At 41.6% G+C, this 64,164-nt stretch overlaps 2 protein-coding genes across 2 annotated transcripts; one reads left to right on the top strand and one right to left on the bottom strand.

Annotated features, from left to right (window-relative positions):
* Positions 1–17,470: 17,470 nt before the first annotated feature.
* Positions 17,471–33,271, top strand: DCAF4 (DDB1 and CUL4 associated factor 4). Its single transcript, XM_063439777.1, has 14 exons — positions 17,471–17,562; positions 21,178–21,265; positions 22,901–23,007; positions 23,903–24,057; positions 24,288–24,370; positions 25,004–25,109; positions 25,598–25,741; positions 26,406–26,455; positions 27,089–27,174; positions 28,413–28,508; positions 28,946–29,043; positions 29,398–29,574; positions 32,332–32,446; positions 33,020–33,271. The coding sequence occupies exons 2-14, from the start codon at positions 21,213–21,215 to the stop codon at positions 33,226–33,228; spliced, it is 1,479 nt and encodes a 492-aa protein (XP_063295847.1). The 5' UTR covers positions 17,471–17,562; positions 21,178–21,212; the 3' UTR covers positions 33,229–33,271.
* Positions 33,272–35,630: 2,359 nt separating this feature from the next.
* Positions 35,631–60,937, bottom strand: ZFYVE1 (zinc finger FYVE-type containing 1). The gene is made up of 11 exons (XM_063439776.1): positions 60,159–60,937; positions 57,590–58,094; positions 49,757–49,971; positions 48,098–48,204; positions 46,296–46,404; positions 43,654–43,751; positions 42,303–42,420; positions 41,962–42,132; positions 38,501–38,681; positions 36,898–37,011; positions 35,631–36,291 (listed from the first exon to the last, which is right to left on the bottom strand). Exons 1-11 carry the CDS (start codon positions 60,648–60,650, stop codon positions 36,059–36,061), a joined length of 2,343 nt encoding a protein of 780 aa, XP_063295846.1. The 5' UTR covers positions 60,651–60,937; the 3' UTR covers positions 35,631–36,058.
* Between the last annotated feature and the right edge of the window lie 3,227 nt (positions 60,938–64,164).

Below are 64,164 nucleotides of genomic sequence, written 5' to 3'. Positions count from 1 at the left end.
AATGCAGGACAGCTCCCTGGGGCCTAATTTTGCAGAGACACTACTGTCCTAGCAAAAGCAAATTCAGGACTGTTGGCACATATGGGATGGTGGCTATTGGCTGAGAATGCAGTGGTGTGCAAGTTAGATGGAACGTCCACTGATAATGCGAAAGTGTAAATTCCCTATTATCAATGAGGCTGAATAAGGGGTAATTCCGGGGGCTGGGGAGAGTTCCGGTGTATGTTAAGTTGTCCCTGTATGGCTTAACATTTAAGCAGGGGATGGCTCCAGGAGCTTCTAGGGACCTTAGCCACTACAGCAACCTGTAGTGGTTAAGCTGCCTATAGTGCACTTCTAAATCTTCATCCAGTAAGATATCTAGCTATATTTTCTTTAACTCTGAAAAATGTCTGTTCATCCCATTACACTAGGAATATAGGAAGATATGAGTGCTCTGGCCAGGTGGATAAGGCTCCCAGAAGTAAGATAAAACCTGGGTTAATTATCACCTAGGCAGTAGTAAAATGTCATGCAGAGAGACAGACAGAATTGTGAGATTCCTGACAAATTAATTTCTTCCTCTTTTCTTTAGACGAAAACGATCATAAGTTTGATCATAAAATCTACTGCAGATGCTATTCTTTTTATGGTAAAGGAACACTTTATATTTACTAGATAGTTAAAAATGAAGTCAATAAATACCAAAGAACAAAATGCGAGAAAAAAAAAGTGCTCGTAAATATAACATTTTTTAAAAGTGAGCAGCAAAGACAAGGACGTGGCAGAGTTTTGGCAGTGCCTTTTGGTCTTCACATTATGTTCCAATATGAAAGCTTTGCATATCCCACATATGAGTGTGAATATTGTACTGGTAATCAGGAAGCACAGCTTCCCCTGTGATAGATAATGAGGAGGAAAGGCTTTTGGGAAAAGTGTAATCTCAAGTTGAACGTGCTTTAGGTATAATGTAGCCAAGCAGGGCCACAGTATTTTCCTCTATCCAGTAATCCCATTGGAGTCCTGACAGTGCTGTGTTAGAGAGGGCAAGGTAATAACATTCTGTTATGTACGTCCCCCTCCTCTGAGCATTATTGGGAAAGCATATTGGAACAACTGGGAAAGAAATCAGGTTGGGGAGACACAGGTGAGGGACGGGGGCCCCCGTTGAGAGAGACTGTAGTGGCGGATAAATGGAGATCAGGAAGGACAAAAATGAATTTAGTGTCTCTCATACACACGTGGAACACAACCATACACATTCACACACATGGATACACCATACAAATAAGGAGTACAGAATAGGAATAAAGGGTACCAGTTAACTTATCCTACAAATGTCATCTATACATTAACTTATCCTACAAATGTCATCTATACATTGTACTAACAAATATGCTAGAAAAAATATAAAGATTGGGAGAAAAATCTATTTAAAATAAGCAAGCATTTTCCATTCTCTCCGTAAAATGTTTGGCATAGAGTCTATGCCAAGTGGTCTGGGTGCCTATAGTGGTCCTTAAAAATAACCAATTGGTACTGTATTGGGGTTTTCTCCTATCACCTATAGAATAACTTTGTACCCAGACAGTAGTCTCTATTCGGGATTCATGTAGAATGGTACTTAAACTGTAATCTTATATTAAAGGATCACTAAAGTCACTCTTCATCTCAATAAAAAAAGTGTCCTGGGTGCAGTATAAAAATGTATAAAAGTTATTATTGGTATCTATCTATACAATTACAAGAAATTAAACAGGTCAAAGTCTGCATTTAAACCAAGAGTCTGTAACTTATAGACCCATTCCATTTCTGTTTTACCTAGAGAATTTTTCATATCACCTCCCCTCCAAGGTAGAACACATTTTTAAATTCCCGTACATTTCAACATTTTAGGATCTTTATTATGATTAATAAAGTGTTTGGCGACAATTTAAAATGTACATACCCTTATTTAAACTCTCCATGCCAGGGTATGGTGTCTTATACCATTTTGAAGAAGCCTTGTAAGATGAAAAGCGTTAATGGTTTTAAATTGTGAATTTTAAAATAAATAAAAGTATTTTGGTTACTCTTAAAAAATTTTTTTTCACAAATTGTTACAATAGAGCTGTTTTTCAGAGGCCTCTTAACTCAGATATATACATAAGACTCAATGACTTTAGTTCCTTCAAAAATAAATGAACAAATCTGTTACTCTATTTTCTGTTGTACTTTGATTGGTCCTTCTTAGTACACTTAGTCTATGTTCATGTAATCAAGTTAATAGCTGTGTATATATGTATATAATGCTCATTTTGTAATAACAAGTTATCTGTGCACAACTGTCTGTTACATACTTTATCTCCACCTTTGAAATACAAATAAATAAAACAAACGTGAAAACCATGAGTTTATATATTGTAATTATTTATTCTCCCCTAACCAATATAGATTTTCTATTACGATAAATCAATAAATGCGTGATTGTATTTCACAATTAACTGTTCTGACTTTACAAGGCAGACACAAATATCCCCTCAGGGGATTTGGCCCTACAGTCTGTTACAGAATAGTACAAGTTGGGCAATCATGGGGGATTAAAACAAGATCTAAAAGTTATAATAATAAAGCAACAATATGTGACAAGCACCACGGAAAACTACACAGAGTTGAGCCTTCAGGAGCACGAGGAGAGAGTTCACATAGGACAGAAGGTATATAAAAGTATCTCACAAAAGTGAGTACACCCCCTCACATTTTTCTAAATATTTTATTTTATCTTTTCATGTGACAACACTGAAGAAATGACACTCTGCTACAATGTAAATGAGTAAGTGTACAGCCTGTATAACAGTGTCAATTTCCTGCCCCCCCCCCCCCCCCCCCCCAAAAAAAATAAACTCAACACACAGCCATTAATGTCTAAACCGTTGGCAACAAAAGTGAGTACACCCCTAAGTGGAAATGTCCAAATTGGGCCCAAAGTGTCAATATTTTGTGTGGCCACCATTATTTTTCAGCACTGCCTTAAAGGGACACTCCAGGCACCCAGACCACTTCTGCTCATTGGAGTGGTCTGGGTGCCAACTCCCACTACTCCTAACCCTGCAAGTGTAATTATTGCAGTTTTTTATAAACTGCAATAATTACCTTGCAGGGTTAAGTCCTCCCCTAGTGGCTGTCTACTAGACAGCCACTAGAGGGAATTTCCTGGTCCCTAGCACAGATTATCTGTGCCAGAGCGTCGCTGGACGTCCTCACGCTGTGTGAGGACCTCCAGCGACGCTCTGTTCCCCATAGGGTAGCATTGAATTTCATTTTCAATGCTTTCCTATGGGGTGCGGCATTGCCGCGCATGCGCATTGGGACTCCTCGGCCGGTGGGCGGGATCAGTCTCGCCCACCGGCCGACGGAGGAAGAAGGTGGAGCAGCGGGGGAGGAGCAGGCAGAGACGTGGGACATGTCGCTGCCTGAGGTAAGTGACTGAAGGGGTTTTCACCCCTTCAGTAACCGGGGATTGGGGGGTGGGAGGGAGAGGGACCCTCCAGTGCCAGGAAAACGGATTGTTTTCCTGGCACTGGAGTTTCCCTTTAACCCTCATGGGCATGGAGTTCACCAGAGCTTCACAGGTTGCCACTGGAGTCCTTTTCCACTCCTCCATGACGACATCACTGAGTTGGTGGATGTTAGAGCCCTTGCGCTCCCCCACCTTCTGTTTGAGGATTCCCCACAGATGCTCAATAGGGTTTAGCCATGGAGACATGCTTGGCCAGTCCGTTACCTTTAGCTTCTTTAGCAAGGCAGTGGTCGTCTTGGAGGTGTGTTTGGGGTTGTTGTCCTTTTGGAATACTGCCCCGCAGCCCAGTCTCCGAAGGGAGGGATCACGCTCTGCTTCAGTATGTCACAGTACATGTTGGCATTCATGGTTCCCTCAATGAATTGTAGCTCCCCAGTGCCGGCAGCACTCATGCAGGGCCAGACCATGACACTCCCACCACCATGCTTGACAGTAGGCAAGGCACACTTGTCTTTGTACTCCTCACCTGGCTGCCGCCACACACGCTTGACACCATCTGAACCAAATAAGTTGATCTTGGTCTCATCGGATCACAGGACATGGTTCCAGTAATCCATGTACTTAGTCTGCTTGTCTTCAGCAAACTGTTTGCGGGCTTTCTTGTGCATCATCTTTAGAAGAGACTTCCTTCTGGGACAGCAGCCATGCAGACCGATTTGATGCAGTGTGCGGCGTATGGTCTGAGCACTGACAGGCTGACCCCCACCCCTTCAACCTCTGCAGTAATGCTGGCAGCACTCATACATCTATTTCCCAAAGACTATCTCTGAATATGACGCTGAGCATGTGCACTCAACTTCTTTGGTCGACCATGCCGAGGCCTGTTCTGAGTGGAACCTGTCCTGTGAAACCACTGTATGGTCTTGCCCACAGTGCTGCAGCTCAGTTTCAGGGTCTTGGCAATCTTCTTATAGCCTAGGCCAACTTTATGTAGAGCAACAATTCTTTTTTTTCAGATCCTCAGAGAGTTCTTTGCCATGAGGTGCCATGTTGAACTTCCAGTGACCAGTATGAGAGAGTGAGAGAGCGATAACACCAAATTTAACACACCTGCTCCCCATTCACACCGGAGACCTTGTAACACTAACAAGTCACATTACACATGGGAGGGAAAATGGCTAATTGAACATTTCCACTTACGGGTGTACTCACTTTTGTTGCCAACGGTTTAGACATTAATGGCTGTGTATGGAGTTATTTTGAGGGGACGGCAAATTTACAATGTTACACAGGCTGTACACTTACTACTTTACGTTGTAGCAGTGTCTCATTTCTTCAGAGTTGACACATGAAAAGATATAATAAAATATTTACAAAAGTGGGTGTCACGGCCCCCAGCTTGCTGCAAGGTGCGGTCGCACGCGCCGACGGACTGAGCTTAATGGCTCAGCGGCGAGTCGGGAGCCACTTCGCAAGGTTCTCCTGGCCACCTGCCTGGAATCGAAATGGCGCCGACCACGCGGTCGTGGCCATTTATTGCCCTGCCTCCCAGGGTCACGTGAACGTGCGTGTGACATCACGACGTCTACGCGCACGCACGTTCTGGGGTCATGCTCTGACCAGTCACAGCAAAAGGAGGGATATTTAAATCCCTGAAGTTCGCTAGTTCATTGCACGGTCGTGGTTTCTGTTCCTGGTTCCCGAGAGCGCTATTACTTGTCCTGTATTTGATATCCCCAGTATTTTGACCTTGGCTATTCCTGAATATTCTGATTTCTGGTTTCCCTGACTTGGCTTGTTAAACGGTATTATGTATTTTCTGGCTTCCTTGACCTCGGATATCCCATGACCATTCTCTGTCTGTAACGTATTAGTCCGGCCATTCTAAGGACCGGTTTACGTTCTATCATTTTCTGTTCTGTCTATGTCGTGACAGAGGGGTGTACTCACTTTTGTGAGATACTGTAGATAGAATGTATTACCAGGTTTACAACTTTTTGCTGATGTTTCAAGAAGGATGGACCTAGTTATGAAAGGATCATTAACCCCTTGGTTTAAACCCTGCAATCTAAAATATTAGCATTTAGTGAATATGGCAATGGACTTTAGGGCTAAACAGTCATATAGTGGCTATCTTCCTGACAGTCACTAGATGCACTTTAGCTCCTAAAACCAAGTGATGTGATCAAATGACTCTTCTAGAAAGCATGTGAGAGGCGCAGTACAGTGTTTTAGCGCGCATGCGCACTAGCCTCCCATTGTCTCTTTATGGGGAAACATTGGATTGGCTGAGATCGATCAGACAATCTTGATAATCTCAGCCAAGGTAGTGGAATGGCAGGACAGAGAAGATACAGGGTAAACTCACATTTCCACCCAAAATAGTAAACCATAAATCTTAAGGCAGTCAGGGCATCATGGGAGCTCTAGTTCCAAGACCCTTGGGGATATATATTTTGTCACCCAGCTGTAGTCTCTGATTTATAATAATGAAAAAATTAGAACAGGGAAAAAAAAAATTCCCAACCTGGTCATTTTGACCTAAGATTTGCAATTTTTTTGTCAGTTGTCCATATTGCACAGTTAAGTGAATAAACCCTCTTTTTTAGAACAGAGTTGAAGGGAATGGATAAATCTGCCCAGAGCCTTATAATAAGACCTTGCAAAAATTGTATCCTTGTAAATCAGTTCTTCCCATAATGACATCCTTACAACAGGTTTAGCTGTGTAGCCATATGGCCTCTAACATAATCTAATCAAAAAACAATGTTCTTCTATTTACTACAGCAACAAATGATTACACAGAGATTGCTTCTTAAATCTGGGAATACACATCCTAATATGCCTTGCTCTTGAATATTTATGATTATTATTTTTAAAATATGCAAAGGCAAGGGTGGGGCCTGACTATCATGCCGGATGGATGCAACTTTTCTGAGCTCCGGCACATAATCGCATAAAAGCAGCTATTGATACAAATTACACCCTCACTGACAACCCAAGCTAAACCTGGGGTGCTGCTGAAGCACACAGGGTGATACCGGAACGTGTTTGATGTCTCTGGAGGTCCACGTTGCTGACACACAGACAGTAAGCATGGAGAAGCGGACGATCCTGAGCTGCCAATTAGTGCCCCGATTCCCACCACCTCTGGACCGGTGGGGATGATCCTGGTCTACTCTTTGGAGGCTCCCCTATACTGCTGAGGGCACGCGGCATACCCAACTAACCCAAGTCTGGCACTTGAACATGCATAAGATAACAGATGCTGCGTGTTACTCAAACCTATGTGTTACTCAAACACCAACATCTTGCACTACTTGAATGGATTGGATCTTAACATGTATAGCTTGGAGGAAAGAAGAGACAGGGGGAAATGGTAGAAACATTTAAATCAACACAGTAAAGAAGGAGACTATATTTAAAAGAAGAAAAACTACCACAACAAGAGGACATAGTCTTAAATTAGAGGGACAAAGGTTTAAAATAATATCAGGAAGTATTACTTTACTGAGCCGGTAGTGGATGCATGGAGTAGCCTTACAGCTGATGTGGTATAGGTTAACACAGTAAAGAAGCGTAAGCATGCGTGGTATAGGTAAAACGCTATCCAAGATAGAAGATAAGGCCAGAAACTAATGAAAGTATTTAGAAAATTGGGCAGACTAGATGGGCCGAATGGTTCTTATCTGCCATCACATTCTATGTGTCTATGAATGATTAAACCACTTTGGGCAAAGTGGAGATCCGCTGTACGAAAGATTAGCAATTGGCGCTGAGAGCCTGTGAACTGGCAAGGGGAAGGCCTGTGAACTGGCAAGATGCAAGGGGAAGTCACAGAATTAGACCCAACATGGGACTGGCAGTGCACAAGCTGTGAAACTGGATCTCCCATCACGTTGGGCCTTGGAGCCACTGAGGGGGCTGCTGATGTCTTCACGGTACTTACCAGATTCCCACGCAGTAAACACTCACCACTACTCAAGTGTGCTTTTGGGCCTACTACCGGAACTTTCATGGAGGGACAGTGTTAAGCCCCTGCAGGGCACAGGCTGACTTCGGAGCTTAACCCAGATGCACTTACTTTTAGCAGAACATCTACCTATCGCACTTGTCAAGCAGTCCAACAGTTTATAGTTCACTATCTCCATAGGATGTAGGATTTACATCTATAGCCTGTTGGGGGAGGGGGGGTCTCCTAGTGATTGTTACTAATAGACAAGCTGTGTGTTTGCCTCTACAGTAACCCAATATCTATTCTATAGCGCTCACTCTGTTTCCTCCCTTCTATAATGTACACTTCAATCTGCACTATGTTCCTCTTGTATTTGATCTTTCATAAAATGTGCTGATTTATATATACTAACAAAGTCAATTCTTTGCCACATGTTCAGTGTATATGTTGCAATATTTGTTATTAGTATGCATACCAAAAATAATGAATAATGAAAAAAAAATCTGTAAAAGCAAATGTCTTTTTGGGGAACATGTTCTTCAAAACATTCAGCCAAACAGCAGGCATAGATCTATTAAACAAGGAAACTTTTGTAACTACTTACACAAGTTCTTTGGAACACAAGTGGAGAATTTCAATGAGAATTTCACTAGAAATGGTAAAGAAAAATGACATAAATCAGTCAATAAAATCTATATCTAAAAACAGCTTGCAGGTCTATTATCTGCATCCTATGCAAGCCTTCCCCTTCTAACCCCGCCCAGACTTTCTGTGCCTGTCCAATCACAGACTTCCCAATACAATTTAATTAGAAGTCTTTGCAAGGCAGGTGTTCTGGGCAATTGCTGCCTCTTACGTTTAGCTCCACGGAGCTAAATAACCAGGAAGTAAAAGGACAGGGTGTTTTAACAGCGATGGAGGTGTAACAAGGATAATATATTAAAGTGTCAAATTTTACTGAAATCTGCACTTTTTGCAAAATGAAAAACACAAATAGAGCACTTCAGCGAACAAAAATGCTTTAGGTATTTGATGTGCTCCTTGAATGTTATATGTCGTAATAAAAAAAATATGAAAACAAGATTTTTTAAAATAGACAAAAAGGAGACCACCCAGGTGCAACAGTGAATTGAAAAAAGGGGGATAGATTACTTCCCTCTGAGTCTAGGCTGTAACAAAGGATACGCCTAGATAAAATGGAAGCAGAGAACACTCATAGGGTAACACCGTTTAGTGTATATGTCCCTACTATGAATATTATGCACTCACAAAATAAAGGAGTATTTCAAGCCCATCTGATCTTTAGATCCTGGAGTATAATTCCTCAGGAGTACATGCAGAAAAGAAAACTGGACATAGTGTGAAATCTTAATTAAATAAAAAATCACATTTAATGGAAAAACTTTAATGGAAAAACTTACAAACAGTCAGAAGTAAAAATGCTCATCAAAGATGGTGAATTGAAGAAGCAGGTTACAGGATTTATGAAGCAAATATATAAAAAGTAATAATAAAATACAAATACATTAATGTATTTGTATTTTATTATTACTTTTTATATATTTGATTGCTGTTGTTCCTGATGAAGTCTAGTATCTAGACGAAACGCGTAGAGCTGCTTCATAAATCCTGTAACCTGCTTCTTCAATTCACCATCTTTGATGAGCAATTTTACTTCTGACTGTAAGTTTTTCCATTAAATGTGATTTTTTATTTAATTAAGATTTCACACTATGTCCAGTTTTCTTTTCTGCATGTACTCCTGAGGAATTATACTCCAGGATCTAAAGACATCAGATGGGCTTGAAATACTCCTTTATTTTGTGAGTGCATAATATTCATAGTAGGGACATATACACTAAACGGTGTTACCCTATGAGTGTTCTCTGCTTCCATTTTATCTAGGCGTATCTTGTTTTACATAAAGATTTTTTTAAAAACAGGTTTTCAACCATAAAAGGGATTATTGCATAGGAAACCTGGTAATTAACCACTAAATCAAACAATATGGCATAAAGAATTTTAAAAATGTTAACATTTTAATTCATTTTGAATCGCAGAAAACTCACATTTTATTGAACAATCTTGCAACAGGGGTCCCAAATGTAAGGCTAACATAGCCAAGAAGTAAAATACCGGATTTGGAATATTATTTTACAATTCCCGGTTTAGAGACTAAACCTCATACTTGGGGCTGTGCTGTTCCTTTACAAGTGAACTCGCTTTAAATCTGTTTTGTTGACAGGTATATGGATTGCAGTCGACTCTACACACTGTTAGCATAGTTTGTATCAACAGATGATGATGCATTCATATTGTCATGGCTTAGGGTTCTGAGAGTTTGATTGCAGCTGTTATCTCATTAAACTGCTTACTCTGTTTTCAATCTCTGTAGCACGGTCGAGCTTTGCCTTTTCTTTACAACAAGGGTTTCTGGAAGTTGCAGATTTCTGTTTTGGATAGCTGAGATTTCCAGGAACATTAAATGTGTCTTTTTTTCCCTCCTTTTAATATTTTTAAAAGTATCACTTTTGCGTATAATAAGCTTAAAAGTAATGAAGAACTTGCAATCCAAGTTTCTACATTATTGCAAGATCAGTTTCCAATCAAAGTTGTTCTTGTTCCCATGAGATTATATTTAATATCCCTTTTCTGCAAGAACCAAAACATGCTTACCCCCACACTTGCTGTTCCCATGCTACACTGATAACATAGGGTTTAAAAAAAAAGAAAGAATTACTAACATTGTCTCAGAGTTCAAGGTATTTGTTTCTGGGAACAGGGAGATTCATTGCTTGGATTCAGCCCTGTGAGAGTAATGCTTGAAAAGCTCCATTCATACGGGGAGACGTGTGTGAAACAGAACCCAGGTCTAGAATCAGTAGTGGATTTTAACTCCATTCCGGAATCTTACATTATCACTGCCAGCAGGCTCCCATGTTGGGTCAAGCTGGACTAAACATCTCATCTGCCATTTTGGAATACAAATAAATCCATGCAAAATAAGAGTTAGATAACACACTCAGCCAATGAATAATGGTTAACCCCTTAACCCCTTAAGGACACACGACGTGTGTGACACGTCATGATTCCCTTTTATTCCAGAAGTTTGGTCCTTAAGGGGTTAAGGACCAAACTTCTGGAATAAAAGGGAATCATGACATGTCACACATGTCATGTGTCCTTAAGGGGTTAAAGTTGATATGCTAATGAGGAAGTTTAAACTTTCCCTTCACATGCTCCCAAGTCCCAACAGTGCCGGGTAAGCGTCAAACCTTTCGTAAAAGTATGGACAGCTTACAGTGGGATGGCACAAGGGCAGAGCTGGCGCAACTATAATGTGGCACAGGCAGGCGTCAAAGGCGCACTGTCTTGGGGACGCAAGAGGGGAGGAAATAGCACAGCACTCCCTCCTGCTAGTCACTACATGTAGCATGGCAGAGCATACCACTAACGAGGTTCTTCTGTATCCTCTCTGGTCTGGTGGGAAGCTGCTCGCAATGCAGCCACACTACAAGGAAAAGACCACATAGGGAGGGTGGGGGAGAGGAAGACACCACAAAAGGAGGGGGAGAAGTGGATGGCATGCACATTACTCGCCATCCAACCGCTTGATGCATTCTGCACACTGCTCGAGCACACGCTAGCATGTGTTAGTGTATGAGTATTTACACGTTTTAAAGGAAAACTGTAAACTTTCCCGTGCCCTGGGAGCGGCCATTTAAAGTGATGCTCACTCAGGTGCAGAACCACCCAAGTTAGCCCTCTGTCCCCCCTTAAAAAATATGGAAATGTTACCTCTTTTCCAGGCCCACGTGTCTCCCTGTGCTGGCTCCACCTCCAATCTGCCTAGTTGGCTTACGTCATCAGAATTGATAATTTCAGCCAATCCAATGCATTCCCTTAGGAAAGCATTCGGTTAACTTGAATTGTCAATTCTGATGATCTCAGCAAAATAGGCGAAGCAGAGCCAAACGCCCCAGTGGCATCAAAACAACTTTAGTCTAATGAAGCAGTTTCGGTTGGGTGTATAGATCATGCCCCTGAAGTTTAACTGCTCAATTCGCTGCCATTTAGGAGTTAAATCACTTTAGTTTCTGTTTATACTGGCCTAGCCGCACCTTTCCTGGCTGTGACTCACACAGCCAGCATGAAATAAAAATGGTTTCATTTTCAATCAGATACTAGCTTGCTCGAGTGGTTTTTATGTCTTACTCTGTAAATGTAACTTTAATCACACACAGGAGGCTCCTACGGGCTCGAATAGGTTATTAATAGAGCAGGAGATAAGAAATTCTAAATTAAACAGAATGTGCAAAAAAAAGTTTAAAAACTAGATATGTCTTTACAGGAAGTGTTTCGGAAGGCTGTGTAAATCATATGCAGGGAGGTGTGGCTAGAGCTGATAAACAAAACATTTAACTCCTAAATGGCAGAACTGAGCAGTGAGACTGCAGGGCATCATGCTTCATTATTCTAAAGATGTGTTGGTGCCTATACAGTGGTACCTCGGTTTACAAACGCCTCTGTTAACATAATTTTCGGTTTACAAATGAAAATCCATTGAAAATAATGGCTAGTTTTTTTCGCAATACAAAGCAAGTTTCCCCAGGATGCATTTCACCTGGGAGGTTTATAGCACAGCACCCTGCATGCTGGAGCCTGTGGGTAGCACGTGGCGTTGAGTGTGGAGGTGTTGGAGCGGCTTTTGCATCGAGTTTTGGAGCCATTCTGAAAATTGTTTGCAGCGATTTTGGGACTTTTTGAAACTTTTTGGGTGCATTTTGTAATGGCATGGTTTAAATGCCTTTAGTGCAGGGCTTGACAAATGTATTTTGAATCTAAAATTAGTTTTGAATCTAATCATTGATTCAATGCATCTCTACGAGGAGATTGACGCATCATTTTGCAGCGCATGCGCAATAGCTTCTCAGTGCTATTGGATTGGCAGAGATCGTAAAGCGTGATTATCTCAGCCATACAGGCGGGGCCAGCCGCAGGGAAACTACTCCCGTGTGTACAGAGGGGGGCTGGTCATCTAAACACACACACATACACTGACAGACAGACACACACACACACACACCAAGACAGGTGCACGCACATTTCAAGACAGACACACACACACACATACCCTAAATTCCTGGTCGCCTGGGATTTGTCGAGCCCTTCTCGAGTGGCTGTCACCACGGCGGCCACTTTGTACACTTCCTCAGAAACAGCATAGTAAAACTCATAGAGGCCATCTGATCGGTGCAGAACAATGTTTTGCTGCGCAGGTTCACTAACCTCCCAATGCTTTAGTATGGGATGATCTTGATGAAGTCAGCCAAGGAGGCAGGACAGCAGAGCGGACGACAGCGCTGCGAGGCAGAGAAGTTAAAACAACTTCTATTTAACATTTTACAAGGGGAAGCTGGAGACCTAAAATTTGAACAAGGCACTATAGCGTTAGGAATACACATTTGTATTCTAAACGCTATAGTGTTCCTTTAACAAGGACCAGTCAGATTCAAATGTAGATCAAGTAGCAAAATTTCCAAATATTTCAAGTTTAAGTAATTAAGCCTCACTGTTTTGGAATTAACAGAGAGCACGTATTAGGGGCTTCATTGGCCTTATAGTGAAAAATTGTGTGGGCCTCAATACATTTGAATTTGTGTATCTGTTTTGTTTGTCCTTAGATGTGTCTGACCCCATCTGCAACTAGACTTTGTAAATGTATATGGGTATGGTTTAATATATGGCTGCAAACTGAAAATTAAGGGAGAAGGCCAAGGGACGGCACTTTGCAAAGAACTGCTGTTACAGGCAGTTATGGTAGTTAATTACATGTGACAATGGCACACAACATTTTAGCAGCAGCATATCACAAAATAAATAATGAGGCCGTTTGGGCCTACTGTAGTGTATGGGTCTTGAGCTTCAGCTCCAATAGCCGCTACATTATTATGGCACTGATGTGAATACAATATGGACTGTATACAATGTAGATATTTGGGTTTTTATTCAGTACAGCACGATGATGAGAATATGTCTGCCATCTAGTGTTGAAAGAGCATATTTCACAAATGCTCAAGCTTTCAAACTGCAGTATCTCCACATCAGTGTTAATTGTGGCGGCCAATTTCAATTCAGTTGTACTCATATTCGTTTGACTAAAAAGACATTTTAGTTTTACTTGTATTTTAGTTATCTGAAGTGTTTTAATTTTATTCCAGTAGTTTTTATTCGACTAAATCTCCAGTAGATTTTAGTTGACACGACTAAAATTTAATTGATTAAGTTAAAGCCCAAGTTTGACGCTTTTGCCCCTTCCCCAGCCCCTCTGTATCTCTTTGTGTCCCCCCAGCCCTTCTGGGTGTCTCTCTTCCAAGCCCCGTTCTGTCTCTTTTGCCCCTTTCACAGCCCCTCCGTTTCTCTTTGTGTCCCCCAATCCCTCTGGGTTTCTCGCTCTCTCAATAGCCCCATCTGTGTGTCTCTTCCCCCCAGCACCTTGTCTCTTTCTCCCCCAGCCATTTCACGCATCTTACCTCCCCCAGCCCCTCCATGCATCTTACCTCCCCCACGTACCATGTCTCTTTCTCCCCCAGCCCCTCCATGCATCTTACCTCCCCCACGTACCATGTCTCTTTCTCCCCAAGCCCCTCCATGTATCTTACCTCCCCCACGTACCATGTCTCTTTCTCCCCCAGCCCCTCCATGCATCTTACCTCCCCCACGTACCCCATGTCTCTTTCTCCCCCAGCCCCTCCATGCATCTTACCTCCCCACGTACCCCATGTCTCTTTCTCCCCCAGCCCCTCCATGCATCTCACCTGCCCCACATACTCATTCCCCCAACCCCCCCATGAGTTTCGTTCCTCTAGCCCTCACCATGTGTTTCATTCCCCCTGCCAGCCCCACCCCACCCCCTATGTGTCTCATTTCCTCTCCTCCCTTCCCCATGTGTCTTGCCCACCAGTGTTAATTTTGGCTGCAAATTTCAATTTAGTTTAAATCATAGTCTTTTGACTAAAAAGCCATTTTAGTCATCTGAATTGATTTAGTTTTAGTCGACTAAATTTCAAAATTGTTAGTCGACTAAAATCGGACTAAAATTGTTAGTCAACAAAATGAACATACCCCATACCTGATTAAGTGCTTTTTATATTTAAAATCGGTGATATTTTAAAGGAACACTGTAGTGTTAGAAATACAAGCATGTATTCCCAACAATTAGATGTCCAACCCACCTCTCGATGCTTTAAAAAGGTAAGATTTTCTTACCATATATTCAGTAGCACGGTGCACCAAGTTATTATCAGTCTTAATGATCTCAGCCATTGGGACGCTAGTGCGTATGTGCAGCCAAGCAGAAGCATTTGATTTAATAATCCAGTTATATTCGATTATTGCAGCGGAAGCGCTTCTTATGGCAGTCAGGAAGACAGCAACTAGAGGTGTGGTAACCCTGCAGTGAATATATTGCCGAATCTACAAAACAGCAATGTTTTATATCACAGGGTTTAAATGACAGGGGCCCTGCACACAGACCACATCATTGAGTTGACGTGGTCCCTTTAAGCATTATATAGACATACCTCCCAACAGTGGGAGGCATAAAAGAGGGGCAGTTAGGGGTTGGGGAGAAGAGAACATGCCAGTAACATCAGTGATTCAGTAGGTTGGGCCCTCACAATAAGAGGCCCAGGCTGGCCAGTTCCTCCATTGATATACTCACAGTGCACTTATCGGGAGATTGAAAAAATGGTTTATGGAATAAGAATTTCAGCTCCCAACAGCATTTCCACAAATCATTTAAATATTTGATATCCATGAGAGCAGAGTATTTTTGTGTATTTTATTTTAACAAAAGTTCAAAAAAAGTTAAACAAATAATTTTTTACAGCATTTTTTGTTCATATTTACCCAAGTGCCAATTTTAGTAGAGGGATATATATATATATATATATATATATATATATATACACAAACACACACACACACACATATACATATACATCATGTTCTAAGCAGGGTCGCCATCAGGGGATAACAACCATGACGGTTGTCACGGGCCTGGCGGTCCTGGGGGGGCCCGGACGGCACAGGTAATCCAATGCATACCCGGGCCCCCGGCCCTTCAATGTGCATATATATAGGGAGTACCGATATATATATATATACACATTTATATATCTATATATATATATATATATATATACACACGTTAAAAAGTAGGAGCACTCTGAGGTCTTATGTTTTTCAAATAGTGTTTTTTATTGTATTCTATGTGCTTTTGTCCGAGATTGGGACACCAGATATACAGAGAAAGAAAAGTTATATATATTTATCAGTCTAAATGTTGCCATTTAGATTTTAATTTGCAACCTTTCAGAGTTTAGTGTAAACCCCTTAAAGGACCACTCTAGTGCCAGGAAAGCATACTCGTTTTCCTGGCACTAGAGTGCCCTGAGGGTGCCCCCACCCTCAGGGACCCCCTCCCGCCCGGCTCTGGAAAGGGGAAAGGGGTAAAAACTTACCTTTTTCCAGCGCTGGGCGGGGAGCTCTCCTCCTCCTCTCCACCTCCGTTCCTCCCCGTCGGCTGAATGCGCACGCGCGGCAAGAGCTGCGCGCGCATTCAGCCGGTCACATAGGAAAGCATTCATAATGCTTTCCTATGGACGCTTGCGTGCTCTCACTGTGATTTTCACAGTGAGAATCACGCAAGCGCCTCTAGCGGCTGTCAGTGAGACAGCCACTAGAGGAAATAGGGGAAGGCTTAACTAATTGATAAACATAGCAGTTTCTCTGAAACTGCTATGTTTATAAAACAATTAGTTAACCCTAGCTGGACCTGGCACCCAGACCACTTCATTAAGCTGAAGTGGTCTGGGTGCCTAGAGTGGTCCTTTAAATCGTCACATTCTGTGCCACAGATTAAGACCGCACAGTCAAATGTGTTTCTTGTGGCTGGTTCATATGATTGAAACCAGGCGGTGAGGAAACCATAAGGACAAATTAACCATTGGAGGTACTGGACATATGTATCTGACGAGACGGTGTATGTGATGATATAAAAACCATATTGAGCAGCAAATCAGCTATTTTTTTAAGTTGTATTAATTTTAGCCAAAAGTTTACTTTAAATTCACATTGTATTGTAGAGAAAGGAACCCACAGGGATTTATTTCCCTATATTAATACTACACTGACTTTATGTTTTATTTTTACCCAGAATAAAGTTTTGCATCTACAGGGTTAATGACCAAAGTGAGTTTCTAATTTAGCCCACAATAGCCAAGACAAAACTCAGCTAGGCCTCAATGCTCCTATTTTCTCCTATAATTTAAAATGACTTCCAATTTCAGACAATTCATAGTTCAGTGCTGACCTTTACTCTGTGTTTAAAAATGTGTTTTTATTTTAATTTAATTTTTTTAACCCCTTAAGGACACAGGATATGTGTGACATGTCATGATTCCCTTTTATTCCAGAAGTTTGGTCCTTAAGGGGTTAAAGCAGCTGGGATATTGGCATTAAAATACCCACATGGCTTCCTTTGTCTAAGCTAAAGGAATACTTCATAAGTGAAATTCAGATTTTAGGTCAAATTGAAAACACAGCAAATTAAAATCTGAATTGCAAAACAGATGCTAAAACAGCTGAAATAAATAGAATAGTCCCATATCAGCCCATTTTACCTCAGTTTTGCTATTCAGATGTTAATTCAGAGTTAAATCACTAAATAACTTGGGATTTTTTGAGTGAATATCCTAATAATGATTAGCATTACACACAGTACGTGGTCACATTATTTCCACCTTCGCAATCTAACTCACTGTAAGAGGCTCCCATAGAAGGTAATGTAGTGGCCACTAGTCCATCCTCCTGGCCCTGGGCCACCTGCAGAGTGCTATATGGATCCTCATGGCGTCGTCACCTATCCTTACCATCCTGTACAAGGGTCATGTAAGGTCAATAGGACGCGCTAGTCTCCCCTCCGCTAGAGGTCGCTGCTGGTGCGTCTGACGGGAGGAGGTGTCCACTCTTGGATGCATATTGTCCCCGTATCGTCGATGTGTCCACGTGTTGTTGTGTTTCCTCTGCGAGTGGTCCTCCATGTGTTCCTGTTCTGAGTTCTCTGGTAAGTATTCACCGTGTTCTGTCACACTGTGTGCGTGTGTGTCCTGTAAGTTGCTCACTGTGTGTGGGGGGAGGGGGTCCTGTCAGTTGTTCACTGTGTGTGTGCGCGTGGGGGGGTCCTGTCAGTTGTTCACTGTGTGTGTGTGTGTGTGTGGGGGGGGGTCCTGTCAGTTGTTCACTGTGTGTGTGTGGGGGGGTCCTGTCAGTTGTTTACTGTGTGTGTGTGTGGGGGGGGGGGGGGGGTCCTGTCAGTTGTTCACTGTGTGTGTGGGGGGGTCCTGTCAGTTGTTCACTGTGTGTGTGTGTGGGGGGGGTCCTGTCAGTTGTTCACTGTGTGTGTGTGGGGGGGGGGGTCCTGTCAGTTGTTCACTGTGTGTGTGGGGGGGGGGGTCCTGTCAGTTGTTCACTGTGTGTGTGGGGGGGGGGGTCCTGTCAGTTGTTCACTGTGTGTGTGTGGGGGGGGGGGTCCTGTCAGTTGTTCACTGTGTGTGTGTGGGGGGGGGGGGTCCTGTCAGTTGTTCACTGTGTGTGGGGGGGGGGGTCCTGTCAGTTGTTCACTGTGGGGGTGGGGGTGGGGGGTCCTGTCAGTTGTTCACTGTGGGGGTGGGGGTGGGGGGTCCTGTCAGTTGTTCACTGTGTGTGTGGGGGGGGGGTCCTGTCAGTTGTTCACTGTGGGGGTGGGGGTGGGGGGTCCTGTCAGTTGTTCACTGTGTGTGTGGGGGGGGGGTCCTGTCAGTTGTTCACTGTGTGTGTGGGGGGGGGGGGGTCCTGTCAGTTGTTCACTGTGTGTGTGTGGGGGGGGGTCCTGTCAGTTGTTCACTGTGTGTGTGGGGGGGGGGGTGGTCCTGTCAGTTGTTCACTGTGTGTGTGTGGGGGGGGGGGGTCCTGTCAGTTGTTCACGTGTGTGTGTGGGGGGGGGTCCTGTCAGTTGTTCACTGTGTGTGTGGGGGGGGGGGTCCTGTCAGTTGTTCACTGTGTGTGTGTGGGGGGGGGGTCCTGTCAGTTGTTCACTGTGTGTGTGTGGGGGGGGGGTCCTGTCAGTTGTTCACTGTGTGTGTGTGGGGGGGGGGTCCTGTCAGTTGTTCACTGTGTGTGTGTGGGGGGGGGGTCCTGTCAGTTGTTCACTGTGTGTGTGTGGGGGGGGGGTCCTGTCAGTTGTTCACTGTGTGTGTGTGTGTGGGGGGGGGGTCCTGTCAGTTGTTCACTGTGTGTGTGGGGGGGGGGGGTCCTGTCAGTTGTTCACTGTGTGTGTGGGGGGGGGTCCTGTCAGTTGTTCACTGTGTGTGTGGGGGGGGGGGGTCCTGTCAGTTGTTCACTGTGTGTGTGTGGGGGGGGGGGGGGGGTCCTGTCAGTTGTTCACTGTGTGTGTGGGGGGGGGGGTTCTGTCAGTTGTTCACTGTGTGTGTGGGGGGGGGGGGTTCTGTCAGTTGTTCACTGTGTGTGTGTGGGGGGGGTCCTGTCAGTTGTTCACTGTGGGGGGGGGGGGGGTCCTGTCAGTTGTTCACTGTGTGTGTGTGGGGGGGGGTCCTGTCAGTTGTTCACTGTGTGTGTGTGGGGGGGGGGGGGGGTCCTGTCAGTTGTTCACTGTGTGTGTGGGGGGTCCTGTCGGTTGTTCACTGTGTGTGGGGGGGTCCGGTCGGTTGTTCACTGTGTGTGGGGGGGTCCGGTCGGTTGTTCACTGTGTGTGGGGGGGGTCCGGTCGGTTGTTCACTGTGTGTGTGGGGGGGTCCGGTCGGTTGTTCACTGTGTGTGTGGGGGGGTCCGGTCGGTTGTTCACTGTGTGTGTGGGGGGGTCCGGTCGGTTGTTCACTGTGTGTGTGGGGGGGTCCGGTCGGTTGTTCACTGTGTGTGTGGGGGGGTCCGGTCGGTTGTTCACTGTGTGTGTGGGGGGGTCCGGTCGGTTGTTCACTGTGTGTGTGGGGGGGTCCGGTCGGTTGTTCACTGTGTGTGTGGGGGGGTCCGGTCGGTTGTTCACTGTGTGTGTGGGGGGGTCCGGTCGGTTGTTCACTGTGTGTGTGGGGGGGTCCGGTCGGTTGTTCACTGTGTGTGTGGGGGGGTCCGGTCGGTTGTTCACTGTGTGTGTGGGGGGGTCCGGTCGGTTGTTCACTGTGTGTGTGGGGGGGTCCGGTCGGTTGTTCACTGTGTGTGTGGGGGGGTCCGGTCGGTTGTTCACTGTGTGTGTGGGGGGGTCCGGTCGGTTGTTCACTGTGTGTGTGGGGGGGTCCGGTCGGTTGTTCACTGTGTGTGTGGGGGGGTCCGGTCGGTTGTTCACTGTGTGTGTGGGGGGGTCCGGTCGGTTGTTCACTGTGTGTGTGGGGGGGTCCGGTCGGTTGTTCACTGTGTGTGTGGGGGGGTCCGGTCGGTTGTTCACTGTGTGTGTGGGGGGGTCCGGTCGGTTGTTCACTGTGTGTGTGGGGGGGTCCGGTCGGTTGTTCACTGTGTGTGTGGGGGGGTCCGGTCGGTTGTTCACTGTGTGTGTGGGGGGGTCCGGTCGGTTGTTCACTGTGTGTGTGGGGGGGTCCGGTCGGTTGTTCACTGTGTGTGTGGGGGGGTCCGGTCGGTTGTTCACTGTGTGTGTGGGGGGGTCCGGTCGGTTGTTCACTGTGTGTGTGGGGGGGTCCGGTCGGTTGTTCACTGTGTGTGTGGGGGGGTCCGGTCGGTTGTTCACTGTGTGTGGGGGGGGTCCGGTCGGTTGTTCACTGTGTGTGGGGGGGGGTCCGGTCGGTTGTTCACTGTGTGTGGGGGGGGGTCCGGTCGGTTGTTCACTGTGTGTGGGGGGGGGTCCGGTCGGTTGTTCACTGTGTGTGGGGGGGGGTCCGGTCGGTTGTTCACTGTGTGTGGGGGGGGGTCCGGTCGGTTGTTCACTGTGTGTGGGGGCGGGTCCGGTCGGTTGTTCACTGTGTGTGGGGGGGGTCCGGTCGGTTGTTCACTGTGTGTGGGGGGGGGTCCTGTCGGTTGTTCACTGTGTGTGGGGGGGGGTCCTGTCGGTTGTTCACTGTGTGTGGGGGGGGGTCCTGTCGGTTGTTCACTGTGTGTGGGGGGGGGTCCTGTCGGTTGTTCACTGTGTGTGGGGGGGGGTCCTGTCGGTTGTTCACTGTGTGTGGGGGGGGTCCTGTCGGTTGTTCACTGTGTGTGTGGGGGGGGTCCTGTCAGTTGCTCACTGTGTGTGGGGGTCCTGTCAGTTGTTCACTGTGTGTGTGGGGGTCCTGTCAGTTGTTCACTGTGTGTGTGGGGGGGGTGTGGGGGGGTCCTGTCAGTTGCTCACTGTGTGTGTGGGGGGGTCCTGTCAGTTGCTCACTGTGTGTGGCGGTCCTGTCAGTTGCTCACTGTGTGTGGGGGTCCTGTCAGTTGCTCACTGTGTGTGGGGGTCCTGTCAGTTGCTCACTGTGTGTGGGGGTCCTGTCAGTTGCTCACTGTGTGTGGGGGGTCCTGTCAGTTGCTCTGTGTGTGTGTGTGTGGGGGGGGGGGAGGGGGGGTCCTGTCAGTTGTTCACTGTGTGTGTGTGGGGGGGGGGGGGGGGGGTCCTGTCAGTTGTTCACTGTGTGTGTGGGTCCTGTAAGCAAGATCGTTTGAGCCAGAAGAGCTACGGCTTTATTTCGTTATGTTTGATCACCAGGTGAACAAGTTACGTGAGCTCACTGGGCAGAGGCAATGGGCCCCAAAAGAACGAATTGGAAGAGGAGAAGACCATATCAACATAGAAGGTAAAGTTGAGTGAATTATTTTCTCATTTTAGTATGTCATCTTAGTGCTTTATTTGTACCAGCCGGGCAAAGATGCTTTCTTTTACTGTCAGATCAGTAGCTTTTTTCAGAATCCATTTAAATCTCTAGATCAGGTTCTCTAAAATGGTTTCAAAGTTTGTCAAGTGAGTGAATTTTTTTTTATGGTCCCTTTGTGCACACTGTGTTAGTCCTTTAATCTTAAACTGTTGGATAATTTGAAGGTTGGGTTAAAAATCTCTTTTGTACACATCCATTGACATGGAATATATTTATACAGTTGTAATCCCACAATTAATAACTTGTCCTCAATTTCAGCTATCTTTTTATATAATAGAAAATAAAAATAGCAGTGGTATTGACAATATGGTAGTAAAAACTATAGGGTGCGTTGACCATCAATTTTGTAATGCTTTAATATATTAAACCCCCCTCCCCCCCTCCCCCCACCCCACCCCAAAAAAAAACGTATGATAGAGAAAAAAATCTTTAATTTTTAAGGTTCCCTTACCTTGCATTTTTAGTGGATCTACACACAGCTAGAGGCAGACACCTCCATAACTAAGAAGAGACTGTAATTCCATTGCACGATACAGAACTTATGGGATAAGTATTATACTATATAACATAATGTAGGGGTAACCTTACTCACACTAAATAAAATCGAGGTGTGAGTAAGGTTAGATAAGCTTTATGTTGCGAACACAGCTGAAATTGTACATTGCGGTAATCCCCATATCAGATGTGGGAGCTACAACACAGCGTTCGACTCCATCCACACCTTGCCTGTGGATGGAATGGCACAGTATCTAAATATGACTTGCATAGATATCCAGTATGCAACTTATACTGAGTCCATAGATAAATATACATGGCATCCAAGCTACAATATTTGGAGTGTTAACAGATCCTATTTGGGGTGGACGGTAGTCAGAGAAAAGTATGAGCGCACAAATTGTATCTATGCCAGAAATCTAACTGTATCATTACCGGATCCCCTTACGGGGGCCATTTTAATGGCAAGGAGTATCTCCACCCTGATCATGAGCTAAATAAGGGATAAGTCATTTTTATTCTAAAAGAGCAGTTCCACTCACCATTTATACAGTGGAACTGCTTTCTAAACTGGTTGCAGCCATGCTACAGCTCCTTCCAGATTAGGCTTCACTCTACTCACTGTTCCGTTAACCAAGTTATGTGTATTATTCATCATAGCCACAGTCTGTGGTCCGACTGTCTCTCCTCGAAAGAGCCAGAGCACAACCCAGGTAGTGCGTATGACTGAGAAGCTGTAGTTGCTACAGTTCTAAGCCAAAGACAGAACTGAGAGGGTGCTGTATGAACTACCAACCTTGCAATCAAGCAAAGCTATGATGGTGTTTAGAATAACCCTTTAATCTCCAGTGGTAAAAGTACAATGGAATTGTTTTGGCTCTTTTTGGCCTTCACCGTGGCTGTAACAACCAACTGAATCTACCTGTTTGGGATAAACTCCAAAGTGAGTCTGGAATTCTGTCTGTAGCAAAATACGCATTCAGATATGTCTCAGCTGAAAATGTAAATATATGTAAATCCTATGTAGTTCTTGGTTTGTTTGTTTTTTACCCCCTTCTCTAGACCTTCAGATTCTGTTTCTGCTCAGACAAGTAACGCAGGGTGCTCTTCATCCAGTAGTGCAGCAGCAGCATCATCCTCATCGTCGTCATCATCATCATCTGTCCCAGGTAAGCCCTGTGGATTTTAAATTGACATTTTAATTTATCACCTAAATAAAAGAGCAGCATTTTTTAAGTAGAGGTATTAGAAATTGTTTTAGTTGGAAACACCTCAGCTGTTGAACAACACCCTGAATATTGCTGCCCCATGTATTTAAATAGCAGTTGGATAAATACTTAATATACAGGGATATAATTTCTAATTAGTGGGGAATCGCGTCTGGATCCATGGAGATATCTGACTGCCTTTCTGGGGTCAAGAAGGATTTTTTTCCTAGTTTGTTGCACAATTGGAAGTGCTTCAGACTGGGTTTTTTGCATTCTTTTAGATCATCAACAAAAAGTAAGTCTCAACTTGATGGACACAAGTCTCTTTTCAGCCTATGTTATTATACAACGAACCGTGTCCTGTTTAGGGATTAGGGGACAGCTATGTATCTCACACTTTGTCTCCTAGTATCCATGAACAGGTTTAAATAAATCCATTCCGTAAAGATGGATGTTACATGGAGTACAGTACTATAAATTGGCATCCAGTCTTAAAGTTCTTACGGTGCCAAGAGGCCCTCAGGGGCTTTCTTGTCTTAATAGGTTAACCATTCACGTATGGTTTAACCCCAAAGGCTGCCTCTAGTGCCAGATCTCCAGGTCCCCAACAGTATCTGGCTTCTGAAACTGAGTTTCAGGATGTGCGGAGTGCTGCTGGGCAGGGGCGCCCCTCATTGGCTAGTGCGTTCTGCTGATGCTCTAAGCCAATCGGTAGCTCATTATTCATAAAAGGTATGATTTTTGTTTGTTTGGGTTTTTTGTTGTTGTTGTTGTTTCTTTGTGTGTTCCTTTTAAGTATTGCAAAGTGATAACTGCTACTTTCTGGGTTATTTTATTATTTTTTATTTTTTTATAGAACTCCCGGGATTTTACTATGACCCAGAAAAGAATCGCTACTTTCGGATGCTCCCTGGACACAACAATTGCAACCCTCTTACAAAAGAGATGCTCCAGCGAAAGCAGATGGAGCTGGAGAGACTGAAGATGCTCAAAGAAGAGGAAAATAGGATTGTACGTATTCGTCGATAACGTAGATCTACAAGCTTTCATGGGTTATGTTTCTGTTAAACATTGTCTGAAACATGGTCTCTAAGATTGACTGACTGTCCCCCATTTAAAGGAACAGTTTAAGTGTCAGAGGAATGTAGAATATGTGTTTGATTTTTACCTCCCACCCTTGTATTATGTCAAACCAATTTCCTTTCTTTCCAACTTCTTCTCTTTTTTTTTTTTCTACCCAGAAATCAACCAGGCCTGGATTGAACGCATCAATGCTTGTGTTGAAAAGAAGTGTTGGAATGATACCTTCAACTACATACTGCCGGTGAGTCCAGTACGGAAGATCAGTGTCTATTTGGTGTTTAAAAGTAAACTCTCAGCAACATTGAAGCTCTGAAGTGGTGTTCACTTAACCATCCAAAAAAATTTCTCCATGTTCACATTTCAAGTGTTTTTTTTTTTTTGTTTTTTTTAGGGTTGTTGTTGTTGTTGTTTTGGGGAGGTTTAATTAATTTTGCAGCATTTCCCCTTATTCATGCCTCCTCTTTTTAGAAAGTATTCCTATTTCAGCCAATGAGAGATCGGCATCATCATCATCATCATCATTGCTGTGATGACTCTAACCCCAGCCAATCACTGTCTTCTTATTATCTGCCCCCTTTTCCCTTAGCACAGCGTTCATACACTATACAGAGAAGCAGATAGTGATTGGCTGTTGGCGGGAGTCAAGTCAGCAGCTGACATCACACTGCTCTTAAACAGGGGACCTACATTTGGAGGAAGCAACAGAATGTATATAGGCCAAGAACTAACAAATGTACTATTACATTTGTTAGACTCTGTGGCTTTATATTCTTCTTGTGCCCTGTGGACATGCAAATATACAATGTGAGTGCCTAGCGTTTTGCTGATTGGAACACACTGCAAATTGGTTGATTCTATTTTCCTACACTTGCAGACGTATGCACGAGTTGAAAATGAGCTGTATGATGAGTAGAAAGGTGCACATCGACTGCCCAGAGGAGGGTGTTGAGACTGGGCAGCATCCATTTGAATTAATGTTGGTAAGTTAAAAGGTGTAATTTAAAAGAAAAAAAATGTGGGGGGTTGGGAGTGTTTTCACTGCTGGGGTTGTGGCAAATTGACAGATTGGTGTATAATCTAGCCTAGGTCCTTCTGTATTTGATAAGTTTGTTAGTAAATAGAATAACACATTGCTGCACTGCTTAGATGGCTAGCGGCACTCGCAAGTCCTATTATATTAGTCAGAAGACCAGAAAATCAAAATCTAATGATTCTCTCATAGACACTTTCACACTTTCATCCCTTTTTTTTTTTTTATTATATATATTTATTTTAAATTTTTATCTCAACAGTTGAGGTGCCGCACAATGGATTAATTAACTAATCACTAAGGCAGCAGGAGGGAGGAAAGGGTATCAGGTGCCAGGAAAGAAATTTGGGGTGCACTCTTTGATTTAAAAAGGTGTGGATTTTTAGATTTAATTTTATTTTTCATATATTCTATATAATTTTATTTTTTTTTCTTTAGGCAGACTCAAACTACAAGAGTGTGTTTACGGTAAATGATGCAGATAACGGTTTCTGCAAATTTGGACTCTTGAGTTTAAATGGTTTGTGGAAGGAGTCGCCAACTGTGAAGAGTTACGATACTCCATATTTTGCCAATCAGAAGGTAGATAACCATGTGTATTGATAACCTTTCTGTGGTCAGTTGATTGAAGAAGATGTGCCATTATTCCAATAGTATAAGAGGGTTTTGGTTGTGCAGAGCCAGAAGACCATGTTGATGAACAATGTCATAAGCAACCAGGAACTACAGAGAATCTACTAGTTGTCAGGCCCTGATTTCTAGTCTCTAAAACACATGGGTCTCCATTAGAGGAAGAGCAAAGTCTCTTCTCCCAGTACAGATATCATGTGAGTCTAGCCTGCTATCTTTTACTAGGACTCTGATCTAGCCATATGCATTTTATGTTGTTTTTTTTTCAGGAAAATACCTTGTGTACCTTTTGATGTATAGATTATAAGCTTGTTTGAGCAGGGCCTCCTCCTCTTGTCTTTATTATGTCCGTTTACTTGTCAGATTTCCCCTCTCTACAACCACAGAATTGCAGTAGAGGCATAATCTTCAGAATTGTTATCTTCTATGTGCTTTTCCAAACCGTATTGTGTGCCAGGAGAGGTACGGCGTTCTATATAGGCCCAGCATAAGCCTCACAACTTTGCAATCTTACAGTATGGATAAAAAACTGCAAATACGTGAAAAGTATAAATGTAAATTCCTTCTCCCTTCAAAGTAATTATATCTAAACTGAATGTTTTTTCTTTCCCCTTAGGTGAATGCAGCATGTTGGGCAACTATGACAGCAACTGACTCTCATATTTTGTATCTTTTTTTTTTTTTTGTTGTATTACATGTACATGATACCATTTTATATTTTCTTAGCCGTGTGCTTTGTGCTGCCATTTCAAACAGTTGGGTTGTGAACGAAACCAGTAACTGTGAGGAACTGATAAGGGAATTGCCTATTTTGGCTAATATAACTGAATTGGACAGCTGTTTTTTTCCATTTGAGCAATTCTCCTCAAATCCTTGTTTAGGGAATAACCCCCAGTTTGTGTATGTAGATATGTATTAAAGTAAACTGTATACTGGGTAGTATGGCAGGCTTCTCATACTTCCAAATCATCAGTGGAATGTCTACAACATTCCATGTACCAACCCTAGAAGCTGCTTTTACGTGATTTCTGGCTGAATTAAAGGGTTCAGGAGATCATCTGCACTGTAACTATCAGGATGTACACTCTACAATCCGCTGACACAAATCAGTTTTTTTTTTTTTACTGTTAAATTCCTGCACAAAAATTGGAACAGAGTAGTGCGATCAGTGCAGTTCTTACTCATCCAGATTCCCAGAGGTTTGGTAAAGAAGACCTCATGAGAACTTTATCCTGCTTGGAGGTGGGATGGAAGCAAGCTCTATCTTGCCATGTCTTATGTTCCTTAATGCCAGCCTAGAGTTTGCCACCAAGGAAAGCAAGAGTCTCCGGGTTGTGTTAGCCTCATCCCTGCTTGTTTATTGAAAAACATGGAAGCTAACTCAGGTAAACCGTGTGTGTGTTTCCATATCCACTTCCTTCTCAACAAAGGAAATATGTGCTAATGTTCTACGTTCAAGGTTGATTGAATCCAAAGTAGCAACTTGCATTTCTATAGTTTAAAATGTAACCTGTTTTTTTTTTTTTTTTTTTAAAACACATTGAAATGGGATTAATGGGACACTATATAGTCATCAAAACATATTTAACTGTAATGATAGAGTTTTGGTGTACAGATCATGCCCTGTAGTCTCACTGCCGCTTAGGAGGTAAATCACTTTGTTTATATAGCCCTAGTCACACCTCCCTGCATGTGACTTATACTGCCTTTCTAAACCCTTCCTGTAAAGGGTAATCTAACTTTTAAACTTCCTTGATGATAAATTCTGTTTAATTTAGATTTTCTTCCTGCACTGCTAATAACTTGCTAGACCCTGCAGGAGCTCCTGTGTGCGAATCTTTAAAGTTCAATTTACAGAGCAGGAGATAAAACATTTTTTTTAAGTAAGTAACACTCTACAATGTGCCTTTTGCACTCATGTTGATAGTTTATTTTAGTTGCATTTTTGTTTCCTTTTATTGTTTTGCATACAATATGTAATTCTTTGTATGTTTCCCTAGGCTACGCTCCCCGTTTAAGCAAAAAAAAAAAAGCAGATGTGAGGCTCCCTATTTATTAACTGGCCGTGCCAGACTTACCCTTGTGAGCCTCCATAGAGGTCTTGTATCACACTGGTGGTCACACACGATATTAACTTTTCGCTAATTCTTCTTTTACTGTATAGCATACTTTTTTGCCATTCAACACTTAGTGGTAGCCATGATGTTCTTACGATGGTGGTTACAAGAATGTGTATATGTGCTGATGTTTACTTGTAAATTGTCAATGCTGTTGCAATTTTCTTAATCCATAAAATGAGGTGGTTTATCGATGTGCCTATTTGCATGATTCTTTTTGCTATGTACAATTCTACTCGATATGTACCTGTTTCTGGTTCCTTTGCTTAAATAGAATATGCGATCAGCTCAATAGAAACATAAATTACAAAAAAATATATATATAAGTAAATCCTTTTGGCAGTTCATTTTGTTCATTTAAGGAAAAAGAACTTGAGTTGAATCATTACGGTCTTTTTAAATTCTGTATAAAATAAACACCTTTGCAAAATCATGCAACTCCGACAATTATGTCTAAAATGTCAAGTGTGATCGCGTGTTTTATTATTGTTTTTATTTATCTTCAGATGGTCGTCCTGAATTGTTTTACAAAGTTAAAATTTCCAACACATGGTCCTGTGCGTGGAGTTACTATCCCTATCAGACGAACAACTATGCAGTAGGTCTGTATTATTCTGCTCCACTGACTGTTAAACCTGTATATTGACTTGAATTTTCCAATGGTCATTATCTCTTTCTCTGTAAATTGTACTTTAATCGCATACAGGAGGCTCTTGCAGGGTCTAGCAATCTATTAACATAGCAGGGGATAAGTAAATATAAATGAAACAGAACTTGCAATAAAAGGAAGGATAAAATATAGATGACTCTTTCCAGGAAGTGTTTAGGGAGGCTGTGCAAGTCACATGCATGGAGGTATGACTAGGGTGCATAACCAAAGTGATTTAACTCCTAAATTGCAGAGAATTGAGCAATGATACTGCAGGGGCATGATCTATACACCAAAACTGCTTCATTAAGCTAAAGTTGTTTTGGTGACTATAGTGTCCCTTTAATGCTATTTTTTTTTTTTTTTTCTGAACCCTTGTATCTTCTTTAGGTTTACGGCAACAGATACTGCTCGTTAATATAGTTAAAAACTTCAGACAAGCATTTAAGACCGAAAGTGATGTCCTTGCTCAACAGTTTGCCACGCAGGTATGCATTTATTTATACATTGAAACGTCAAAATGGTTATTCACAGGTTACATTCGTTATGATTGGGATTTTAAGCATGATATGCTGGAAAATTATATCTCAGAAAATTGCCACTTTTGGACCACCACAATTTAGAGTATGTCAGCATGAAGTAGTTAATATGGACTTGCTGCATGACCAAGGTGCTAGGTAAATTCCACAATGTATGACTTAGTCGTTCCTAAAGGAAAGGTGAATGTGTGTAAGATGTATGCATTGCTCTTGGCAAGCACAATGCATTACATCTATTTGCGAGAGAGTTCTAACCATCATCTCTGACTCTTGGACCAACCTGTGCTGTATTTTACTTTTCAGTCGGGATTGCTCTACAATGGCGGTCGTTCGGGAGAGGTTTTTGCTGTTGATCTTCGTCTTCCTTCTAATCCATTTAGCTGGAAGAAAGCCATTTCTTTCCACCATCGTTGCAGTATCTCCTCCTTGCGTCTACTTCAGGATGAAAACTATCTGATGGTGTCTGACATGTCTGGAAAGGTATGCATTAATAATCTGTGTTCTATTCAGTTAGTTAGCAATCTTTTTCTTTTTCTTTGTCAAAGCCTGCCAGGTGGTGGAATTTAGTCGCACCCTGGTCTTAGTTTTCTAATCTGCTTATTATTAATTTGGGTATTGCAGCACTGTTTACAATGCCTTTTAAAGGGACATTATAGACCTCATAGCTTAATGAAGCAGTTTTAGTGTATAGATAATTGCCCCTGCAGTCTCATTGCACAATTCTCTGCCATTTAGGAGTTAAATCACTTTTGTTTCTGTTTAAGCAACCCTAGTCGTTTTCAAACAGATGTTAACTTGCTTTATAATTATTTTAATTTTTTTTAATCTTCTGCTCTTTCAAGAAACATCAAGGTGTTTTTTTCATTTTTAACATTTTAATTTTTGTTTTATTTATATATTTTCAATATTTGTTTGAAAACTAGGACATTCCAAGATGTCCATCTCCACTCAGATGTCCATGTTACAGTTAAACTTACTCTACCATAGATGGATCAAAATCTGAATATGGGTTTAAGAAAATATGGAGAAATAATGTTACTAAAAGCTGAACTTCAGATGGGGGCGGAGCTTAACTACAGACCTGAGCGGACGGAAATCGTGAGAGCTCCGGCCAAACCGGAGGAAAATCAACGGCAAACCGAGCCGGACAAGCCGACCCAGTCAGGAAAACACCGATGCCCTTCCAATTCCCACAGACGGGCAAGAAAATACACCGCAAGGTCAGGGCCTACCCAGCATATGAGGCCCTTGAAACAGTGCTACGCAACGCGGTGATCCCGGCCGCCACAACACCCACTGAGACGGAGATCCCAATGAGCAGCTACAGGCAGAGGCACAAACAACCAGGACATCAGCACAATGCTGCAGCGCCCCACGGCCCAAAAGATGGCCGCCATGCCTGAACAGGACACCAGCTCAGCAGGACCAGAGCAACCATCAGGGGTAATCATAGACCCACAGTCACACGTGGACGTGCAGCCGGCCCCCGACGCACTAACCCCAGCCACCAAACTAGATATTCGGAACCTCCTGGCAGAGCTGAAACAGATGTTCGCGGCGGACATGGCCTTGATGTGCACCGAGGTACAGGCGGTGACAGACCGCGTGCAAACCACGGAGGAGGACATTTTGGACGTGCAGCAATAGGTGAGAGGCCTTAAAGAAACAGTACTGCAACTTCAAACCTCCCATTCTGCCCTGCTTAACAAACTGGATGCGGCAGAAGACAAGCCGCAGAAACAATGTAAAAATAAGAGGCATCTCCGACGATGTAAGTCTCTCTGAATTACCACACTACCTCCGACGCCTCTTTGCAACCTTACTACCACACTCGCAGGCAAATAAGCTGACCTTTGCAGGGATCTTTCGCACCAGTAAACCAAGTCCGGTACCTCCCCTAACAAAGAGCGACGTGATCCTGCGGTGCCAAACCTTAGCGGATAGAAACAACATTATTGCTGCTACAAGAGGAAAAACACCGCTAGACTTTGAAAATGCCAGTCTCACTTTCTACCAGGACCTTCAGTGGCGGAGATCCCTGGGCCCAGTGACCCGCCGCCTAAGTTACGCCAATGTGACGTACCGCTGGACAGTGCCTTAAGCCCTGGCAGTGGACCAAAACGGTACCACTCTCAAACTCACCTCCATACAGGAGGCAGAACCATTCCTTCAAGCACTGGGGCTCCCTGGCACACGTGATGCACCCACCACCTCTCATAACTGGGACCCAACAAGCACTGTCCCCTTCACACCCCGAGGAAGAGGTGCCCCGATAGATGCCACATGACTCCAACAGCGCACAGGCGCAACGTTTACCTACTTGTTTAGTTAATACAATAGAGTTTTTGAATGTCTAATGTCTTTGTTACATCTCCCAGTTTTCACAACGTTCGTTCCCCCCACCGAAGGTCGACACGCCCACCAGGCTAGCCTACACCTTACACTGACCACCACCGCAAACAAGGCCCACACAGCGGCCATCACTACTCACCTCCCCACCCCCTTTTGGTTAGGGGTCATAAAACTCACTTGTACCACGTACGTAACCACCTGGCATGCAGGGCACGCAAATAATAAAAACGAGAACACCCAAGTATGAACCACCTAGGCCCTATGCCCAACACCACACCTACAGGGCTAAGGGGCACAATCCATATCACCCCCACGCACACCAGGACCCACCAACACACAGAAAATTCTCAAATGTCGTCAACCAACGAGTGTATGCTAGTCAAATAGGAACTACTAACGACACACGTGTTTTCTTCTGTAATCATAGTATAACTGCGTTGAGCCTGGTTAATATGTTATATCATACTGTACTAAACTCAGAATACCTTCAGCTGCTACACGAATGAATATACTAACTGTACAATGTGCTCACCATCACTGCCCTCTTATAGCGGATACGCTATGCTTGAATAACTTACTAAAAACTGTGCAGGTCTAAACTGATCCATACTGATTTCCTTGTTGAAAATAAAAACAAAAGCTCTGTTGTGACGTAAAATGTAATATAGTTATTGTTAATCCTATGCACAAACAAAATAAAGAATTAAAAAAAAAAAAAAAGCTGAACGTTAATGTAAAAGTCTTAATACACTGCAGAATACCGAAGGCCCACTAAAAGTATTTACGTAACTAAACACACATTACTAAAACCAAGCTACATACAAATTAGATAATGGGTTATATGTTATCTCTTAAAACCATCTTCCTTTCATTTCGTTCCATCAGATCAAGTTATGGGACATAAGAAACGTGAGGCCGGTAAAGCACTACGAGGGTCATAATAACAGCTATGCACTGTTGCCGCTACATGTAAAAGAAGATGAAGGATTACTATTAGCAGGTGAGAAGTTAAACTTTCTTAGAGCAAGTGACTTTTGAAAAATGTGGACATATTGCATAATAAAGCGGTCTAATTGACTTGGTTATTTAAAGGGGCACTACAGGCACCCAGACCACTGCAGCTCATTAAAGTAGTCTGGCTGCAGTGTCCCTGTCCTCCTTAGTCTTGCAATGCGTTCTTGCATGCACATTACAGACACACACCCATGTTGGAGATGGACCACAGAGTGAGCTCATCGATGGAAAAGGGTAAGTACACATCAGGTTTTTTTTTTTTTTTATCCTTTTCATGCTGGGGTGGGTAGGGTTCAGAGGAAACTATAGTATACGTTTTACAACCTTGTATTCATTACTCTATAGAATGCCTTGAAGGATCACTTCATCCGGCGTGTTCTTAAAGATGCAAATTGATTGTACTAGAGATGGTGATCCATAGTTGGGGCTGGCCACTGGCAATAATGCAGAATGGCAGTGCAACATATGCTGGGATGGCCCGTGCCTACTCTCACTGTAAGATGACGTCTCTGCTCTCTATCCCATGAAACTTTTATTTTTTTTTATTTTGTGTTTTCAGTTGGCCAAGATTGTTACACACGAATTTGGAACCTTGAAGACACTAGGTTATTGAGGACTATTCCTTCCCCACATCCAGCATCGAAAGACTCTATACCAAACGTGGTCTTCTCTCCTTATCTTGGTGGGAAACATCAAATGGTACCTGGCCTATTGATGGCTGTGGAAAAAGAACTGTACCACTTCTCATACAACTTCAAGAAATCTTAATCTGTGAAATAAGGAAAGTGTATAACACAACTACGTTATCAGGCTGGGTATGAACAAAGGCTTTGTACACTTATTTTTTTTTTTTTTTACACACACCAATCAATAGCACTTTGTGTAAACCATATGCTTCTTGCGTATAGGAGACGCTTTACAATCAAGATTTAAGATAAACACTGCACTGATGCATCTGTTATAAGTAGCATTTTGGGACTTGGCCCCTCCACACAGGCTATGTAATTTTTTTTTATTTTCTTTTGTTCTGTCTTCTGACTTTATTCTTAATGCAGCTGTATAGTGATCTAGGTATCAAATAGGATTTTATCTATATCTTAAGATTTCCTATTGAAGAAGAAAAAAAAACTTCTCATATAGTGAACATAAAGATAATTTGTTGCACTCTGTAAACATACACCAATCCAATGATATATTTTGTGATAGACATTGGACATCCTAAAGCATCTTGCTGATGCTCAATGTCATTTACAATATGGAATCTTCATAAATGGTGAAGACTCAGAGATGGTGATACATGAAGTGCTGGTTCATATGTGTCTGTCTCCTATTCAATTATACAAACAACTTCTCAGGAAGCTTATTCTGCTGTGTGAATATAGATGCCAAGTTTTGGTACTGGACATGCATATTTTTTATAGGTATTGGATATTTTTCATTTACCATTACATAAGTGTAGTTGCAAAGCACAGTATATCTACAGTTCATTTTGTTTTACATTTTAGAAGAAAAAAAAAAAATACAATAAGTATTCCCTAAACTGAGAATTCAATGTGAAAACCTAAAACCAGGTTGTAATCATCCACTTCTTCCCCAGTCGTGCTGTGGCTGTCCCATCACAGACTTTCCAATGCAGACTTTCTCTGCAAGGCAGGTGTTCTAAGCTATTGCTGCCTCTTGAGTTCAGCTCCACTGAGCTAACCAAACCAGGAAGTAGAAGGACCAGATGTCTGACAGCCAGGGAGTGTAACCAGGTTACTTTATGAAATCACTTTGTAAAATGAGAGGACACATTCTTCTCACAGGAAGCACTTCAGCAAGTTAAAGTGTTTGGAGTGTTCCTTTAACGTCACTCTGGGTTATGATGTTGCCAGAGGTGAAACGCTGCACATAAACCGATTCCAAGCACCATGGCCATTTCAAATCCCTGAAGCGATCACAATGCTTGTAGTAACCGCAGGACCAACCACTCAATTACTTGATTTTAATGTGTGTATAATTTTAAAAATGCTGAACTAAAAACGTAGCCTTTATTCAAGTTAGATTAACAGTTACTCGTTTTGGGTCTTCCCTGGAACTTGAGACTTTTGAAATGATTTTATATTTAAAATAAAACTATTGAATATATCTCTATCTGAAAATAATTTCAAAAGCTGATCTAAACACAGGCATTATTTGAATGATTTTTTTTTTAGTCCTATATCACCAGAGCTTTATTAAACGATCACAAAATAAAACAGTTATGAATTCTGCATTGCTAGGTTGCGTGTTTTTATCCCCAACATACCCAGCATCACATAGACCTCAGCATTTACCCCCTTAACTTCCACATGGGACTTCTGTACCTTCATGGGTTTTTTTTTGGGGGGGGGGGGGGGGGGGGGGTGGTGGAATTGTGGCTCCTGCAACTGATAAACTGGAAAATGCAGGCGTAGATAGTTTTAGGCAACAATATGTACTTTGAAAGTCTTACCCTGCTAACCAGAGGCAAAAGTGTACAACAAATATGACGTTAATAGGCAATTCATACAAAACATTACCTATATTTAAGATTACTTCTTAAGAATAGTCAGAAAAAAAAAACATGACCCATGGAAATGCAGGATCTCTTTTTCATTTACAAAACTGATGGGAAGGCACTTACAGTGTAAACAGAACAAAATAACTTACTGATTCTCTCTCGTTTGTAGATTTAACACTGAAATCAAATTTGTACAAAGACACAAATAAATTTACAGTCTCAGGAATGTCATGTTCTCTACAGATGAGCTACTTGGTATGGTTGTACAGCACATGTTCTATATAGTTCGTCCCATGTGATATTGAGGACTACTGTAAGATTAATTTGAAACACAATTAATTTACTATTAGTATGTGATCCGGGTCCACCTGTGCTTACACTACATAGATTATAACGTCTTCAAAATGAAAGAATGCAAAAAGCTTTATGTTTGGATATAATTGAATGTAGAGACACGATGAAATCGAGAAACACCACAAGGGAACCTGGATCTACATCCAGATGAAACTGTGCATAGGTCAATGGATCTGGATTACAGCACATATCACAAACCTCCATTCAAACTAATTTAGAACAGTTATAGCATTCCCAAATTTTAAAATTCTGGTTTATTAATACAGAGGGGGGTGGGGGGGGGGGGGGTGGGGAGGGAGACAAAAAAAAAGCTAAAGTCTATGAACTGCCATGCTGAATAAAAATAAAGTGCAAATTCCTATTGGCAAAGGCGTATCCCAGATATTGAATACAGTACAGATAGGTATAGTGTTAAATATGTCAGTTAACAGATCAGGCCCACTATCCCAGTGACCCAAAATGCTGCAGCACTTGTTTCTTCATGAAGATTTTTCAATTGTATCGTCTTATTAAATAGTTAAAAAGTGCAGATTATATATTGTCTTGTTCCCTGAACAAAGCAACGTTGGCTGTTTAATATGTTGATGGACTAATGAAGATGACCCCAAAAATCGACAGATTAGAAGCATGCACGCCAGACAGGCCTAAGGATGAAAATGGTTCCACTCATAGCTAACCCTGAGAACGTACGGAATTGTGAAGGACAGGAGTGGAAACAGAGGGTTAAAGGTCACCAGGTTTTTTATTGCAATTAATGCAGACACGCACAGGATGATCCCAGCCGCGGGATGGGACTGGCCGCCTGTCACTTGAACATTCGTCGCAGAAACCCTGTCCGCATGCCCGGCAGTGGTGTTTTGATAGCTTGATATTAAATTCTTTCTTGCAGTTGTAGCAGTGAGTTATTTCATGGTCTGGGATCCAGTATGCAGGTCTTGCAGCATCTTTCATAAGTCCTGCCAAGAGAGCAAATTATTTAGAGGGGCATTTCCCCCCCGCCCCCCGCCTTTCAGGACTACAATTAGAAATTACCCAAAGAGATTAGGAGCAGGTCCTATCTTGTTAGGACCTGATCTGCCAGCCTTCACCTATGTATTTTCCATAAATGCCATCAATGTATCCGCCCCTGATGCATTGCGCTCCCACGCTGTCAATGTTTGACACCAGGTGATCTGTGCACCATGTCACACACTGTCAACACGGTCTCATTCTATGAAGTGGCTTATAAAATACCAAGCTATCACTATTTTAGTGTCCCTTAGTGATCATTAGCCATGAATATTAATCTAGAGGAAGACAGGGCAAGAAAAGAGTCATAAGGCAAATCAGGTCCACTGTATGTGGTTATTGTAGACTATGTCAGTGGGTCCCAAACCAACAATTCAGGATTTATGTAGTTTCCTTTTTTGTTCCAGTGGAGTTCCTGACAAAACCTAGACTGTTGGTGGGCCATGAGGACTGGTATTGTTACATTGCCCTTAAGCCCGCTGCACCATAATATAGAGGATACAAATACATTTATAGACACAGACTAATAACCAATCAACCTAGGGAGATCTTACCGAGAGGAATGTCCATGGCTGTCGCCACTGCACCCAATGTATTCTGAACGGCCTCTCCAACCTTCCTGGCAATTAACGTACCACCTTCTTCATCGTCAACAGAGTCCACAGCAACTAAAGAAAAAAGGAAGTTTTTGTATTTGGGTTTTACACCATATAATATTCATGTTTAAGCCCTGTGAAGATTTATGTATTTTTTAAATCTATTCTTTTAGAAGGAATCTTGGCAACATAACCACTACAGCTCACTCTTGTTAAGGCTTTGTGTGTCCTGGTTCTTCCTCAACCATAACCACAATAAGATGGAGTGATTATAAGACTTTTAACGCGCCCCTATAAGTTGTAGAACTGGATTCACAAACAGACACTGGCAGTGACTTTATAGAAATTAAACAAGGCAGCTCCTGTTGGTAATTCTTGGTGTTAGTTTCCCCACCTGACCTCTACTATATTTTTGCAAGTTAACATGTGCAATAGTTTAGAAGACACTCATTATATTTTAGATTTCCCTGATTGCTTGTTAGACAAGAAGGTATATGGAGAACTAAATGGAACGAGGGAATAGCATATAGGAGATTGCTTGAGTTTATAGCCTATTTCAGTAAAATAATTTTTCCCCAATTCAAGTAAAGATCCAGTTCAGTATAAACTGGCAGCCACAGGGTCCTAAAAGAATGCAGTACTACCTTAAATTAGTTCCTCCATGGGGGCGGGACCTGACAGCCGACTGAGGCAGCCGCATGAAACTGCTTAGAATTCAAATTCTGTCGAAGCCCCAATTTCAAGGGTATCTAACCCGATTTAAACGGCAGCAAATCAGCTTTTTAAGTTTCTATAAGCTATCCCTGCAAACTGACCAAGTCTGGGTGGCATAACTCCTTACCGCTGCTACTGTAAGCCTAGGCGGCTTACAACTGCATATTAGCCAGAGGGGACAGCCGCCCCTTCAGGTACCACTGATCAGTTTGTTCCTGGGCCCTGTTCTCCTCCCCCACTCCCCTTTGGACCGATGGGGGATATCCAGGTCCCCACCGAAGAGCTCAGCTGTTCCTAGCTCTGAGACGCAGTGAACAGTGGTGTTGGGCTGTAAACTCTGCAGCACTGGCAACCCAGGCCCTCGGCAGTGACCGATTGTCCTTGGCAAGCGCTTGCTGGGAGAGTTCCTAAGTGGGGACCTGTCATGGTCCGCACTGCAGCAACACCGAAAGCGAGGTGGAGGAGAAAGAAGGGCAAAAAGTCTCAACTACGCATAAGCATTGCCAGTATGGTTGTTTTATTATAAGTAACTGCGATCTGCTTAGCAAATACTACAGCATCCTTTAAAAAAAAAAAAAAAGTGTTACAAAAAGTTAGTTCCTCCATAAGATTAATTATAATATTTACCAAGTGCCACACTAGTACTAGTTTATGTAGGCAAAGGTGGTCTACAAATGTAGGGGTAGAAATTCCAATTCAGATGAGTAGTGTGCAATGCATTGTTGAATACTTTGCCATCGCGGTGTTGACAGGATAACCACCAATCACACACCAATGGCACACATTCCAAGTCACAATCTTACAATAATATATAAACCATTTGAAAAAATAAATAATCAGTTCTCACCTATCTGACTTCCTCTCCGATCATAGCAGCTGTCACACACACGTACTGGTGAAAGCCCCCAGCCTCTCTCAGGAACCGGACGACTTTTGGATGAGCAGCCGTCACAGAATCCCTCCCCACAGGCCCGGCAATGGTGCTTGGTATCATTCTCTTTAAAGGGAACCGTGCACTTCGTACATACCTACGGAAAACAACATGGAGTAAATCACTACCTGCAGGAATAGTTCTTTATTCAAGCAAAAACAACGATAAATTAATAAATCTGCCGGTAATGCTTTTTTTTGTTTCCATATTCAAAAAGATCATATCTATGTGTAAAGAAAAGGGAATTTTTTTTTTTTTAAATAATTTTTAAAAATATAGCGATACTCCACTGAAACCTTTCTTCTCCTTAGAGAACCACTCCACACTCCAAAAGCACTTGAGCTTGCTGAAGTGCATCATGGGTGAGGAGTATTCTAGTTTAACCCCAGTTTATAAGAGTGACAATTTCCATGAGAAATCTGCACTTTTAGAAATTAAAGGAACACTATAGTCACCTAAATTACTTTAGCTAAATACAGCAGTTTTGGTGTATAGATCATTTCACTGCCATTTAGGAGTTAAATCACTTTGTTTCTGTTTATGCAGCCCTAGCCACACCTCCCCTGGCTATGATTGACAGAGCCTGCATGAAAAAAAAAAAAACTGGTTTCACTTTCAAACAGATGTAATTTACCTTAAATAATTGTATCTCAATCTCTAAATTGAACTTTAATCACATACAGGAGGCTCTTGCAGGGTCTAGCAAGCTATTAACATAGCAGGGGATAAGAAAATCTTAATTAAACAGAACTTGCAATAAAGAAAGCCTAAATAGGGCTCTCTTTACAGGAAGTGTTTATGGAAGGCTGTGCAAGTCACATGCAAGGAGGTGTGACTAGGGTTCATAAACAAAGGGATTTAACTTCTAAATGGCAGAGGATTGAGCAGTGAGGCTGCAGGGGCATGTTCTATACACCAAACTGCTTTTATTAAGCTAAAGTTGTTCAGGTGACTATAGTGTCACTTTAACTAGGGAACGCCATACTGGCTGTCAAACAACCATGGAGGTATGCAACCTCCTTCCATTAGCTCCCCTAAGCAAACGGAAGTGGCAGGCATGCTCTATTTGAGCGTTCCTGTCTCCTCCTATACAGACCTCAGACCAGATGTGCAAGAGCCGGAGGTAACAGTGCGCACACGTGTGCAAGTCGCCGCACTTTCACGTGGGTTCCAATTCAAAGCTTCTCAATGAGAAGACTCTGATTGGTTATATCCCTGTGAAGAGACCGAAAGTCTTTTCCGTGAAAAAAAAGGGGAAGGCTTACTAAGGCTGCAGTCCAATCACTTTTAATATATACTCTCAGTGAAAACAAATCATGCATTTATTTTGGCTTCAAAGGAAGGGTAAATGGAAATCAGTAAAACTCTGTATTGTGGAGGTATGTGTTTAAACACATTTGTTAAATATATAGGATAAGTAAACATTATTATTATTATTATTGCCATTTATTTAGCGCCAACAGATTCCGTAGCGCTTTACAATATTATTAGAGGGGGGATTCAACTATAAATAGGACAATTACAAGAAAACTTACAGGAACGATCGGTTGAAGAGAGCCCTGCTCAAACGAGCTTACAGTCTATAGGACACTAAGCAATAAAGGGACACTATAGTCCCCGGCCGTCATGCAACGTGTCACTGCTTGCCTCTCTTCCATCTCTGACTGGATGTCGTCACGCTTTCTCAAACTTAACCTCTCAAAAACTGAACTCCTTGTCTTTCCTCCTCCTAATACTGATCCTCCTCTCTCACTCTCCCTTCAAGTCAGTGATATCCACATAAGTCCATCCCTACAAGCGCGCTGTCTTGGCGTCATACTTGACTCTGGTCTCACCTTTGAGTCTCACATCCAGTTTGTTGCCAAGTCCTGTAGGTTCCAACTCAAAAACATAGCCCGCATCCGCCCCTTTCTTACGCAAGATGCTACCAAGGAGCTTGTCCATGCTCTAGTAATTTCCCGCATGGATTACTGTAACCCTCTCCTGATTGGTCTCCCCAAAAGCCGTACTGCCCTTCTACAGTCTGTAATGAATGCTGCAGCTAGACTGATTTTCCTATCCAGTCGGTCCTCTCACACCTCGCCCCTCTGCCAGTCCTTACATTGGCTCCCTGTATCCTATAGGAGTCAATTCAAAGTGCTAACCCATACATTTAAAGCACTGAACAATTCCAGCCCCTCTTATATCTCTTCACTGATCCAGAGGTATGCCCCTCCTCGTACCCTCCGCTCTGCCCGCGACCACCTCCTGACCGCTGCTCGCACCCGTACGGCCAACTCACGCTTGCAGGATCTCTCACGGGCGGCTCCTCTCCTATGGAATAACTTGACTACTGCCATCAGACTCTCCCCTAGTCTTCAATCATTTAAGAAGGGCCTTAAATCCCATCTCTTCAGGAAAGCGTATGGCCTCCCAGAGTAATCTCTCCCTTACATACCTGTCTCTTGCTCTCCTATGGGATAGTGCTTTGCTCTCTCCTCCAGCTCTGCTTCACTCCTACTTGATATTTCCTATCCTAATGTTTCTAATACCCCACCTCCTATAGACTGTAAGCTCATTTGAGCAGGGTCCTCTTCAACCTATTATTCCTGTAAGTTTTCTTGTAATTGTCTTATTTATTGTTACATCCCCCCCTCTCAAAATATTGTAAAGCGCTACGGAATCTGTTGGCGCTATATAAATGGCAATAATAATAATAATAATAATAACAAAACAACTTTAGCTTCAGGAAGCAGTTTTACTGTATATATCATGATCCTGCAGTCTCACTGCTCAAATCTCTGCAATTTAGGAGTTAAATTCCTTTTGTTTCTGTCCAAGCAGCCCTAGCTACAACTCCCCTGGCTGTGACTCACACTCCATGCAAGAAAAAAAAAATAAATAAAAAAAAATTGTTTTTACTTTCAATTAGATATAACTTACTTTAAAAGTTCATACTGCCTGCTCTCTAAAGCGAACTTTAATTGTATACAGAATGCTTCTGTGGGGGGTCTAGCAAGCTATCAACAGTGCAGGGCATAATACATTTTAAAGTAAATAGAATTTGCAATGAAGGAAGTGTAAACATTAGCGGACTCTTTACAGGAAGTGTTTAGGAAGGCTGTGCAAGTCACGTGCACGGAGGTGTGACTAGGGTGCATAAATAAAGTGATTTAACTCCTAAATGGCAGAGAATTAAGCAGTGACACTGCAGGGAAATGATCTATACACCAAAACTGCTTCAATAAGCTAAAGTTGTTTTAGAGATTATATAGTGTCCCTTTAAAAAAAATCCTAGGAAGTGCTTTAAACTGCTACTGATAATAGTAGAAAACAAGAGCCATAAGCATATTCCAACAATTTTTAATCTTTATCCATAATCACAATTTTTACCTTACCAGTATTTGAGAATTTGGCTTCCAGTAGGCAGGGGCAATTTGGTCGGTCAACCAAGATGTCACAGCTTTGGTGGGTCCAATGCTCAGCTCTGTTACAGACTGTGCCATGAAATTCATACCATCTAGTAGACGTTGGGCCGCATTATTGTTGTCTTTGAGGAAATCATCAGCCTGAGAATTATAATATTGAGGGGATATGGTTAGGTCTACATTATACCACACAATGTTTAGATTATGACATGAACACTGAAAGTAATATTTAATGAGAGACGTGACATGATCAAATCATGGCTATTATTATAGAGATAATATATGAAAGGCAAGACATACAAAACACTTACTCCAGGCCAAACGTGTTGTATCTCTGTACGTACAACAGTGTCCACAGGATCCTGATTCCCAAACCAGTACTGTCTGCTGCGATAAACCACTCCACAAGTAGGACATTCAATCACATATCTAGAAGGCAGGGGCAAAACAAATGGTTATGAGAAGAACCGTGTAAGCAAGGTACACGCCTCTCCACATTTCATATGGCCATAGATGAAGATTTCATGTTAGAGGTATGGCTGGAGTGTGACCAGCAGGCATGGCTATCCAGGACATTTTAGGCAACAATGATTTATATAAAAAGAGTTAAAGAAGAACTCACGTCTATTTGTTTTTAACCAGATTTCTATATTTTTGTTTTCCACTAGGGGATATATTGTTGCACCTTTGTTAGTTTTGGTTTAATTTAGTAGTCATTGTCTAACTGGTGGTTACAGTAGGGTTGCAAGTTTATAGCTATATAGGAATGATATTTTATTTAAAATGACATTGCTTCCCATAGGACTTTTCTAGTGCAGGAAGCTAGAATTACCGTTTTAGTTATAATAAATGATTGTTCTTTGTTCCCTTATTTTTACAGTAGCCAGGAAATGTAACATGCATCTTCTGTAGCTAATAAACAATGTGTAGGATACTAGTAAGATGGGAATGTGGTTATCTGTTTAGTCGCTATAATTGGTGTTGAAAGAGATGGGGTGCTACGAATCTGCGGTCCATTTAAACACACCAGCTTATTGTCTTTATAATATGTGTGAGAGAAACACATACACCACATATGCTCCATCGGCTGGGGTGTGTTTTTTTTTTCCCCACTACAATTTGGGATTGAGAATCCTTGTTGTACACCGAATGAGTGCTTACTCTACACATATGAACTTTGATTGAATTATTTATGGAACAGTTAACTTTGTGAGTGCTACTTGTGAGTGGAGTGTACAGCTGTACATACTGAATAACCATTTCAAGGGACACTATAGTCACCAAAACAACTTTAGCTTAATGAAGCAGCTTTGGTGTATAGATCATCCTTCTGGAGTCTCACTAACCAATTCTCTGACATTTAGGAGTTAAATCCTTTTGTTTATGCAGCCTTAGGCACAACACCCTGCATGTGACTTACACAGCCTTCCTAAACAGTTCCTGTAGAGAGTCATCAGATGTTTACACTTCCTTTATTGCACATTCTGTTTAATAAAGAATTTCTTATTCTTGTGGAGCTCATCGACAAATGATAGAGCTCCTCGAAAATTGGGAATGAAATGGAGGTACAGGGAGATTTGGACACAGGTACTTCCCTCCTAAACAAAGAAAGTTGAAGGATATCAAAGTGAAACAACCACAAAAAATAAAAATAACGCTCACCCGGACCAGGCATACTTGGCAAGACCCAGCCATGGCGAGTCGGTGGAAGCAGATGTTTTGGGAACCACATTAACCTCCTTCCCACCTTCATAACAAGCCTGCAAAATAAGTGGCTTTAGAACACACAAGAATGGAACCCATCACAAGTTATACTCTCGTCTATAGAAAGAAACCATAAACTATCTCTGCCGTCATCTGATTTTCAGGAAGGAAATAAAATGGTCTGATAAGCTAAAGCTCCTGAATATGCTTTTGTATTATGGTTGCTATGTTGGTTTCCCTTGACAAGCATATGCTTTTAGTTACTTGTGATTGCCCAGGATAAGCAAACACTTCATATCAATCCACTGTACAAGTTTGCATCTGTGGAAAAGTCTGAAAGAAGTTTAAAGGAAATGGACACTTCTCAGTAATTATATTTATATACCGTATCCTTGTAAAAAAATAAATAAAATAATAATAATAATATTTGATACGTGAAAAATAAAATAGAATTGCACACCTTTTAATCCTACAACTGGGTGCTTCCATTTTTGCTCCCTGTCAATCATTATTATAAGCCAGCCCTTTGCACCTGGCTGTCAGCATAGACAAATGAAACAATGTTTCCATTTCTCGTTTTCCTTTGCAAGTTTTGCCCTGGCTGTGCCTTGTCTGAACTGGATAATTATGTAATTTATCCAATATTAAATAATTATGTAATTTATCCAATATTTAATATTTAAAAGAAAATTAAGCATCTTTGGAGGGGGGAGTTAGCACATGGTATAGAAGAGTCCAAATGTTTCATTCAATGGTTTACAGTTTCGCTTTAATGTCACAATCTAATGACATAATATTAAGTGTCTTATGGCTATTTATGTGGCTCCTAATTTCACTCATCATTTAGTTTATAGATCATTATGGAGGTCCGCTTGCATAATATATATTATAAAAAAAATAAGTTTTAAATTGATCTAGGTGTAGATACTTTGAAACTAGCTAATATTTGGTCAGAAATTTGTCAATGAACCTGTGAGGTGGGTACCCTTCTATGCAAGCGGACCTCTATAATGATCTATAAACTAAATGATGAGTCAAGTTAGGAGCCACATAAATAGCCATAAGATTGTGTGACAAGATTATAGTAAGATTATATGACAAGTCCACATCTAACCTATTGATTTTTACAAAAACAAAACAAAAAACAAAAAAAACTAGGAAAGCTCGGCTGGAGATTCAAAACTTGCTCTATTCTTGGGAATAATAATAATAATATTTTTTTTTAATAAAATGTAAAAAAAAATTAAATTAAAATAAAAAAGTAGTATAAGCGTTTCAAATGATTTAATTTGGGGGGGATAAAAGCCTATTAGTTTTTTCAAAATATTGGAAAAAAAAAAAAAAAAGATATATACAAAATAAAAAAAAAATTCTAAATGTATATTTTCAACTATTAAATAATTTCAAAAGTTTATCCAACACTATTAAACTGTTTGAATAGGAACACATTTATCCAACAATATTAAATGGAGGCCTTTAGCTGGCAGTATATCATAAAAAATACATAAAACCAACATACATTGTACTGTACACTGAAATTACACATCTAAGATAATACAATCACTAAATGGAAAAATAACATTCACTTTTCTCTCGTTAGGAAAGCAATGTTTATGTTTATGTTATGTTGCAAACAATGTCATAACCATTAAGAACTCTTGAGAAAGTTGTGCAAGTCAAGAACTGGAAAACGTAAATAAGGGACTGCTTTCCCTAGCACAGCAAAATATTCTGTAGCAGAACATATTCTGTGTATTATTACATCCACAATTACAGCCATAGTATATCAAAATACAAACATACAATGATTTAGTCACAAGCAAGAAGCAAGTTTTTTTTTCCTTCTTACTGGATAATCCAAGATCAGACATATAAGTTTGAGGATTGGTGATTGAGTTTTGGATAAAAAGGTCAGACCCTTAAATTGGATTTTGGGACTCGGCACGGTTTCATCCAGAACTGGTCTTTGTTAAGGCGCCATTTGATGACGAAAAATTATAAAAATAATAATTTACTTTTTTTTTTTTTTTTTAAATACTCAATGGCTCCTATTGCACACTAGCCTGCCATCCACACTTAAATAAGGGATGCTATTCTTGCAATGCACTCCCCACCAAGAACAATATCAACGAGTATGTATAAAGATGCACACAAATACAAGAGAAACACAATATGTGTTTAATGACTTTTATAAAGTTGCATTCAGGAAAATAAATAAAAGCCAGCAATAATGGATAGTAACATAGGCTTAGTACATTGCTGGTCAGCTTGCTTAGGAGCATGCTCGTCCTTCGAGAAAGGCATCGGTTGATGTCAGACATGTAGGTTTCAGCCTGATGTTAGTGGTGTTACATTTTGCTATTGTAAAATGTATTAAGCCACTGTCACGGACAAAATTGCAATAAAAATAAACAAAACCCAACAATGATCACAGCAAAGTAATAAAGGTGGTGTTTTAGGTTACTAGTGCATTGGTGCGTATCTTTTAAGATACTAATCAAAGCACGTTCTTTCTACTATAACTTTTTTTTTTAGATGTATCTCAAAAACAAATAAGTCAAACAGGAGTAAATTTACAACAACATTAAAAGGTTGCTCACCTTGCAGGTATACACTCGGTTGTCATACTGGTGGGAGTACCTGCAACGGCTCGTTGTCTCGTGAGGAAGTCCTTCCTTAGAGTGATTCATGCTGTTCTTGCATCCTGCTCTAAAAAACAAAAAGAACACACTGAAACTGTGGAGGCTGGAAAAGAGTTAAACGGAAATATAGAAAAGAAAAAAAAAATAATAAAATCATTCACTATACACATTTCCACCATAAAAATAAACAAATAAAAATCATGCAACATTCCTAGACTAAGAAGGTAGAAAAGGTAGAGTTTGTGGTCTCTGTTCACGATGTGCGCCTGTAGTAAGAGGAAAGCTGGGAATTGATGACAGATGAGTGAGTGTCTGTCCAGTGGTGGCTGTTTGTGATCTGCCTGCACACATCACTGCTCGTAGTGTTCCAGACAGCAGCGTAATCTTAAAGCCTTCCAAACACATTTCTTTACATTTCTCCAAATGGCACAATGGAGGTTTGTTGAACTCAGGCCTGTCAGGCCTGCACTGTTGGTTTTTTTGCGATACCTAAAATTCGCTAAATGCAATTTAAAAGTCCCCAATCTGTGCATTTCCTTACCTGATCACCTAGTGTCTGTTCCCCATTCCATATGGTCAACTAAAATCTACTGAAGATTTAGTTGACTAAAACAATTCAGATGACTAAAATACGACTAATACTAGAATGGACTAGGACTAAAACTAAATTGAAATTTTCCATCTGCTCTCGAGTCCTTACTCTCTAACTCCTCTCCCCCCCCACCTTGTTCAATTATTGCTGTCCTATGCGAATCTTCAAACATTGATAATAGTGAATACACCTCAGTGGACCGTAGTATAGGTCCCCAATATGAAGGTTTAGGTTTAATGCGTATTGCCCATTGTGGAGCTCCTGACTGCTACTGAACAGGAAGACTAATACACTCCTTGCTTGTTATTTCACTTGGCCATAATGACGTAATGTTCTTTACTGTTCTGTTCCTCTCAGGAGCATATAATTATGGAAAAAATATATATATATATATATAGCCAATCATGAACTGGAAGACAGTCGTTTCTCTATATGGCAAAATGCAGTTCAAGATGTTGGGGAGACTACATTTTTCTAATAAGCAAATGCAGTAAAAGACAACAGTTAAAGTGACACTATAGTCACCTGAACAACTTTAGCTTAATGAAGCAGTTTTGGTGTATAGAACATGCCCCTGCAGCCACACTGCTCAATCCTCTGCCATTTAGGAGTTAAATCCCTTTGTTTATGAACCCTAGTCACACCTCCCTGCATGTGATTTGCACAGCCTTCCATAAACACTTCCTGTAAAGAGAGCCCTATTTAGGCTTTCTTTATTGCAAGTTCTGTTTAATTAAGATTTCCGTATCCCCTGCTATGTTAATAGCTTGCTAGACCCTGCAAGAGCCTCCTGTATGTGATTAAAGTTCAATTTAGAGATTGAGATACAATTATTTAAGGTAAATTACATCTGTTTGAAAGTGAAACCAGTTTTTTTTTTTTTCATGCAGGCTCTGTCAATCATAGCCAGGGCAGGTGTGGCTAGGGCTGCATAAACAGAAACAAAGTGATTTAACTCCTAAATGACAGTGAATTGAGCAGTGAAATTGCAGGGGAATGATCTATACACTAAAACTGCTTTATTTAGCTAAAGTCATTTAGGTGACTATAGTGTTCCTTTAAAAGCAAATCGAAGTCAAAGTCTTGGTTACCGATCTAGTGAAAGAAGGAAATTGTGTAAGAAAAAGATTACCCACAAATGAAGTCTAAGTAAGCATTAAACACATACCCACAGCTGAGGCAAAGAGCAGAGCAGGTGAAATACTCATCAGGAAAAAAACAACTATGAGCCATCTGGTCATCTGGAATCTCCCCACTAAAGCGGTCACTCAAAGCCTGAAAATAAAATAAATAAACCACACATCATCGATGTTTAAGAGTAAGCCATATGCAATTACACATAGATCAGACCTGAACAAAGTACACTAGATACTCAGATTCAAATCTAAATCTCTCTGCAGGTTCCTTGCTACTTTACCACTACAAAAAAGGTACTTTATAAAATAAAGCAGCTAAAATAACTAAATGAGTTTTAAGACAAGGGCCATGGGGCAGAGCAATGTTGCAACATGTAAATATTACCCTACTAGTCCAGTGAAATATTAAATGTGATGAACTCACAAGTAATCCTAAAACCTATTAAGCCCCTCAGGTGATGTGAGAGATAAATACAGCTATCCTTGCTTTGTGCACAAGTTAAATTTTATGTAGATCTTAAGGAGAATGAAACCAGTACTTTTCTGATCAACACATAACAGTGATGGAAAGGTTGTGACAGTATTGGTTCTAACAAATGCTTTCAGCTTTAAAGGACCACTATAGTGCCAGGAAAACCAACTCTTTTTCCTGGCACTATAGTGTCTTTTGGTCCCCCCCTGCCAGGCTGAAGTGGTTAAACACTTCCCTTTCTCCAGCTCCCTCGGCGCTGGGGAACTCTCCTCCCTCTCCCGACGTCAGCTTTGAATGCACATGCCGCGCGTGCATTCAAACAATCCATAGGAAAGCATTTCTCAATGCTTTCCTATAGACGTCAGTGTCTTCTCACTGTGATTTTCACAGTGAGAAGCGCCTCTAGCAGCTGTCAATGAGTCGGCCACTAGAGGATTAACCCTATTGTAAACATAGCAGTTTCTCTGAAACTGATATGTTTACAGCTGTAGGGTTAACACTAGATGGACCTGGCACCCAGACCACTTCATTGAGCTGAAGTGGTCTGGGTGCCTATAGTGGTCCTTTAAGGCTACCAGTGAGTTTTAAGTCTTTTTTTCCTATTACTTAGCAGTGCCAGATATATTAAAGGGACACTATAGTCATCAAAACAGTTTTAGCTTAATGAAGCAATTTTGGTGTATAGATAATGCCCCCTGCAGACTCACTGTTCAATTCTCTGCCATTTAGGGGTTAAATCACTTTGTTTATGGAGTTATAGCCACACCTCCCTGCATGTGACTTGCACAGCCTTCCTAAACACTTCCTGTAAAGAGACAATTAATGTTTAGGCTTTCATTATTTGAAAAGTCTGTTTAATTTAGGATTTCTTATCTATTGCACTAACAGCCTGGTATACCGTGCAGGAAGCCTCCCGTGTGCGACTAAAGTTCGATACAGAGAAGGAGATTAAAAAAATAAAACTTCTAAAGCAAGTTAACACCTGATTGAAAATAAAATCATATGTTTCCATGCAGGCTGTGTAAGACACAGCCATAGGAGTGTGGTCAGGGCTACATGGACAGAAAAAATAAAAAGTGATTTAACTTCTAAAAATGGCAGAGAATGCAGTGAGACTGCACAAGCGTGATCTATACACCAAAACTGCTCCATTAAGCAAAAAATGGTTTTGGTGACTATAGCGTGTTGAATATATTTTTTGCTTGTATTTTCTCTTTACCTTTAGAGCTTTGTAAATGACTCCAGGATGCCGAGAGGAGCGGGTGGTATTGGTTTCCAGTTGCTGCTCCACAGCACGACGCAACCCTGAGAAATCCGTGGGTGGGTTGTAGGTGCGCGTCCCCTTGTAATGAATAGAGCTGAAGGCTTCTGGAAAACGGCCAAGCCTTCGAAATCTGTCTTGAATGACTTTTTCTGGGGTTTCAGAAGATCTTTCTGTAAAATGGACAATGGAACAAATAAAATATAACACAAATAGAGAAATGCAGAGCCTGAGGCTCTGTCTAGTCTGTTGCAAAATAAAGTATGTCAATAACACAAATCCCTCCCCCGCCACCCACCCCAACCCCATCTTGATAAATGGCGTTACAAAACAGAGAGTCAGAGAACATCATTTTGTTCAGATTGACTCATCCTTTCACAAAGATATTTGCTCTGTTGGGGAGTATAGGTCCACCTACAGTAAACCCACAATGCCCATAATTAAACATTCCTTTTTGAAAACCACCTTAGTCAGCATATTACATTTGCTGTGTATTAAAGGGATTTAAAATGAACAAATATTTACTATAGCAATGTAAATTCAGCTAGAATTAGCATTTGTATGCTAATTCGGTTGTTTACAAGCTGCATTTCAAACTTCGGTTTGCTGAAAAATATAGCCACCTGTTACAGCAATCTAGATTTTAATCAACAGACCAAAGAGCATTTCTCTGCATGAAATTAAACAATATGACACTGTGTTAATCAGCCTTCGTCAGCCGGGTGATTAACAACGTTTGTGCTGGAAAAATTAAGATTTCTGCTGCTTTTATTAACCCAAGGGACACTATAGTCACCAGAACAACTACAATTTAATGTAGTTGTTCTGGTTAATAATCACTATATGCAGGCATTTTCATGCAAACACTGCCTTTTCAGCGAAAAGGCAGTGTTTACACTGCTCCTAGGGACACCTCCAAGTGGCCACTCCTTAGATGCCTACTGGAGACTTTTTTAAACCACACAAAAGGAATGGTATACTTGTTTTTATATTTAAATTAAAAAAATAATAATGTGTACTGAAAAGTGGGCAGAGTTTAACCATATATAATGTTCAATATGTCCAAAAACAAAACTGGCACATACAATCAATATAAAAACGCAGCACGCGGCCAGACGAGCCTTAGCCCAGAAATGGTTGAGTTCAGAGATGCCGCCACTGTCTATGGTGATCGCCAAACTTAAAGATAACCATCTCATGAACAAACTGACGGCACAGGTGAGACACGCAGTTAAAACTTTCCAAAAGGTGTGGGACCTTTGGGACCAATTTGTAGTCAGAGAGGGCAGGAGAGGGAGAGAGCGAGGGCAAGTAGGAAGCCACTCAAAGGAGGGGGGGAGGTCGCGCGGTGGCATAGCAGGAGGTGCGATAGGAGAACTGTAGAGAAGACAGGAGAGGCCGGCCCTCAGTGGAGAGACTTTTTGATGCCCTCTAGGGGAGGCCGGGATCCCTAGGGGAATTCCGTCCGGGGTCACGGCTTACGCCCACAAAGGAGCCCCGGTTGGAAGACCCCAGGAGGGAGTGTCAGGGGCTGGAGGCAGTAGCGATGAAGAGGAGACTGGAGGGGGAGGAGGGGAGGGACATGTCCGCCCACGACTAAGCCGACCCTCGGGAATACATCATACAAGGTTCCAATTTGTTATGTTTTTATGTTTCATTTTTAATATGGTAATCCACTCAGCGACCCATACGTTTGATGGGACCCAAGGGTGAAACGCTGTTGGAATGTCAGACGAAAGCCTTGATGAGGAAAGCTACCTGCACTTTCCGGTTCTTACAATCCTTTCTGGTAATGCTTATCTGATACCAATATATGTAAGGCTACAAGTACTAACCAACATATTCTTCCTTTCTGTACATCATAAGACACATGTATTATGAAGTGGCTTTTGCAGAAGCCTATACTGTCGCACCACTGCATTCCTAACAGTACAAAAATAAAGAATTTATATAAAATAAAAAAATAAAAACACGCAGTACAAACAAATTGTATATTTTCTTTTAAAATGTCATAACATTAATTGCAAAGTGGGAAAGGTTTGCTGAAATAGAATGTTTAAATCTCCAAAACTAAACTGGCATAAACATTAATTTTGTTTTTTTGAATTTTTTATTTTTGCAGTGCATTACGTAATTACATACACGCCTGAGGTACCCCAACGGCAATCCTCTGGCCCCATAATAAGCGTTACGTTTGGGGTATTAGAGTGAGCTTGCACTTTTTTTTTTTTATATTGTGAGAAACACGAGTGCATACAACAATCATTCTGAACTTTGCTTAAACTTAAATATAGGTGTGTCAATTTGTTTAATTTTGGACCACTATAGGGTCAGGAAAGCAAACTCGTTTTCCTGGCACTATAGTGTTAATAGGTCCCCCCAACCCTCATGGCCCCCCTCCCGCCGGGCTCTAGGGGTAGGAAGGGGTTAAAGGCTTACCTTTCTCCAGCGCCGGGGCTCCCTCGGCACTGGGGACTCTCCTCCCTCTTCCGCCGCATGCGCGGCAAGAGCCGCGCCCAGTCAGTCCATAGGAAAGCATTTTTCTCAATGCTTTCCTATGGACGCTGGCGTCTTCTCACTGTGAAAATCACAGTGAGAAGTGCGGAAGCGCCTCTAGCGGCTGTCAGTGAGACAGCCACTAGAGGCTGGATTAACCCATAGGTAAACATAGCAGTTTCTCTGAAACTGCTATGTTTACAGCAGGCAGGGTTAACCCTAGATGGACCTGGAACCTAGACCACTTCATTGAGCTGAAGTGGTCTGGGTGCCTATAGTGGTCCTTTAAAAACATGGCGTGCCAACTTTACACAGAGTCAAAATAAATGGCGGGTTATACAATGTTCCTTAACAAAAAACAACAACAAATAAAAATGTTAATGGTACAAACGCAGCACTAACCAAATAGTCTGGTTTTATGTGTTTTGGATGTTGTAGGGGGGCTGAGTGACCTTCATTTTATCAGTAATAACTCAAAATACATTATCTTAATAAAAGCACACAAACCTTCATTTTTACGGTACCAACTTAGCACTGATTAAACCGTGGATTTTTATTTTTATGTGTATGCCGATAGTAACGGGGCCAGGTTCACACAACCTTCGTCACCCCTTCCACAAGCAATGATTTCCTGTAGTAACATTTTCCGTGATATATTATGGGCATTTAAAGGAGGTTAATTTGAAACCATGCTGCTTTCATAAACCACTTACTCTAATCATTATCGTAAAGCACAATACATTCCAGGACATGTTACTTAAGAAATATTCTCAACCTCTGCATCAACGAAAGAGAATGTTACAATGTGGTATACTCAATATCATGAACATTAATGTGAAGCAAAGTACAGTGCTCTGCACTGCAAGTTAAATCCACATTCGTGACATCACTATTACATATCTTGTACGGAATTCGCTGGGTGAACGATGCCATCCAAAACAGGCACAAAATGGATGCATGTAAAACGGAAGGGGAATTCACCCTTTGCCTATACGTGGAGAGAAGACCAGAAGGAGATGCACGGGGGTCCCAGGTAAGTGTCAAACCTTTCAAAAATGCACCATAAACACTACAGCTCATTTTAGCGGTTACGTTGCCTAAACTGACCCTTTAAGCCAGCTGTGTTACCTAAAATGGTCTTTATAGATACAGGATCTTAAACCATTCCCAATGGTCTTTATAGATACAGGATCTTAAATATTCCCAGTAGATTAATAGCTGAATCTAAGCAAGTTTAGCATTGCTTTAATAAGGGAATAAAATACCTGTAATTACCCTAGGTTCAGTGATACAGTCACGATTTTGGGCCCTGGTCCGTTGACCTAGTTTTGTTTTGTTTTTTTTTGGGGGGGGGGGGGGGGGGGGGGGGGGGGGGGGGGGGTTTGGGGGGGGGGGGGGAGTTCCCCTCCGACATCACCATAAAGTCAAACACAAGCCTGTGCTAGCTGCTTAAGATCATTCGGGTATTTCTGCCCATATAAGAAAGCTTTGGTAGCACTCTGTGCAAAGGCAAGACCCTTTCACATTATGTAGATGTAATTGACAGATAAGTGTTGAATGTTTTTCCATGGTGTCAATTGCCATTGTAGGCCTCAATTTTTGATATTTTTGAATACGTTTTTCACAAGGTCATGCATTTAGACTGGAAGAAAAAAAGATTTTGTCTAAGGCAAAGGAAAGTTGTTGTTTTTTTTTAACGTAAGAACAATAAGGATGTGGAATTCTCTGCCTGAAGAAGTGGTTTTATCAGAGTCCGTACAGATGTTCAAACAGCAACTAGATGCATACTTGATAAAACAGAATATTCAAGGATATCATTTTTGTAGGGCAATAGCTTCTTGATCCAAGGCTAAATCTGACTGCCATTCAGGGGTCAAGAGGGAATTTTTTTTTTTTATATATAAATATAGCATATATTTTTGAAAGCATTTGGAAAAACTTCCAAAAGTTAAAAATAAATAATTTAAATAAAAAAATTAAATAAAAAAATTGAGGCCTTAGAACTGTATCACAATTTTTAATTCCTCAGGATGTGACAGCATTTGACAATAAGCAATTATTTATCCAAGCACAATACAGATAGAGTGTAATTATGATTTCAAATTTAAAAAGTATGGCACGTGGCATCATCGGAGGATAACAATAGTCTGACATGAAGAGATGTCTCATTATTGAGTTATGTAGTTTCAGGTACCCTCCCTGTTTACATTTGTTGGCTTTTGAGATGGTAGATTTTTTGATGGCTGAAGAATGAACAAACAACCACTCCTCAAATAAGAGAATAAACAGATCTAGAAAACCCGGGAATAAAGTGGGTTATGAATTCCCAACTTAAACACATTTTATTGACCTAGGTCTGTTTTTGAAAGTGTACAGCAGTCCAAAGAAAAATCAAATGTAAAAATATATATATATATATATATATATATATATATATATATATATATATATATATATATATATATATATATATATATATATACACACACACACACACCAAATGAGTCACAAGTTAAATACTAGTTTACCCCTTTAAATGCCATAACCAGCTGAGTAGATGACGCAATGTCTCTGGTGTAACAATTTCAGCACACAAGTATTAACCAGATTTAGGGGGAATGGACATCTGGGTTGGTCTGATGCCTACAGGCCCATGGTGCGAAACTAGGAATGACACTTCCTCCCCACCAGTTGTATAGTGCTCAATGAAGCCTTTAGTCTTCCAGAGAAACATGAATTTAAGTAAAAAAATAAATTAAAAAAATATAAATCTTTAAAGACAGAGCACTGCATAAGTTGGTGAACTGCAATTTCCATGATGCCAAACCAGGACTATGTGGATCATGAGAATTGTAGATCACAGAACATTATTAAACATCAGGCACTCCAAGGAATGCTACCAGCTTTTTAACTCTTCCTGTAGCCCACTTCTTCTTAGCCCCAGTACGTATTGCTCCTTCACCTCCATCACGTCTTTCCCTTAGGGTGTCTCCTTGGTTGTATGGGGTATAACAGGATGGAAGAATGCGGACAATTGTCAAGCCTCAGAAACATGAATAAAGGTAAAGTGCACCCCAATTAAAGCTATATAGCTTGTAGGTCAGTTAGGAAGTAATTTGTACTCCCCAGCAGACCCAGACACTTAACTCCAAGGCAAGCCCTAGTGGACATACTCTGCTTCTCTTAGTAAGGCCATACGGACAGAACACTTTTGGCCCTTTCTGTATTTAAAGAGAGTCTGAACATCTGGGATCAGTGATCACTTGTCAAGATGGGGTAACACACTATAGGGAAACAGTAACCAGAATAATTGAATAAAAAGAGAGAAGGTATGTATACCGGACCTTAGAATGCCAGGTTAACGTGTGCACTGGATAGGTGAAAAATACAGAGTCAAAACAGGAAGCCAAGGTCAAGGACACCAGAGATACTCAACAAAATAAGCCAAAGTCAGGGAACCAGAAATCAGCAAAGTCAAATACAAAGCCAGGTCAGTAATGAGAAAAGCAAAACTACTTTACAGTACGCACTCTCGGGCAGAATAAACCACGACAGGGCAATGATCTCCAGAAAGAGGGAGGTTTAACCCCTTAAGGATCACACTTCTGGAATAAAAGGGAATCATGACATGTCACACGTCATGTGTCCTTAAAGGGTTAAATAGGGAGAACAAAAATCTTATTGGGCAGCATCATCACCCTGCACCAAATCACACAAAACGGTGTGATATGTGAAGGGCAGATGATGTGTCCCGATAATATGACCTGTCACGGCTAAAAAAAAAGCCTGATCCTACATGGTCCTGTAATTTCCAAGGACTTCTGCATGTGTCGCAAGGTTGCCAAAAAGATCAGGAAGCCTTGCCACAAGACAGATCATGCAGGGGCTGCTCTGCACGTGGATCAACCAAGCACCATATGGTGTTTACTGTGGCCAGGACGGCGTGGGACCAGAGACTTCGTGGCTGCTGCACGGCACTTCCTGGAAGCTTTAATGACTCCAACAAGCATGTTATATTCGGTGTAAAAACTTGTTTTTTTTTTGTTATGTTTTTTAATTAGGTGGGAAGGTGCTATAATCCCCAAAATACCACACGCTGGAAGAGAGAGTCGCTCAAAAGTCAGACTGCCACCAAATAGCGCAGATATTTTATAAGTTAGGTTTTCCATACCAGCTAGTAAATCTAATTCATTCTCTCCAATGGGATTCACTCTAAAGGAATGGTATAAATGGAATGCTCCCTTCCCACAAGGACACAAGAATGGATTAACAAAAAAAGATTGTACACCTATTGAGTACAGCCCCGGGGCTGTGAGATCATTCATAACATAGAATGAGTGGAACAGCTGAATAATACAACAGCAGCCACACTGCAACTACCAGTTTACACAGTTTTGTAGAAGAGTCTGAGCACATTTGTGGAATTTAGAAGTTCTGAATTTAGTACAAAGCTCCACTGGAAGGCGCAAGAGTCAAGCATCAGGTGCACACTGTGTGCCCTACATTAGATTTTACATCTGAGGTCTAGGAGAAAGGGGCAGGCTATAGTTGCACCTGTTTTTACATATTCTTTAAAAGAGGACTACTTTGGGGACCATAACAGTTTTATTAAAATTAAGTTGGTATGATGCCAAGAGGTCCCTGGGACTGCCTTACCTCAAATGGTTAATCTGTTCATAAACGGTTTAACACAGAAAGTGCAATCTAGCATCGTTCCTGGCTGTTCCTTAAGACATCCAGTGTCCCAAATTAGGATAAAAAGTAGGGACAGCCACCAGCGCCCCTGATTGTCCAAGAGCGGTCAGCTAATGCTCTAAGCCAATCAGTAGCTCCCCATTCGTATAAACGGTATGTACTTTTTGTTTTTTTGAACGGAGAGCCAATGATAACATAGAGCAGTGGCTGACCGCTCGAAGCCAATCAGCGGCGCGCCTGCTTCTTCGATCCCAAATTGAGACACCAGACAAAAACTGTGTTTTTATGGTTAGGACACTCTTTAGGGTCAAACCATTCATGAACAGTTCAACTGTTCATGAATTAAAATTGTTATGGCTCCCGGAGTGTTCCTCTAAGTTATAAGCAACTATGGGCAATTTGACATGGAATTGACAGCCTTGAATCATGTTATAAACAGCTGAGTAGATACAAACGTGATACACATCCAGCTACATCAGATTGCACAAGATTTGTTCTGCACTTTTCTACAACATAATCAAATAGAATTAAACAAAAAAACCAAAACACACACACACACAACAGAACTGGAAATAATAAAATAGTGGTCTCAAGACTCACCTGACCCCAGCAGCTTTGTATGAACAGTCTCATGAAAAATTATGACTCCAGGCCCCAACATGGACAGTGGCACATCTAACCCACATCTTGCAGTAGTGGCTTTTAACTCCTTTGTAAAGTGTTTCAAGTAGGCTTCTGAGGCATCACCAAGAAACTTGAAGAGATCATTGTGCAGACGATCTGCATGAGTTCGGTAGATAACCAGATCTGAAATGGCCAACACTTTGAGTAACAAACGTATTCTCTGACTCAGATTGACATTTGTCCCAAGCAGACCTTCAGTATCGATCACCACCACCTTGTGCACAGGGTCAAAGGCTGCCCACACACCCACTGTGCACGACTCTTGGGCAGGAGAAGTCTTGAATACTTCGCGACCGTAGAAGAAAGTATGATTGAGGGTATGAGACTTGCCATCACCAGTGTTTCCAAAAATGGAGACAACTTTCAGCAAGTCATCTGGATTGCAGTCCAGTTTCTTCAAGAATTCATCCTCATCCGTGACCTTAAAATAAAGGTGAAAACAGACATTGAAAAGACAAACAAAACTAAATAGGTTCCTAGTCAACAGACCACAAAGATGAAGGTCAGACTGGATACGGCCCGATGTTTCGGGGCTAATATGTCATCATAATCTATTGTTATGGGATTATACGGATTCTAATATTACTTTTCCTTTGTGTAGGAAATTCAGTATTATACACAGTTGCTGTTTCAATAAAGATCTATTTCACACAAAAAAAGACACAAACAACTCCCTAAATATTTCAATGAAGTTCTTTAGGACAAGAAATACAAAAAATAAATATAGAAAGGAACATAGTGTGTCATGTAAGAACAACCCTCTCCAGTATTAGCACCCCTCCCAAGCTCTCTCATATATCCTTTCCACTGATAGCTCCAATACACAGTCACACTTTTAATTTTATTTTTTATTCTTTTTCTCCTTTTCTATATAGTTGGATCTTTATTACTACATTATTCTGTTCATTTAATAACCCTCATAATTTGGATGCAAAATAATTTATTTTTCTAAAATGTAAAAAAAAAAAAAAAAAAAAAAAATTGGAATCGGATCATACTGAGAAAACCCCAATCTAATTACAATAACACTGCTATTCGATTGTGTTATGAAATCGGTTGATCGTAGTTTCATAAAAATTATTTCAAATAAAAGATTTGCAAAGAGATATTTTACAGAACTTACCGAGCAGTAAAAAAATGAAAAAAAAGTTACACAACTATAGACAAGGCTATATTCAATAGAATATAAACAAGACATTTCATGTAAAAACATATCAAATGCTATTCAGATGCTATTTTCCACAGCTCCAGGTCTTAACGCACAGAATGTATCAATCCTGAATTACACACCATCCTTTCTTGTATTGAGATCATGTTCAGTATACGAAACTAAATCATAACAGAATTTCAAGACTACTACACCATGAACGGTCCAAAAGCTCTTACGGTCCAGATCGCTTTAGAATACAAAATGTTGTCAGTCTGACTTGGGAATTATACCCTAAATCCACCACTATTATTTCAAATGGCTTTGTTATTAATCTGTTATCTGAGGCCCACCAGAATGAATGCAGACACATCGCTCACCCCTGCCCAGCAGGGACCCACTCCCATGTTGTCCTTTCAGACTTTGCATAGCCATCACAATTGTACTCAGGTTTGCCCTGCCGCCATTAGGTTTGCAGCTTAAAGCCACTGAGGAAAGGAACACAAGACTTGTTTGGAGGCAGATACTTGATTCTAGGGTCGTTGGCTTGCTGCTGCATTCCCCTGCATCCTTGATGACCGACTCAATTCACCATTACCTACAATTTAGGCAATGTGGGGTTGGGGGAGGGGGGGTGTAGAGAAGCGCACTTTTTTATGAGCCCTGTTGTGCGGGGGACATCAGATCCCCAGACTGGCTGAAGGGCTGGATATCAACTGTAGCAGCTCAGTGGCTTGCATGGAGTGAGGTGGCTGAGGCTCATGTGACCTGCTTGGATGGGCTATGGCTGCATTATATAGAAGAGTAATGTTGGGCCACAAGTGCCTATTTTTAAGGGGAACCCTGTGGACAATCGGGAAAGAGGCTGGTCAAATTGATCTACAGTTTCACAAATCAATACTGACAATAGGACACGATGCCTTACAGGTAGCATTGGCTTAATATTGGTCCTTAATGCTTTCCAATGGATTCCCACCAGGATCCTACTTGCCCTACCAAACTTGCTGCTCTCTTTCCTTTTCTAAGCTATACAACAAATCAAAATGTAAACATGGGAGTGTGGGAATCAAAATGATTAAACTTATTTAGAACCAGTAATAGTCAATTCACTTGCTATGGCTATCTAGAAAGATCACTCGACCAGAATAGGTTAAAACATGTCAACCAGAATAAAAAGACACCAGTAGCAAACATACTCACATATGAAAACGGATATGGGTTTTTGTTTTTTTTCCAGATTACGTGAAACTAAAAAACACATAAGTACATCCTATACATTGCTCAACAATTCAAATCTCTATATTTAGGTCAACAAAATGGATTCCAAAATAAGCATACCTGAATCTTTTCCGTTTCATCTACAAGAAGAAAACTGACAGCATTCTCGGTCATTTTCTTTTTGAGGTTCTCCTCGTCCCCTTTAACTTCTTGTTGCACTGGACTCTTCAAGGCTTGGTAGACGGACAGAGGATGCTTTCTTTTGTTTCCACTAGAGTGGGTATTCTTTTGACATTCAGCACAGAGGTTAATCTTACAGGACAGACATCTAACTGCAGCCCGCTGCTTAGCATCTTTTGTGCTGTTCTGCACGGCACTGGGATTGGCTCCTTTGCAAACGGCGCACAAAGGGACATAGCCAAGGGATATACGAGTACGCTCATGATTCTGAAGTCTTTCTTGTTTATGCAATACTTCTTCACAACGTTGACATTGGACAGTATTGCACTCATCACACTCATACAGAGCCTCATCATTACCAGCACAGGCATAATTTTCCTGGCACGTGAGACCAGTTCGTGGACCTTTGTCGGTCGGCCCCTGGGTGCTCATTTTAAAAAAAGTTATATAGAAAGAGGAAGGGGAAAAAATACAAGGTACAAGGTCCGCTATTAAATATGGGCCTTGTATATACTAAAGATTTAAATATTCTTTGAAAAAAAAAATCAGATTATTTGTTCAATAAAAAAAAATAATTAGCTTGCTTAGACAAACTTCTTTTTGCACAAAATAAACCATTAAGACAGTGTGAGAAGGAGGACCTCTTAAGCACACACATAAAAGAAAAATCTTGATCATGCATTAATCCTGAATGTGAATACATTTACAAATGCATAAAAAATATATGGGTAGTTGGTTCATATTAAAAAAATATTTATACTACAAAGTATATACACACACACCGCATTTTTCAGTACAAGCTAAACCATTTGCTGAAAAGCCAATACTGGCACATTAAGACAATAACTTTAGAAATTAGTTAAAATAATGCATTTCCACCTGAGATGTTTGTATTTTGTTATTGTAACATCAGAATCATCAGTGGGAGGTTATTCCAGCACCTCCAGGAAGGACAATCAATTGGCTAGAAGTGTCAAAGAATTTCATTCTTATGAACAATACATTAAGTCCTTTTGGAGTGGATGATGATAGGTTCCTGGAGCAAATCTGCATAGGCAGTGGGTAGAGGCTACTGTAAAATGTTATTGATCTTTTATAGAACTTGTTGAAGTTGAAACTTTTAAGAGAGAAAAAAATAAAAGGGAAGATATGTACGATGTCAGAAGAGATGGCATCTACAAAGGTCACCTAAGACCGTCCAGGACATCGGACATCAATGTTCTGAGGATAGAGTTTCAGCAGACCGTGAATAGTTCAGTAATATTGCTTCAACAACCAGTGTTGTTCTCAGATCTCCTGGGGTTGATGCTCCAGCAGCTTTCATGTATAAAGTATATTGTTTGACTTTTATTCCATTACAGGAGGTTTAGTGCCAGTAAGCAGATCTATACAATCTGCAAAATAAACAGCATTTAAATAAGAAGGAATTACAAGGAGGAGCTATATGAGTAAACAAGAGATTGCCTGGCAATACATCAACAGGCAAACAATTTCATGTACCAATTATGATGGTCAAAGTCAGCAACGATACCTAATATGTTATCGCACTATTGTACACTGGAAGAATACTGGGGGGGGGGGGGGGGAGGCGGGGGAGACTTGGACAAGTAATTGGGATGGTAAAGCACTTTGGTAGGTAAGGTAAATAAATACTGTGGGTGCTATTGCAATATAGTAAACAAGACAGGTGCCATTCCACTCAATATTATTTTGTAAACAAGGTAAGTACTGGGATTGCGATTACTATACCAGAAACAGGGTAAGCATTTCGCAAGTTATTCTTAGAAATTGTATATAGGACTAGTAAGGGGTACGCTATTCCTAATGTATACAAAAGGGCTAGTAAGGGGTACGCTATTCCTAATTTGTAGACAAGGCTAGCAAGGAGTATGAGATTTATATATTGTACACAAGAGTAGGACCGGCTAGGCGACTCCCAGACCAGGACCGGCTAGGCGACTCCCAGACCAGGACCGGCTAGGCGACTCCCAGACCAGGACCGGCTAGGCGACTCCCAGACCAGGACCGGCTAGGCGACTCCCAGACCAGGACCGGCTAGGCGACTCCCAGACCAGGACCGGCTAGGCGACTCCCAGACCAGGACCGGCTAGGCGACTCCCAGACCAGGACCGGCTAGGCGACTCCCAGACCAGGACCGGCTAGGCGACTCCCAGACCAGGACCGGCTAGGCGACTCCCAGACCAGGACCGGCTAGGGGACTCCCAGACCAGGACCGGCTAGGGGATTCCCAGACCAGGACCGGCTAGGGGATTCCCAGACCAGGACCGGCTAGGGGATTCCCAGACCAGGACCGGCTAGGGGATTCCCAGACCAGGACCGGCTAGGGGATTCCCAGACCAGGACCGGCTAGGGGATTCCCAGACCAGGACCGGCTAGGGGATTCCCAGACCAGGACCGGCTAGGGGATTCCCAGACCAGGACCGGCTAGGGGATTCCCAGACCAGGACCGGCTAGGGGATTCCCAGACCAGGACCGGCTAGGGGATTCCCTTTATTAAAACCAAGGCAAGAATTGGGTATGAAACTCTCTTTAGTGCAAATAATGTTCCTCTAATACTGTTACCAGGACCAGTTATATGATAATAAATAGAGGTTAGTGGCACAGAGGGTCAGTTATATGATAATAAATAGAGGTTAGTGGCACAGAGGGTCAGTTATATGATAATAAATAGAGGTTAGTGGCACAGAGGGTCAGTTATATGATAATAAATAGAGGTTAGTGGCACAGAGGGTCAGTTATATGATAATAAATAGAGGTTAGTGGCACAGAGGGTCAGTTATATGATAATAAATAGAGGTTAGTGGCACAGAGGGTCAGTTATATGATAATAAATAGAGGTTAGTGGCACAGAGGGTCAGTTATATGATAATAAATAGAGGTTAGTGGCACAGAGGGTCAGTTATATGATAATAAATAGAGGTTAGTGGCACAGAGGGTCAGTTATATGATAATAAGTAGAGGTTAGTGGCACAGAGGGTCAGTTATATGATAATAAGTAGAGGTTAGTGGCACAGAGGGTCAGTTATATGAAGTTATATGATAATAAGTATGGCACAGAGGGTCAGTTATAGATAATAAGTAGAGGTTAGTGGCACAGAGGGTCAGTTATATGATAATAAGTAGAGGTTAGTGGCACAGAGGGTCAGTTATATGATAATAAGTAGAGGTTAGTGGCACAGAGGGTCAGTTATATGATAATAAGTAGAGGTTAGTGGCACAGAGGGTCAGTTATATGATAATAAGTAGAGGTTAGTGGCACAGAGGGTCAGTTATATGATAATAAGTAGAGGTTAGTGGCACAGAGGGTCAGTTATATGATAATAAATAGAGGTTAGTGGCACAGAGGGTCAGTTATATGATAATAAATAGAGGTTAGTGGCACAGAGGGTCAGTTATATGATAATAAATAGAGGTTAGTGGCACAGAGGGTCAGTTATATGATAATAAATAGAGGTTAGTGGCACAGAGGGTCAGTTATATGATAATAAATAGAGGTTAGTGGCACAGAGGGTCAGTTATATGATAATAAATAGAGGTTAGTGGCACAGAGGGTCAGTTATATGATAATAAATAGAGGTTAGTGGCACAGAGGGTCAGTTATATGATAATAAATAGAGGTTAGTGGCACAGAGGGTCAGTTATATGATAATAAATAGAGGTTAGTGGCACAGAGGGTCAGTTATATGATAATAAATAGAGGTTAGTGGCACAGAGGGTCAGTTATATGATAATAAATAGAGGTTAGTGGCACAGAGGGTCAGTTATATGATAATAAATAGAGGTTAGTGGCACAGAGGGTCAGTTATATGATAATAAATAGAGGTTAGTGGCACAGAGGGTCAGTTATATGATAATAAATAGAGGTTAGTGGCACAGAGGGTCAGTTATATGATAATAAATAGAGGTTAGTGGCACAGAGGGTCAG

Source organism: Pelobates fuscus, chromosome 13 (genome assembly GCF_036172605.1).
Source record: "Pelobates fuscus isolate aPelFus1 chromosome 13, aPelFus1.pri, whole genome shotgun sequence".
NCBI classification, from domain to species: domain Eukaryota; kingdom Metazoa; phylum Chordata; class Amphibia; order Anura; family Pelobatidae; genus Pelobates; species Pelobates fuscus.
The sequence above is the reverse complement of the archived record's forward strand: the minus strand, read 5'-3'. Positions and strand labels throughout refer to the sequence as shown.

Excerpts from the sequence above, each read along its gene's own strand:
- DCAF4 (XM_063439777.1), top strand. The coding sequence starts at position 21,213 with ATGGGCCCCAAAAGAACGAATTGGAAGAGGAGAAGACCATATCAACAT. Across the intron at positions 24,371-25,003 it reads CCTTCAACTACATACTGCCG|ACGTATGCACGAGTTGAAAA; the intron begins GTGAGTCCAGTA and ends CTACACTTGCAG. Across the intron at positions 27,175-28,412 it reads AAACATGGAAGCTAACTCAG|ATGGTCGTCCTGAATTGTTT; the intron begins GTAAACCGTGTG and ends ATTTATCTTCAG.
- ZFYVE1 (XM_063439776.1), bottom strand. The coding sequence starts at position 60,650 with ATGAGCACCCAGGGGCCGACCGACAAAGGTCCACGAACTGGTCTCACG. Across the intron at positions 38,682-41,961 it reads AGCCAAATTCTCAAATACTG|GTATGTACGAAGTGCACGGT; the intron begins GTAAGGTAAAAA and ends TGTTTTCCGTAG. Across the intron at positions 36,292-36,897 it reads AGCCATGGACATTCCTCTCG|GACTTATGAAAGATGCTGCA; the intron begins GTAAGATCTCCC and ends CTCTCTTGGCAG.